This window comes from Quercus lobata, chromosome 1 (assembly GCF_001633185.2).
Source record: "Quercus lobata isolate SW786 chromosome 1, ValleyOak3.0 Primary Assembly, whole genome shotgun sequence".
In the NCBI taxonomy this organism is placed as follows: Eukaryota; Viridiplantae; Streptophyta; class Magnoliopsida; order Fagales; family Fagaceae; genus Quercus; species Quercus lobata.
This window is the reverse complement of record NC_044904.1, coordinates 16,017,253-16,089,341: the sequence shown is the minus strand read 5'-3', so window position 1 is coordinate 16,089,341 and position 72,089 is coordinate 16,017,253. Positions and strand designations below refer to the sequence as shown.

The following is a 72,089-nucleotide window of genomic DNA, read 5'->3' as shown; positions in this document are numbered from 1 at the left end:
TATACAATTGCTACTGGTATTAAATTTAAAGTGCCTGGAAAAAGCAAAAACTTTGTGGTACATTATAGATTTAAGCCGTTCAATGTCTGAAGAAAGATAATGTGTATAGATAGAAAGTTAACACATGAGCTAGCATGTAAATAAAATTTCCATTAGGTGAAATAAAGAGGAGATGACAGAAAAGTAGCAATACAATGAAAAGATAGAATATGGAAAGAGCAAATCTTGACAAATATAACTACCTTAAGGTCATGACAATTGCTTTGGTTGAATGTAACAGAAGTAATAACTAAGCATCTGGCTGAATATTTAGGATCTACATGGAAAATGCATTACTAATGGCATGAAGTACAAATTGAATGGTCTTGGGCTCAATATCAAGGAGCTTCATGGAGAATGAGAAGCCAATAAAAACACTAAAGTTTTTGAGGAATTAGACTATGGTGTAGGATCTATTACAAAATATAACCCTATGTAGAGCCCACAGGCAAGATAATGCTTGCTCACCATGATTATATAGTTAGAATGAACTGGCAGACATTAAAGTCTGTGACATATAGATACACAAAATCCATGCAGAAACTAAAATGACGAGAAATCACTATGACCTATAATGTTTTATGACAGATATTGATTTCACCAAACTGGATACTTTTCATAGTATCTCGATGTTGTTAAAAGAGAATACATATATAAAAAGTGTAAAAGGCAGTGTATCAATCACTTAGTACTAGAGTGAAAATGTGAATCAAATTTGAAAATATTAGAAGATATGTACAGAAAAAACCATAGGGAAACATACAAAAAATGGCTAGAGAAATGTGGGGGGAATTCAGTTGTTTTGTGGAACATATCTCTACACCCTACTTTGCTCTTTTCCCATGGGCTCCATAAGCACATTCCCACATTTTTCTAAAATGTAATTCCCACACATATCCCATTGTATGGTAACTGATTGGCATCTGCTACACAAAATGGAATTCACCAGAACTTCAAGCTATCCACTAATCGATTTTTAGTCTTGGTAAAAGTAGGATCTGATATATAGACTGCCACCACCAACTTGAGCATTCATGCACTTGACGTGAACATTCATATATAAGATGAATTTGGTCAAGAAGATGAATAAGTTCACTAACCTGGATGGAGGTTCTGCATAAGTGGAATGATCAAGAAATACATCAGAGATCATTTCTCCACCGCCTAGAAAGAGGGAGAGGGGGGGGATCAACACTAGAATCAGCTTCAAATTATACCCATTTCATTGCTATCAGGAATATGAATATAAAAATATCTTCTTCTTTTTTGGGGGAGAGGGCAGGGGGGAGGTGTTGGTGGGGAAATAAAAACTATTGCAGGACAAGAATTGAACATACCAGAACAGACAAGCTCTTAACTTTTAACTTCTAAAGGTAGAAACTTACCTAGAAATGGAGGCATAGCAGACAAGAGCTCACTCTTGCCATATAAGAATCCAACGCCTGTAGGGCCACACATCTGAAGAATGTTTATTACAATATTCCTTAAACTTATTATATTCGGACAAAGCTAAGAACTTGCAAAAAAGGCGTTACCCTAACCTTGTGAGAAGAAGCAACAAGAAAATCAACATTGAGGCTCTGGACATTGACAACCATGTGTGGAACACTCTGACAGGCATCCACAAGAACTTTTGCCCCAACATCATGTGCCCAAAGCACAATCTCTTCGATAGGAAGAACAGAAGCTACAGAAAAACGAAAGAAATATTTGTTTCAGTAAATCAGTTGCATAAAAATAAGAAAAACTTACAACTTTCAGAAAACTAAAGAGAAAAGAAGAAGGAAGAAGGCTATTCATTTGATTAAACCAACGAGAGCAACCTGTTACTCTGTTAGTACCCAATAGACGTAATCAAATGGCTAAGCAAAAACTAACTGTCACATTAACAGTATTAAGGAAAGTAAGTTATAGGCTTCCAAAACACTAACATGTGGGGCTAGTAAGGAAAACCTTAATATCAAATTAAAATTCAGAAACATGGGGCACACCAAAAGTGAGGGAAAAAATTGGGGGTTGAGAAAGGGGGAACAGTGGGAGAGGAGTTAATAATCAGTGAACCCTGCTAATTATATTTTACTAAAATATAATTCATATGATAAAGTTAAGCATTGTACCTCCCAATGTTAATATGATGAGATGTTACTTCAAAAGTCTATTCAAAATCAGCAAAAGCCTAGCAACCAGAAAATGGTAATGCTCAACCCAGAAATCCATACATCTATGCCTAGATTACCATAATAATAATTTTTTTTTTTTTTTAAAAAAAAAAAGTCTTCACGGTTCATTTCTTACCTTTCTTTAACAATGATCCATAATAAATGATAGGATACTCAAAACAGGGTTCAAATTTTCTTAGATAAAGATAATAGGCAAGACAATTGATTCTTATATCAAAATGTATATTAATAAATTGTGCACTTGAAAGATGATTCTTTTAGTAATCATTTATTATTTGATAAGAAAATCACTCAAGCATGTAGCACTACCGCTAAAGTCAAGCTATGCAATATTTAGCATATTCCTGTTGTGCCGTAATTTAGAAGCCATAGCAAAAAGACATGGCATTGGGACAGTTTCTAATCAACGACAGAACAATATCCATTTTGCATCATATCTAAGGGATTCCTTGGATAGGACCAAAGAAGCAATGTCACCCGAATATTATCAAGTTGATTGCAATCTTTTTCTGCCCTACACTTTTTGTCTTGATTTTTGTCCTTGACACAGCCTCCATGAACTAACCCTGTGAAGGAACCCTTAGGTCTTTGGGGCGTTGGATTCTCACCAATGTTTGCATTACTAAAGCTGACATTCTTGCTTCACACATACAATCATACTCAATTTGATGGAATTGTTTGATCTTAAATGGAATCTTCTATAATTTTGCACAGGAGGAGATCTTTTCTTGGTTCCATCTAGTTATTAATAACTTAAGAGATTATCTATGGTTGAATCCTTCGCAAAAGATATCACCCATTCGGTATGGAAAGTTTATAAGTTTGGGCATGGATGTTCTCATTTTTGGACGATATGTTTGGGCTGTTGGATCTTTTCTTTTTGCCTTTTCTTCAGAATCTGGCCCATTGTCTCATTGCGCAAAAGGTTTCTCTATGGGCTTCTAATATGGGTAAACAGCCAAACAATCCAATGAGGTCATACATTTTGCTTTGATATGCAGCAACAAGGTACACATTATCAAAAGATAAGGAAGGCCTAGCCACTAACGATTTTCAGACCATCAACAATATCAATAACCAGCATTATCCAGCAAATAAAAGAAAATAATTCATCAGCCTCAGCTCAAAGCATCTATAGGGAAACATTAATGATTAAAATGAAGAGATTCAAGATAGAGAAACATACCAAGTGTGTTTGAGACGTGATGAACAACTACAATTTTTGTCTTCCTTGAAAACATTTGTCTTAGATTGTCTACATCTGGGGCTTCATCTTGATTTAAACTCACAAATTTCAAAATAGCACCAGTCTTTTGAGCTACAAGTTGCCAGGGTACGATGGCACTGTGATGTTCAGCAATTGTGAGAATTACCTGCAAGAAAAATAATATTGTGAAAGGGCTCAATGTAAAACTTATGAAAGGATGGTCATTTCATGTTTTTCCCCCTTTAAAGAAAGTAGAGAATGATGTTGCTGAATCTCATAGAAGTACTTAAAACAGAAGCTGACATAAGGTGAGGAACTGTGAGTAAATTAAGATTTTATTTCCAATAATGTACTGAGAAATTAAAATAAAAAACTTTTTTTTTTAATTAAGAAGAAATAGAAACAATGTTCACAAATTTTATGTTCCATTGCTTTTTCCTTTTCCTTTTTCTCTCTCTCCACTCAGATCATTCCACCTGCTTGGCTTGATGTGGCATTATCCCAAACCTACAAAAGCTTTATGCCCCCATTTGTTCCATTTCTCAGTAACCAGAGGGTAATGGAAATTGAAAAATAAAGAGAAGATATGTGGAATTGGTGAAGAATGATGGAGCCACAGTCCAACCAGTCACAAGAATTGCTGGATGCAGGCAGAGAGAAGTTCATGAAAGGCAAGATTACAGAAATAAAATTCTTCAAGAGTACAGTCAAAGTTCAAATACCATGCAAACATAAGAACTTAAACCATTCTTCCATCAAATAGCTCCCAAACAACCCAGAAATCCAAAATTACTTTCTAAACACAGCAGCCAGTAGAGCCGCTGATTTGAGCCCTTTCCACAGTTAGTTCAATTCCAAACCTTTCTTTTCTTTATTCCTTTTAAAACCTTAAACTCACTAATCTCACCAACCTTTTGCTACTATCAAATACTTAATATAGTGCCTCAAAAGAGGCTGCCTTGCATTTTCAGTCATACTTTTCTGCCACAAGCACCTTTCAAGATTCAACCTTTTCATAATTTTATTTCAAACCCTAATCCTATTTTTCCACTCAATATTCACCCTAACAAAACGAATCATAAATACATGTAATTTACAAGAAACACCATTTTCCTTAAATCAATATAACACCAAATTGAGATCAAATTAATTTTTACCATACAACAAAAAACGAAACTCCGCATATATAAAGCTAAAAGCATTACATAAGTAACAAAAGCACACCTCATCCTCTGGTTTTAAATTCGACAGTCCCCACGAGTATGCTACCAGATTGATGGCTTCAGTAGCATTCTTAGTGAAAACAATCTCTCTAGAGTCCAATGCATTGATAAAAGCCGCTACCTTCTTTCTTGCCAACTCGTACTCATCCGTTGCCCTCGCACTACATTCAGAACACCCGCCAAGCAACTTGCATTACTTAAAAAAACTAAACAGAACCAAAAGCCTCAACACACGACGAAAAATCTCACCAAAGACTTCCCCCTTTAAACAAAACCCACATTACATATTCTGCAATAAACATAAATTAAGTACCTTAGATAATGAATCCCACGGTGCACATTTGAATTGTAAGCTTCATAATAATTTTGCAAAGCATTCAATACAGCAGTCGGCTTCTGAGAAGTCGCGGCATTGTCTAAGTACACAAGTCTCGAACCATTTACTTCCTAAACCAAAAAATATATATAAAAATTAAAGTTAAGGACTTTGTAGTAAATGAAGTGAGTCTAAGCAAGAATTCTATCATATATTCAATCCAACCACAGCTAAAACAAAAACCCAATTCAATAACAGATTGATCATAATTCTAACAATTCATTTATGCCCCAAAATGGTGGATTCAACTCAAAGTAAATTTCGAGAACATTGAGAATTGTTTAGATTTTTCAAAAAAAAAAATTTGGTTCTAAATTTTGGCATGGAATTGAAGAAGAAGAAGAATTGGGTTGAGTACTTTACCTGGTGGAGGATGGGGAAATCGGGTCGGGTGATGTGGCCGAGAGAGACGGATCCGAGAGCCTGGTTGTCTTCTCGGACGGCTGAAGCAGAAGCGGAAATCGAAAAGGAGCGCCTGCGAGACCCGACCCGAAAAGATTTGGAGGTCCGAGTGGTGGTGGTGGTGGAGCAGTAGTGGGAGGAAGAAGAGGTAGGGTTAAGGAGTTTGAAAGATGGAAGCTTGTGAACAACGGTTTCCATGATGGAATTGCAGCACAAGTTGAAGAGAGTTAGAGTAGACGATGGCATGTGAGTGAAGAAGAAGAAGAGTTCGCGTTCGTTGCCAATTTATTCCTTATCATATCAACCAGGTACAGGAGGACGGCGCTATTTAGGATATAGTAATATCCATTTCTTTATTAATATTTATGTGTTTTTTTTTTTTTTTTTTGGGGAGAATCTGTTATCTTTGGTTTTATACATTATTTGATTAAATGCTTCAAAATTCAAATAATTGAAAATGATGTACATCTATTTTGAATGGTACATTCACATTATATTATTACGACCTTATTGATCTCTTCACTTGTTCAAGTAACTAATAATTGAAATTTTCAATAAGAATTAATACATGAACTCATTGGCAAGAATTACTTTTTAATCACCTAACTACTCTTGTGCAAGCTTGTAATTCTAGCCAACAGACACTCCTTTAACACAACAATTTAATTTGTATGAGTATGTGACTTCTGCTAAGATTCAAATATTAAATTATTAATTGCACAAAAAGTATCATAAAATCTCATGTCCCTAGCTAAAAGACATTATGGAAAAAAACCTATTATATTTTCAAAATGAAAATTCTTAAACAAATCTTCTTTTATAAATTCAAAAATCAATATACAAATCCTTATAAATTGTTGTACTTTTTTTTAACTTCTTAATAACAAAATTTTTCTAAAGTTAAAGACAACAAAAAGATAGGAATTATATGGAAAAACTAATGATGATACTTGTGTTGATTACGCTCGTGCTATTAGAAGTGCAAGCTAATGACTTTATCTCTATCCATCCCTCTTCAATTCCCACACGCTTTCCTCAACCTTTCAACTTGACGAAGAGAAACCTCCTGGTCCATTATACAAGTGCTTTGAAAGGGGAATTGATTTTTGTAGAAAGGGACCGTGGTCTTTAACTAGTAGACCTTATTTTAAGACGTGTATTGTTAAGCAATTCTTCCAGTGCATGTATACCACCAAAGTAGAAGGCTGTGATGTCAAAGTTTATGAAATTGCTAAAGACTGCATAAAATTGTGCATACCGAAATCAGCATTGCAAGGCAATAGTGCAGAATGCTTAATTGAGTGTTTTAAAACGAAAATAAAAAAGAATTGAGATGTCATCTATGCGTGAAATCGATGAGCTTTCAACATCTAGTAAAATGTTCTTATTAACTGCTTATCTCTCTCCATGGATGTGAATGTGCAAACCATGAACAAAATCCTTATGTAAACCATGTTTATCAATTTTCCCATTTTTATTCATCTATCTTGGGTTGTAATAAAAGGTTCAATATCTTTGAGCAAAAAAATAAAATAAAATAAAGGTTCGCTATCAACTATATATTTTTGTTCTTCACAACTTGTTTTTGCACCCTTCATTATCTACTTCATGCACTAGATTCCAAATGGCATGATTATTATTGAAAGGAAAATAGACACTCATTTTGATACCGTTCCTTTTCAGTACTTACTGAAATCCTCTTCATACTGTAACTGTATTAGGGGTGTTGGTGAAGAGGTTTGACAAGAACTTACATACCTTTTTCAAAAGCCATCACTAATGGAAAATTATAGCCTCAATTGCAACTGAATATAAAGTATAACACTAAGAGGAGGATACAAAATTTTTATTTTGAGAGATGTTTTGCATTTTGCACGCTAAGATCTCCATTTGGGTGATCTCATGTCTTTCCAAAAAAAAAAAACACTTCAATATTTCTCTAAGGTTTCTAAAGGGTAGAACAATGGTCTTAGGACTACAGTTTTTGCAGCAAAGTCATTAATGATTTGACTCTCTCACTCTTTTAATTGACACTACTAGTCTTTTAACCATCCAAAGGAACATATATTGTAAATGTACTTCTAAAGTTCACTGGTCAAAGGCTAGAGTAAGTGAGAAACACACTAGAATGTATCCAAACTGATGTAAACCAACTCATCAAACACAAACAGTTCACAGAAACTGATTACAGGTATAGTTTATAGAGAAATATGTAATCGATTAAAAAGCTGTATGTGTGTGTTTGGTGAATGGGTCTTTATACCAATTGAACTGAAAAAAAGAAAAAGAAAAAGAAAAAAAAGACAGAAAAAAGCACCATCCAGTTTACATCTCTCAATTAATGTGATTTGAAAATCACCCATTGAAAAAAACTTTTTCATGGTGTCAAAATAGAGTGACCAGGTTAACCTCTCACTCACAGAGAGAGAGAGAGAGAGAGAGAGAGAGAGAGAGAGAGAGAGAGAGAGAGAGAGAGAGAGAGAGAGAGAGAGAGAGAGAGAGAGAGAGAGAGAGAGAGAGAGAGAGAGAGAGAGAGAGAGAGAGAGAGAGAGAGAGAGAGAGTAGTGTTGTATTCTCATATAGGTATAAAGCTGCCTAAGAGCATCTTCAGTAAATTCATCAAATTTTTGTACTGTTTGGAGAATGAACAGTGACTTTTGCCTATATTTACCAACTTTTTCAAATACATTTTTCAAGAGAGAGAGAGATTAGTGTTGTATTCTCACATAGGTATTCTCACATAGGTATTAAGCTGCCTAAGAGCATCTTTAGTAAATTCATCAAATTTTTGTACTGTTTGGAAAATGAATAGTGACTTTTACCTATATTTACCAACTTTTTCAAATACATTTTTCAACAAATTCTCTATCCTATTTTTTATCTCATTTAAATATTATTTATTCATTCATTATTTATTCTTTTTTTAACTATATATCTTTTAACATTTTTTTATTTAACACCTGATTATTATAATAGAAAAAAAAAATTTTGAAGAATGATCAGTAGCTCATCAGACTTGATGAGCTATTATTCATGAGCCAAAAAGCTTTTTAGGTATAGAAAATCCATTGAAGTGGCTTTTTTTGGTCTCATTCTTTATTATAGAAAATATTTTGCTTTTGCATAGATCATTGAAGATGCTCTAACAAAGCTTGAAAAGTTGTTGTGCTTGAAGTAGTTTGGTAGGAGATCTCCAGGAAACTCAGGAGGCCTCCACACAACAAAGGTGGTTTCATCTTCACCCCAAGACCCAATGTGATCGATGCGAGGGTCATCAACCAGTTGGTATGCCTTTGTCAGAAATGGCGCTGGCACTGTCTTTTGAGACTCCACTGAGAACACCATCTCTTCTACCGCATGTCTTTACAATAACTCTCTATTCATTCACTCCAACCCCGTAACATGTTTAAAGCTCTCTCTCTCTCTCTCATAAAGAATTTTCTAACTTTATCAAACAAAAACATATGACCATGTCACTAAAATAAAAGTTAATCCCTGTGCTCTCTGGTTTTTCACCTTTACAAAGCAGATGGGCATGTCAGTAAACTATTTCATTTTTTTATTTCTAGAATTACTATATGTAATAAGATCCTATAAGCTATTAATTAGCTATTGATTGTTCCCTTGACTGCATTTGACAGTGGAGATGTATGTGGATGCCTCTTAAGCTTTTACATTTGTTTATTTTTCCCCCCCCCCTCCCCCAATTTTTTTGTTCTTGTTTCTAATAGTTGATTTTATATGGGCACTCCACTTTTCTGACTATGTAGTGCCCTTTAGTGTATTGAAAATTTCACCCCAATTGAACTACCATGAATCCTTGATGCTTGAGTAGAAAATAGATATGCTTATCACTGTCTTTTTCCTCTTCCTTAAATTTTATATATATAAATATAATGTTAAGAATTCAGTCTTTCTGAAAAAATTAAAATGGTTTACCAGCCACTTCTTTCAAATCTCATACAAACATACAAATAAGAGTTTTATACACTAAATATTACTTTCAAATCCCATACAATAATCTTGATGTCTTATATTTTTGCCAATATCCTTGACCAAAAATCAAGAAGGCTCTTCCCTATGTTCAAGGGGAAAAGGATTAAAATAAAAGGTAGAGACTCAAATCAAAGATTTATATATATTTTTTAAATGCTAATATTTTTGTTTTAAACATAAAGAAGCCAAGTCTTGCAATTTCCTAGAATAATAAGTGAAGACATTGTTAGATTTTTATTTCTTTCTAGGAGGGACATCATTCTTATCTATAAACTAGAAATGGAACTGGAAAGCTCATGATGACATAATTAATTAATGTGATCCATAGATTTTAACAATTACGCCGTCCATTTCAATATGTTGGACGCACTGACTTTCCTGCCTCTTTTTTTTTTTTTTTTGAATTAGTACATTAATTAATTGTAAGGAAAAATTTATTTGTCTCTGATTTATTGCAAGTACAACATACTATGGTTTGTAATTGATTAGAATCAATGTAGGAATAGAATGGTTGTACAAGAGCTTAAGTTCCATGCCAATTTTAGATAAAAGATCCAATTAAACAAACTAAATAGGACATTCACATGCCAATATTTTTACATATGGTAAGGAAAGCTTAATTATTAGAAGCTACCTCAACAGAAATCAAATTTTGATCATTTACCTAATTAAATAATCAGAAAAGGAATCCTAAATATTATTTCTCTAACAAGATTGAATCAACATTGGGATATCTTACAATGAATGCACTTATTATTCTAGAAATTCTCATTGAAAGCCATCACATGCTTACCATGAACCTGTAATTCTTGCAACTTTGGGATACTTTACAATGAATGCACTTACTAATTTTGAGAAATCACATGAACAGTATATGTATGTTTGGTGCATGCAATTTAGAAAGGTTTCTTTCTATTTGAGAGAGAACAAAAGATCAACATGGATTGACCTTATATGTTCAATAGAAATTACTAAATATTTAGTATTAAACTTTGCATATTACAACAAATCCATTAAATGGTATGCATATAGTAGACTAGTCCTATGGTTACAGCATGTGTTATATAATCAAATTACTTGCACTATAGGTAGGGTTATAATTCATAGAGCATACATATGTTAGTGATAGTGAGTGACAAAAGGGAAGGAAGAATCAGAAATGCAAGACACAATGTGTGGCCTTTTGAAGTAGGGACTCGTAGAGTCATGTAATTTGACTTGTGAACAGATTGAATCATATGACAAGGAACCCGGACTAAGATTATATAATGTACTTGAAATTGACTGAGATAATCCAATGAGCTTGGGTTGTTTGTTATAATTATCACTGTTCGATCATCTTATTAAAAAAAATTGTGATTCTCATCCATTCAAGTTAACTATAGAGTTTAATTTTGGACATAGTAAATGTGTTTGTCAATAATCAATATAGCTGTGCTTCCCAAACCAGGGATTGATTATTAGGTGTCATTTCAATTGTATTTCAATCAAGGCAAATACCCTCCAGTTAATGTAACTAGGAACTTCTAAATAATGATAAATCCTAGTTAAAATGTAATTTATACCCTCTAAGTTTAGGGTTGGTTTTAAATTGGTCCATCAACTTTCAAAATTTGCAATTCACATTAAAGGATGTAAACAGTATTATAATATAAATCTTCATTGCTTATACCACAGTATATTGCCTTCACCAATTGATCTATAAGGTTGGTTAACAGTGAGACACAAAGGCAAGCACATGAGGATCTCCTCTTTATAACCTTTCCCTTATGTCTGCATATAGTCATATAGAGATATTTTACTCAAAAAGAGAACAATATAGATGTATTTTATGTATGTTAGTTGGAACATTCCTAGCCTTCCCTCATTTCTGAGCTCTGACCTCTTTATTCATTTATTTCATAGCATTGTACACATTCCAAGCACACCCGTAACTTAAAGGGTCTAGGAAAGTTTTTCCTTCCTGTCACAGAGAAAAAAAAATAGTATATTTATCCTATGGTAAAAGACTACTTTTAAAATGAAAAATCATTTTCTAATTCTCATTTCTGTCACTCTTGGCCAAAAGAGTGCGGATTTCAATTCTCAAAGCTGCCTCCCTCTATGAGAGGAAAAAAAATTGGTCTCATGCACGACCCCATAAAATTGGTCTCATTCTCAAAGCTGCCTCCCTCTATGAGAGGAAAAAAAATTGGTCTCATGCACGACCCCATAAAATTGGTCTCATGCACGACCCCCATGCACGACCCCATTAGATTCCCTTGTTGTGGGAATGTCGCCTCTCTCTCTCTCTCAGAGTATATTGGATACTTAGGTGGTTGAGTGTAAATCACGAATGTTTTCATTAAAAATATTAAGAGATGTCAGCTGAGTCCCTTCTTTTGATATCTCTTCTTTATATATGTGAAAGTTGTTGTACCTACAATTGATTTGGGCTCCTTGGGCCATAATAGGTTATACACACCCCTTATACTAAAGGAGAAAGTTTGAGTTTGAAATGTCTTGAATGTATAGTTTGGTGTGGCACCTATGCTGACTGACGTGGCAAGATCTTGTGTTGTTAACATAACATTGATGATGAGGTTTACAATTGGTTAGCATAGCAGAACTGCTGAGGCAAATAGAATCCAGTATCAATACCTTGCATAGATTTGGTCCCCTGTAACACCATGTGTTTGTTTGTACAGCACCTTAAGTTTAATTGTTTTTTGAAACATAAAAATCAAAAAACCAAAGTTTGGAAGATGTGATTGCAAGTTGTTTGAAAATATATGTTAATTTTTTTTAGTATTTAACTCATTCAATGACATTTGCTTATAAAAATTAAGTTTATCGGTGTAACTTATTCATTGTATAAGTTGGTTGAGTCTAGGTAATAAATATCTTAAAGAAGATAAAGTTTCGATATGTTCAAGATGGGGAGTTGATACTCTTTTGCCCATATTTTTGCACCAAAATGAATTTATGAGGGAAAATTTTAATTTATTGATGTAATATTTTCATTGTAAAAGTGGGTTAAGTCTTGGTAAAAAATTACTTAAAGATGAGAATATATTTTCTTTTGCCCGTATATTTTGTATCAAAATGAGTGAAACTTGTTTCATTAGAAAGTAGATATTCAGGCCTTCAAAACATAGACAACTTTGACCTAATTTGAATTTTTTTTTTTAATGAGTCAGAAATAACCGTTAGGAGTTGACACATGAATGTTGAATCCAAGAAGCACTAAATTTCTACTAAAACTTGATTGATTATCAATCGATTGAGATTTGTAGACCTTGTTTTACGTAAACTTGTATTTTTATTAGATTTTGGTGTTTTATTGAAACCCTACTTATAACACTTAAAAAGAAAGCCACATAAACATTACTTTCAGAGGTGAAGAGAGGTTGAAGCCCTATGCTAAACAAAGAGCAAAATAAAGTCTCCATTACAATATGCTCGTAAATTCAAAAGGCTAAAATCTTTATCAATTGGTGTGATCAAATTTTTTTTTTTTTTTAGATAAGTAGATAGTTTTGTTGGGGGGAGGAGGGGAGCGCAACATTGCATTTAAGGGTGAGGGACATTTAAGGGTGATTTGGTGCTTCGGGACTCTATTTAGGCTTTTGAAAAACCAAATGCTAGTCCTCTTATGCCAAAAGCTTGCAACACCACTTTATGTTGTATTACTTTTTGCATATATATATTTGTTTGGTCAATTGAAAATTTTAAGAAGTTTTGTTTTTTTTTTTTTTTTGATAAACTAAGAAGTTTTCTTATCATTACATTGTACAGGGTACAATTGAATATAAACTATCAATACTTTTAAAAGTTATGAAAAAGTCTATTATAATAGGGTCACTATGGAACCATAAGGCAAAATAAAAATTTAAACATTTGTTATAACATTGTAATTGGATTTTGGCTTGGAAAGGAAATTTATTATCCAAAAATTTGTAAGCATTTTCTATTCCCAATCAGTAAGTATCATTACATATATTGAAAATTATAACTTCCACTCTATATGTCACGACCCAAATCTGTATTTCAGAGTTTAGAGCATGACCGGCATGTTAATACTAAGTTTGTCTCAATATTAACACGAACCAACCTAATCTGAAGGTACTTATCAAGAATTGTTTCTTGAATTCCTGCTTATTTTCTTTTAGAAAAGCCAAATATATACAAAAATGATGGCAACCCTAAAATTTCATTTCTTTCGAACTTGGAAAAATTCCACCAGGCTGAAACTTAAGGTATTCAAGTCAGAATTTACATAGCTAAACATTTAGCAAACTCTTATTACAAACCTAACCCCAAGGCATACAACTGGGGTTCAAAACAAACTACAGTACCGAATTACATTTGTGCTCAAAGGATCAAGTACATCTTGATTCCTTATATACAACAAAAAAACTAACTGCTATACAACAAAACTCTACATTCTAACAAAACGAGAAAACACAGAATCTTTGCCACCTCTAATACTCTCGCTGCTTCCAGGAAGAACCTGTGCACTGAAATATAATAGGGTGAGCTGCGAAGCCCAGTAAGGTTTTAAAGCTCCATGGGCCTTTAATAAGAATGCATGTAAATCAAAAAGTTTATGGATATGCCAAAATTTAATAAAATAGCCTTCATACTGTTCATATTGTTCTTAAAAATAACTTAAGAACTTTTAGATGAGAATGCTTCATTTTTCTTTCATATAATAAATAAAATGACATAATAAGGAACTTAATTATAAATTCAGTAATCTTATCTTTGAACAGATTATCAAATACTTTATCATAACTTCTCATCAGATTTATAACACATTCAATATACCTTTCTTATAATTTCCCAAATAGCTTTATACCTCGTTTATAATACAGGTTAGTTAAACCAATTGTAAGTCTGTCACTACTTTGGGAGGCTTCCAGCACAGAGTGTCGGGCATCCAACATTCCCCACAATGCCAGGTAATTCCGGAATCATATCATAATACATACTTTCAACCATGGGGGTAGGTTGACATCCTCCACAAGTTGGCTGTTACCAACAAGGGCGGGTACAGCAGAGCCAGTCCCACTTTTAATGGCCAATCAGAATTTCCATGGAAATGCCAGTACTATAACCCCTACTGGCTGAGTTCAGAACACAACAATGGAATAACTCGAAACTACATTTTTCTGTTAACTTTGCTTATACATAAATGTTTCACAAAGTAGCATATCCACTTCGTTTTTAAATAATATGTTCGTGACATATAACATAGCATCAATATGCTAAAACTATTATGTATGTAATATTGAATAACTCACGAACACGTATTTTACTTAAATCATGCATATACGTAATATCTCTAGTTAAGAGCTTTAATACATAATATTTTTCTAAATAATTCTTTTATACTTATCAAAAGCACATGTCACAAGTCCCTTACCTGAAAACAAAAGGCGCGAGAGATTGTACGCGAGGAGCTCAAGTATCCGTGTTCTCGTTCTCGCCACCTAAACGAAAAGAACCAAAACTTATTATGGACAAACTCTTCCTAACATATAAACTTATACCTAAATCACCACCTAACTCTCAAACTCAAGAAAATCCTAATTCCCATCACATAAAGTTCCCCAAAACATATAATACAATCATCAAACACATTTTGCAGCCAAACCACAGAAAAACCAATCCATAAAATTTATATATGCTTCAAACACACCAAAGGATGAGTGTATAAAATTATAGCTCAAAACATACAACCTAACTTGAGAATTAAATCCACAAAGTTAGGTGTAGCATATATTGTTCACTGCTCTTTACAGCCACGTATGCTCCATTTGTAAAATACAAACGGGCTGTCTACACACCTCCAATTGTGATGAAATTTTACAGGACAACCCCCCTGTATGTCCAGTAGTAACCATAAAAATTTCGGAGTCAAAGCATTAACCCATGATTTACTAAAAATCACACAAGACAGTAAACTCAAATCTGTCCTGACAGAATTTCTTGCAACTTTCAAATTAAACCAATAATTTTATGTTCATCCAAATACTGTGAGACCACTTCTATAACAACAATATGTGTCTTAGAATTCATACAAACTACTCCTTGCATCCTAACTCACAAAATACAATTTAATACAGAATTTTCTTTTAGTGAACAACAAATCTGTCACAGAGTCAGCTTCAGTACATATTCTTACAAAATCATCAACAAATAGCAATAGGTCTTAATTTCATTTGGATATTTTTATACCTATTGTATACATATTAAAATACCCTAATAAGCATTCAATAGACCACAATATCATCAATATTTCAAGTAACTAAAACAGAATCACCCATTCAACTTCCAGAAACAGAGTAGAGAACAAAGGGGGAAATTAAGCCAACAATTACACTATCCCAATACACAAAATCAGATGAGGTTTAACTTACTTACCTACACACTTTGAAGATGAAACCTTAGGATTAATTGTTTGATTTCTTCTTTAAAGAAACTAGAATTTTTGGTGGGAAAGGAAGGGAGAGATGTTGCCGTGTAAGGAGGAAGAAGAAAAAACAAAGAAAGGGGAAATGGAGAAAGAAGAAAGGCAGCTGCTGGACTTCAGAGGCAGCCAAGAAAATCAGAAAAGTAAGGAGACTTTTGGGGCTTGGATACGTGTATGGCTAGGGGAAAACAATATCACATCCACTTGTTCCAAATTTCTTGCATTCACACTTATATATATATATATATATATATATATATAAACTTTGCATTCACACTTACCTTTTTCTTTGCATTCACACCTATCTACAAAGAATAAATAACACATTACACACACACACATATATATCCTTAATTTTATAAAGTTATATCTAACACATTAAAATAACATATATGTTCTATAATATCACAAAATCAAAGTTCCATGCACTTAAAAGTAATTAAAATAATGACATGCATATAAACACATAATTTAATTAGGCAATTAGGGTGGGGTGTTACACTATATATCTTCAAAGACTCAAATCACTCGGATGGTAAGACAAACTTAACTTTTAACACTGCAAATGATCGAGGTTCACTTAAACTTTATCATGTAGGGTGTGGGACCATACAAGCACTAGATGAAGAATACTGCTACTCAAACCCACAATCACAGACTCACAGGGTAATAGGCCACGAAGGCTTCCTACCATCAGGCCATTGGCCGTTGACGATGTTGTTAGATTTTGTGTAGATATTGGGCTCTTTGAATGGGATGATATAGTTTGTGCTTCAAACTAGTCAGAATTCTACAGCTACTTGTGGTCATATTTTGGAGGCCATTCACAGGCAATTGCAAGGGATGCAATTTAGTGATTTTATTGTTTTCCTTTCTTTGTAAATCTTTTAATTAGTGTGGCTTATCAATTAGCAGAGAAGGCTGTGGAATCAGTTTGATTGGAGGATTTACCTCCTTGTTTTATTCCAGCTTTAGTTGCTGATTTATGGGACCTTTTGTAACTAGTCATCCTCTGAGATGGCTTTTGGACATGTAATGATGTAATAGTTTCTTGTTAATTAAAAAAAGACCCCCTTTTTCTACCCAAAAAAAAAAAAAAACACAATTATATATATTAATAAATTTTTATAACCTTATTTCAACGTTAAATGCTAGGGCCAAGCCCTAATTTCACACCGTTAACATGGCATGTTAGGATAAAAGCACCATATTTAACCTAGATCCATTATCCACCACTAAAACCATTTTTATTATGTACTAATCACAACAAGTTATAGATAAATGTCGTATTCCTAGACTAACTGACTCAATCTTGAGCAATTTTTCAAACTAAAATCCTTACATCAGACATTATGGCCCTTGTAAGACAAGGACCTATAGTAGCATTTGTAAAACGCTGCTATAGCCCAGCCCTTTAAAAAAATTGAGAGTCCTATAGCAGCGTTTAACAAACGCCACTATAAGCACTTTTCTTTTAGGTTTTTTTTTTTTAAAAAAAAAAAATAAGGACTTATAAAAAATATATATAAAAATGACCTATAGCAGCATTTAATAAACGTGACTATAGGCCCTTGTCTTTCATGGGCATATGGTGGTGTAGCATTTTACAATCGCCACTATAGGATCTTGTCTTACATGTGACTATAGTGGTGTTTTACAAACACTACTATATGTCCATACCCTATAGTGGCATTTATAAAATGCTACTATAGCATTTTTAAAAAAAAAAGTAATTTCAACCTATACTATTGGGTATACCCTATAGTGGCGTTTTAGAAGCATTTATAAAATGTTGCTATAGCCCTTCTTCTTCTTTTTTTAAAGTAATTTCAACCTATACTATAGGGTATACCCTATAGTCACAGTACAAAATTGAAAATATTAGAGACCACATTGTACTGTGTTATTAGCTATCTACATGGTTTGGTTGTGTAAGGATTGTGTTATATTCAAGTTAATCCCTTATATCCCAAAACTCTCGTCTATTACATGCATGCAATAACTCTCTCTTGATTAATTTCCATGTAAATTTTCTGTAAATTCTTTTTACAAATTATGCGCATTTTGTTTGTTTGTTTAGGTGTGCACCAATGTATTCACCAAAAGAATCGATATAGACTATAGTGTATACTTTATGGATCTACAGTACCATATGGTGTACAAGAACATGACTCTTCGAATCAAGGAATTTCACCCTGTGAATGGCAGATTTGTGATGTTCATTTATCCAAGGATGCTTTGCAAGTTGAATGCAATGGCCGACTTTGTAATGCACATATTTGTACCAGGGAGCACTGCCACTCCTAGCCAACCCATTAATATGGGCAATGGAATAGTAAGTTCATTATTTCTTATACGTTGATATCATATTGAATTGTGTGAATGAGTTTTTAATATTAGGTTTTTTATTTATTTTTTGTGTAGAAGTACACATTTTCAAGCTCTAGGGTTAACAACTTTGAGATAAGAAAGAGTAAACTAATACACTACAACAAAAAAATGTTTATTACAACGAAAAAATTGTTGCAATAACATCAAAATCATTACAATAGTTTATATGAAGTGTTTCAATAAAACTTGAGGTAATAGGTTTGTGCTAAAAAAAAAAATTAGTTGCAATAAACATTTTAATGACAATTTTGATGTAATAATATACTTGTTATTGCAATAAACAATTTATTATTTTGAATATCTTGTAGCAATAGGCTATTATTTCATGAATTTTATTGCAATAGATTGCAAAGAATTGACAAAAATAATTTGGGTCAAATTATTGAACCGATATCTTTATTGGAATAAATAATTGTTTCATTTTTTTTATTACAATAGATTGTAAAATAATTGAAATTAGATCATTATAATAATATATTCATGTTTGTCATTGCAATAAATTATAAAATAATTGATATATTGTAATTGCAATGTTATATTTGTTGCAATAAGCTGTCTCCTTGAAATTTCTATTGTAATATTTCGCAAAATTATTATTATTATTATTATTATTATTATTATTATTATTATTATTATTATTTGTTGTGTGAATTCTTTTGTATATATACCTGTAAAAGATTAATAAATATCTTCATTTGAATATTGTGTTTTGTTTGTTTGTTTAGGTGCGCACCAACAAATTCACCCATAGATTTAAGGTAGAGCACCGTGTGGTAGAGCATATTGTGTACTTTATAGATCTGCAGTACCATTTGGCGTACGAGACCTTGACTGCTCGAATTAAGGAACTTCAACTTGTGGATGGCACTATTGGCAGCAAATTCTTGTTGTACATCGATCCAGAGATGATTTGCAGGCTGGTCGCTGGAATGGATGAATTTGTGATGGATCACATAATTGCTCCAGGGAGCACTCCTAGTGCCACTCTTGCCATTGATATAGGCAATGGCATGGTAAGTTCAGTACTTCTTAAAAGTTGATATTATATTGAATTGTGTGAATGAGTTTTTAATATTAGGTTTTTTATTTATTTTTTGTGTACAAGTACACATTTTCAAGCTTTAGGGTTAACAACTTTGAGATAAGAAAGAGTAAAATAATACACTACAACAATAAATGTTTATTACAATGAAAAAAGTCGTTGCAATAACATCAAAGTCATTGCAATAGTTTATACAAAGTGTTCCAATAAAATTTAAGGTAATAGATTTGTGCTACAAAAAAATTTTCGTTGCAATAAATCTTAAATATTTTAATGACAATTTTGATGTAATAATATATTTGTTGTTGCAATAAAAAATTTATTACTTCGAATATCTTGTAGCAATAGACTATTATTTCATGAATTTTATTAAATAGATTACAAAGAATTGACAAAAATAATTTGGGTCAAATTATTGCAATGGTATCTTTATTGTAACAGATAATTGTTTCATATTTTTTATTACAATAGATTGTAAAATAATTGAAATTAGATCACTATAATAATATATTCATGTTTGTCATTGCAATAGATTATAAAATAATTGATATTTTGTAATTGCAATGTTATATTTATTGCAATAAGCTGTCTCCTTGAAATTTCTATTGTAATATATCGAAAAATAATTGGTATTATTATTATTACTATTTGTTGTGTGAATTCTTTTGTATATATACCTGTAAAAGATTAATAAATATCTTCATTTGAATTTTGTGTTTTGTTTGTTTGTTTAGGTGCACACCGCTAAGATATTCACCTATAGATTCGAGGGAGAGCGTATGGTTTATTTTATAGATCTACAGACGTGTGCGCCACACGGGACCTTGACTGCTCGAGTCAAGGAGATTCATTATGTGGATGGCACTATTAGAAGGCCCAATTCTCGTCCTTGTTTTTATCAAATTTTCAATGGACCTCCAAACCCAAAAAGTTTACAAAGACGAGAATTGGGCCTTCTTAAACTCTAGAAATGGGTTGGGTAATGCCCACACTGCGTAGTTATTCTTTTTTCATTTTTCTTCTCAGTATGTATTTACACCTCTCAGTAATGCCCACACCTCTCAGTATGTCTTTCTCATGGCTGTGTTGGTCGAGTCTTTTCCTGCCAAGCTCTATACGTGCCCTCCAAACCGTTCCTGAGAAGACAGTAGCGACCAGCAAGCACCGTAATGCACCCTACACATCTTTCAACACCAGTTCTTATTTCGCTCTTTATTATCTTTAAGCAGTTACCGGCAGACTCTGAAATTGTGTACTTCTGCACACAAAAAATAAAAAATAAAAAATAATTCAATATAATATTATTAAAACAAAAAAGGAACAAAGGCAAGAGTATCACAGTTTGTCTTAAGTAGTAGAGCAGAGTAGCAACACTAAAGCTTCAGTGGCAAAGTCAGTCTAATTGGGCAAGCACAGAATTGCTGGAAGTAATTGAAGCAATGCCACATTTTGAAGACCTTACTTATTCTTTTACAGAGCAGTTGTATTTTTTGATACAGGTGTATAGTTAGTTAGAATGGATTAGCCTTGTAACTACTTTTCCCGCCAAGTGAGGGAGTTAGTTTTGCTTAACCTTTACTTGTGTAAACTGTATATAAATAGGATCAATAGCTATGTATTTCACTGAGTTGCTTGTATTCATTTTCACAATCAATAAAATCTCAATTTCCAGAGTATTCTAGAGTTTTATAAATATCAACTTTTAAGATTTAAGAACTTACTGTGCCATTGCCCATATCAATGGCAAGAGTGGCACTAGGAGTGCTCCCTGGAACAAATATGTGACCCATCACAAAGTCATCCAATCCAGCCATCAACCTGCAAAGCATCTCTAGGTCGATGTACATCAAGAATCTCCTACTAATAGTGCCATCCATATAATGAATCTCCTTGACTCGAGCAGTCAAGGTCCCGTGTGGTGCATGCATCTGTAGATCTATAAAATACACCATACACTTTACACACTCTACCACACGCTCTCCCTCGAATCTATAGGTGAATATCTCAGCGGTGTGCACCTAAACAAACAAACAAAACACAATATTTAAATGAAGATATTTATTAATCTTTCATAGGTATATATACAAAAGAATTCACACAACAAATAATAATAATAATGATAATAACAATAATAACAACATTTTGATTCTAATAAAAAAAACAAACAAACTACATTATATTTTAGTGTAGTGATAGCTAGAGTTCAATACTATGATGGGAGAATTACCGTGCCTACTACGAGCTATCTTCTTTTAGGATAGGTTTGGAGGGTGTGTATAGAGTCTAGCTTGCTCACCTTGACGACAGAGGACTTTACTGAGAAAGACTCAGGCTGGCTTGCTTTTAGGAAAGGTTTCGAACATTTGTATAAAGTCAGCTTGCTCGCCGTGTTGGAAAATATGGCTAAATAAATAAATTTTGATTCAACAATATAAACCCTAAAAGATTTGCAATGACAAAAATAAATAGATAGAGTTAAAAAGATCTCATGAATTATAGAATCATGCAAAATGTTTTGTCCTTAAAGGTTGATTCGTGCCATTCGGAATAGAACTCTGTGTGAATGGCTCTCTTGGCCGAACAAGCCCCCAGGATTAGACTATAGCAATTTCTTCAAGTTGGACACACATCCAAGCAAGAAGAATCAAGAACAATCTTATTTGCTTTTCCTTAAAACCAAACATTGAAGCTGAAATTTTGTGCAAAAAAACTAAAGCAAACAGAGGAGGGAGATGGCTAGAGAAGTTGAAGGACTTATGTGAATAGTGTGAGTTGTAAGGTTATATAAGCAAACTAAGGGTCTATTTGGGATCCGCCTATTTTACTGAAACTGAAAACTTTTTACTAAAAGTAGTGTAGATAAAAGTAAAAGTTGGTAGAAATAGTATAGCGAGATCCATGAATAGTACCAAAAAGTGTAGTGAGATCCATGAATAGTAGCAAAAATAAACTGAATAGTAAAATAAGTTGGAAAAATTAATCATGCCAAATGGACACTAAGCAAAGGACTTATGGGATGCTCCAACGATTACTGTGCGTGCCCAATGGGCAACACATTGAATGCCCCCAACGAGCTGCTTGAGTAATGCCCAATAGGCAGAATTGAATTGGGCTACAAGGAAAAGAAAATGAAAAAGAGTACAACCCAAGAGAGATAGAGACATGCCTAAACCCAACCCAACCCTAACTCTAACACTTAGCCCATTATCTTTCAAGTTACCACTTAAATTGTGCTATAGTTTATAGACAAACATGAAGACTCATCTCTAACCAATGTGGGACACAAGCAATGTTTTAGTGTTTGAAACACACACTTCAACAATCCCCATGTTACAAACACTAAACTAGGAAAGGCAATAAACTCAAGAAAACATGCATCAATATGGTACCATAAGGTTTTAACCATACTTAGGACAAATAAGTATGAACTACTAGACAATGGTAGAGTTCTCTTTTAACCAAGCTATTCAATAACCAAACTTACCACTCACATACCTTTCTTTACCAAGGTTGTTCCATAAGTAGGTTGGCGCCTTATATAGGCCGTGCACCATTGGGTTTCATGAAAGCTCTAGAGACCTACCTAAGTCTCATAGGAAGCGGCACAACTTCCACTCTCATATAGGTGGCATCCATTAAGAGTTTGTGTAGTACACCATATCCCAACAGGTAGGGATTATGGATTCATTAAGAGTTAGAGCTCAACCTCCAACAATCTGCAACTTAACACTATCTCACACCATAGGGATAAACTCATCACTAATCTCCTCAATGAGATAGTGAAAAACACAATAACTGACAGTGCCCATATGGACCACTAATGATCTCTCCCATTTAACCCCTTATGTGGAATCACCCATCATAGAGGTTGAGCATTGGCCATAGTGTCACAACCTGGGAATCAGTCTTATCCCCCTCGATGTCTCATTCACTAGCCTTCTTGCTAGTGGCTTGGCCAAAGGATTAGCCAAATTCCTTTCTAACCTCACAAAGTCTAAGGACATTACACCATTATCAATAAGCTACCTCACAATATTGTGCCTCAATCAGATATGTCAACTTTTCCTATTATAGATTTTGCTCTTAGCACTTACTATGACAGCCTAGCAATCACAATACATGCAAACAGAGGCAATAGAGTTAGTATACAATGGTATCTCAATTAACAAACTCCTAAGCCACTCGGCTTTGGACCTAACCTTCTCTAAGGCCACTAACTCTAATTCCATGGTAGATCTTGTTATGCAAATCTACTTGGATGATTTCCAAGAGACAACCCCCCTAGTTAGTGTGAACACATATTCTCTAGTGGGTCTTATCTCATCTGTATCAGAGATCTAATTAGCATCACAATATCCTTCTAATATAGCAGGATAACCAAAATATGACAAACCATAATCAAAAGTACCCTTTAAATATCTCAACAATCTAGATCTTGCATCCCAATGTTCAATACTAACTTTATGAGTATATCTACTCAATCTACCAATAACATATGCAATATCTGGACAAGTACAGTTTGTCAAAAACATTAAACTACCAATAATTTATGCATACTTATCTTGCGAAACACTATCAGCATGATTTTTAATCAAGTGCACCTTTGAGTCAAAAGGAGTTAGACATAGGTGACATATTAAAGTGTTCAAATTTTAAAAAAAAATTTATCTACATAGTGAGATTGTGATAGTATAATGCAATCATTATCCCTAAAGATCTTGATGCCCAAGATTATATTTGCCTCTTTCAAATCAAAATTAGAGGCAAGAAAACATTTAGCATCATGCACTACATCAAGACTAGTTCCAAATATAAGCAAGTCTTCAACATATAAACATAAAATGATACCTTCATTATTAATAAACTTGTTATATATGCATTTATCTGCACCATTAATCACATACCCTTGTGTAAACATAACATCATCAAATTTTTCATGTCATTGTTTAGGTGCTTGTTTTAAACTCTTGTGTAAACATAACATCATCAAATTTAACCAATTTACAAACTTTATGTTCTTGTCCAAGAACAATATAACCCTCAAGTTGCTCTATATAAATTTCTTCTTCTAAATCACCATTTAGAAATGTAGTTTTAACATCCATTTGATGAACAACAAGTTTGTAAATAGAAGCAATGGCAAATAAAATTCTAATAAATGCAATTTTAGTAACCAAAGAATAAGTATCAAAATAATCCACATTATGTTTTTGCTTATAGCTCTTGGCTACTAAGCGAGCTTTATACTTATCTATTGTACCTAGGGGTGTACATGGGCCGGGTTGGGTCGGGTTAAGGAGATTTTTTTACCCAACCATCATGGTGGGTAAAAAAAAATTCAACCCAACCCAACCTATCACATAAGTCCAACCCAACCCAACCTATATGGATCGGGTTGGGTCGAGTTGAACCCATGGGTTGGAAAATTTTATTATTATTATTATTAAATTGAGTAGAAAAAAAATATATAAATATAAATATATTAAAAAAACCCAAAGATTAGTATCAATGTCACTTCTTAAAGTCAAACAACACTAATGACTAAACAACAATAGTAATTTACTAGGGTTTGTGTGAACTAATTGACTTTTATATAGGATAAAAAGAGCTAGTTATTTTAAAAATTTTATTAATTATATAATATATTTTAAATATATATATATTATATATATGGGTGGGTCGGGTTGGGTTTGGTGGGTTTGGAATTTTATGACTCAAACCCAACTCGACCCGTTATAAAAGAAAATTTTGTAACCCAACCCAACCCAACCCAACCCACTAAGCCCTAAAAACCCACCCAACCCGGCGAATTGGGTTGGTCGGGTCAGTTATGGCGGGTTGGCTGCACACCCCTAATTGTACCATCCGGTTTTAATTTTCTTTTAAACACCCATTTGCAACCAATAGATTTAACCTTGGGTGGAAGCTCAACTAATTCCCAAGTATGATTAGACATTATGGATTCTAATTCATTATTAATAGCTTCCAACCAAAAATGTGCATCTATGGATTTAATTGCAACATAGTAACTTACAGGTTCATCTTCAACAACATAGGTAAGGAAATCATTACCGTAATCCTTTTCCTTTCTAGCTCGCTTGCTCCTTCTTATTTCTTGAACATCATCAACAAAGTCATTAGAAATTTCAATAGAATCATGTAACATTTTTTCCTTATTTTTCAAAGGAAACACATGCTCAAAGAATATGGCATTTTTGGAGTCAAGAATAGTATATGATTCTAATATATCACTTTTGATAACAAGAAATCTATAATATGTACTTTTACAAGCATAACCAATAAACACACAATCACATGTTCTAGAACCAAGCTTTCTCCTTTTAGGCACAAGTAGCATGACCTTAGCCAAGCACCCCCACACTTTGAGGTATACCAAGTTAGGCTTACGCCCTTCCCAAAGTTCATAAGGAGTTTTGCTAGTTTTCTTATAAGGTATCTTATTTTGAATATGGCAAGTCGAAAGAATGGTCTTCCCCCACTTGTTGGAAGATAGCCCAAAACTAACAAGCATTGCATTCATTGTCTCTTTAAGTGTTCTATTTTTCCTTTCGGTTACCTCATGTATTATGCCATTGTGTTCACAAAATTCCTTAAAATGATTAGACTCATAGTCACCACCTCTATCAGTTCTAAGTTTTTTAATCCTTTTATTCTTTTGGTTCTCAACTTCACTTTTATACTTTATAAACATCTCTAAAGCTTCATCTTTGATTCTTAGTAAATAAAGTTCAGTGAATCTAGAGTGGTCATCAACAAAGATCACATAAAATCTTTTACCACCTCTAGTCATTGTGTGTTTTAAATCACCCAAGTCACTATGTACCAATCCAAGAAGCTCAGTTTCTCTTGTTATGGATTTACAAGGTTAGTATCGGCACAAATTTCACATTTTTCCATAGTAGCTTCACTTAGTGAATTAATAATTCCACATTTTTTCATTTTCTTTATATAACCGAGATCCAAGTCTACCATGCCAAACGTCAATAGAATCAACTAAGTAAGCACAAGAAGATGAATCATTTTCATTAATAACTTGAGCAACATTAAGTACAAAGAGATCTTCATCATCATAGCCCTTACCAACAAAGACTTCATTCTTAGTTAAAGTAACAATGCCACCATCAAATAAAACTTTAATACTAGCCTTACCAAGCAAATCTACTGAAAATGAGATTGTAATGAAAGTGAGGTACATGAAGGACATTATTGAGTGAAAGAGTTTTACCGGAAGTTAGCTTCAAGAATACCTTCCCTTTACCACTCACCGACACAAACCTATTGTCCCCAACATATATAGACACGTTCGATGCATTCCGCCATAGGAGTGTAGGAACTAAACTCCTCTTTGAATGCACCAATATGCCTTGTGCAAGCCAAATCAACTACCCATCCTTTCACTTTTGTCACCAAGTGTGCCTCACACACCACCGCCGCAATGATTTTTCGATTTGCACCACATTTTACTTATTTGATGTAAAGCCTTTGTTGTTGTTCTTATTGTTGTTGAAGTTTCCTCTTGCCCTATATGTTGCCACATAATGACCTACCTTGCCACAAATAAAACAATTACCCTTTTTCTTTTGGGTTTAAGGATTTGGGCCATTTTTATTATGAAATTTTCCTTTTCCCTTGAAATCATGTTTCTTATTATGTTGTGGAGGTTTAGAGAGTCCTCTCTCTTCAACATTAGCCTTGGAAGTAAATTTCTTAGCTCTAGAAACATTTTCTGACATCCTATTTGTTTCTTCAATTTGAATATCAACGATAGTTTGTTGAAGATTCAAATAGATTCTATGGTGGCTATATCGGTGTTTATACTCTTTCCAAGAGTCGGGCAACTTAAACACAAGGCCATGAGCCACAAACCTCTCGGGTAAAACATCAACCTCTTTAGCTAGGTTATATACTAATTTTTGAAAGTCTTCAATTTGGCTAGAAATACTTTTTTCCTCAACCATTTGAAAAGAAAAAAATTTAGCTGTACCAAACTTTTTACCACCTTCATCCTCAAATCCATAACGACCATTAAGTTCATCCCATAAATCTTTAGCACAAGTAAAATGACAATAATTATCAAACAATTTGTTAGATAAACCACACTTAATAGTATGAACACATAATTTATTTGTTTTTTTCCACTTTGCTATATTTTTAGGATCGTCTTTAGGTTTAGGCTTATAAAGAACCTGGTCAATTTTGGCAAATTCCAAGATGAGAAAAACCCTTTCTTTCCAACATTTAAAATTATTTCGATCAAAAACCTCAAGCTTTGTAATTTCTGAAATGACCTTAAGAGAATCAACAACTTGTTTCTTCATTTTTGAAACACAAAAACTCAACCTTTAAGATTGTTGGAAAATATGGCTAAATAAACAAGTTTTGATTCAACAATATAAACACAAAAAAATTAGCAATGAAAAAAATAAATAGATAGAGTTAGAAAGATCTCACAAACTATAGAATCATGCAAAATGCCTTATCCTTAAAGGTTGATTCATCCTACTCAGAGTAGAACTCGATGCGAATGGGTCTCTTGGTCGAACAACCCCCCCAGGATTAGACTGTAGCAATTTCTTCAAGTTGGACGCACACCCAAGCAAGAAGAATCAAGAACAACCTTATTTGTCTTTCTTTAAAACCCAAAATTAAAGTTGAAAATTTGTGCAAAAAAACTAGAGCAAACAAAGGAGGGAGACAGCTAGAGAAGCTGAAGAATGACTTATGTTAATAGTATGAGTTGTAGGGTTATATAAGCCAACTAAGCAAAAGACTTATGGGCTACTCCAATGGTTGCTATGCATGCCTAATAGGCAGCACATTAAATGCCCCCAATGGGCTGGTTGGGTAATGCCCAACAGCCAGAACTGAATTGGGCTAAAAGGAAAAGAAAAGGAAAAAGGGTACAACCCTAGAGAAATAGAGACAAGCCTAAACCCAACATACGCCAAACTCTAACACCAAGTCCATTATCTTTCAAGTTATCACTTAAGTCGTGCTATAGTTTATAAACACACATGAAGACTCATCTCTAACCAATGTGAGACACAAGCAAAGCTTTAGGGTATATTTGGTAATTGTTTTTTCCCCTTATTTTCTATTTTCAAAAAGAATTTTCTATTTTGAAACTAAAAAACTTGTTTGGCAACCCAAAATGGACAAAAAACAAAAACTTTTCTCAAAACTTAATTTGTGAAGGAAACTAAAAACATATAAAATGCTGTTTTCAGTTTCTAATTTTCAGAAGTCAATGAAAATATGCATTTAATTTAATGAATCTATCTCATTTAATGAGTTAGCATTAAAGTTCAAATCCCAGTAACGACATATTTTAGTATTTTCTATTTTTTTTCTTCAAAAAACTATTTCTTTAATTTCAACTAACCAAACATGTTTTTTATTTCAAAAATACAAGAAAATTTTTTTTTTAATATTCCCAAAATCAAATTTTCAAAAATAGAAAATAAAAATGGTTACCAAACATAACCTAATTTTGAGACGGTTCTTTTTCAGTACTTACTATCTACTGATGTCCACTCAATTGACTTGACTTAATTTTGTGGCAAAATATATATGGAGGTGTGAAGAGGAAAGATACCCTTGTGAAACTGGCTGGGAAAGCGTGGTCAGTCCTCCATAGAAATCATTCTCTTTTCCAAGAATCAGTTCTGGTTCGTCAAACCATTGCTTGCTTAGAGGAATTTAAGTCGGTAGCCTACTGTTTAGCTCAACATGATGGGAATATTGACAATTCCTAAATAAATGCATATCTAAAAAGAAGTTTTTTTTTTTTTTTGGTTACTTGATATTTACAATAGGAGGGACAGGATTCGAACTCGAACAACTTTATTAGAAACACTATAAAGTACCAGTCGAGATCTATAACCCTTGCTAAACGTTAAATATTAGAAATGAGTGAGTATCATCTATCCAATGGCCAAGAAAGGATTTTACTAGGAGGTTAACTTATTCAGTAAGACATGATAAAGCGAAACACCATGCTTGCGGATCTGGTGATCATAGTTGGATTATTATGAGATTTATGTATATTATGTTCATTAATTATTATGTTGATTTTATGAGAGTATATATACTACGTTAGAAGATGGTATTGTTTGATTTTCTCTTCATTATTTTAGATTTTGTGAGATTAGCTATGTTAGATTTTCTGTACAAGTTAGACACCAAAAAACGTGTTTGTTTTTTAGACCCCTTAAAACACAACTAAATTAACCTAGTTAATTAGTTAAGTAATTACTTAGTCAAATTAATCAGATCTAGGTTAACACAAATATATCATATCATTGTAAAGTGCTGAAAATAAAGAACACAACAATATGATAATCCAAGAAAACCAAACCAGTAAAAAACCTAGGGAGGATTTAACCTAGTTATCCTTAAGGTAAAACGAATCCACTATGAAAGAATTGAAGTTTACACAATAGCGACTCAGACCACTAACATCCTATTGCTACTTCGAGTAGAAAATTTACTACCACGACCACGTGACAACTCCGAGTCAATGGGCTACTTCTTTCTTGAATTCCCAGCAAGCACAAGCACACCCGCTCGTGTATCTTTAAGCTCTTGAATGCAGCAATTGAATCGATCACCAATTCTTGACATAATCTTGAATCTTGGAAACCCTAAGTATGTGTGAAGGCAACCACCTCTTAATCTCATAAAATATTCACACACATAGCATAAAGAGTAACCTCCTTAGAGAGATTTTAGGTACAAAACCCTAAATACAAAAGAGGCACAAGAGGCACTCTAATCTCTCTTGAAAACTTATAAAAACGTTTTAGGGTTTCCTTTATATATAGGAGTGTTTTACTTGAAACCCAATATGTTTAAGTAGAGTTTAGGCTGAATTGGAACTATACAGAAAAATAAATTTACACGTGGTTCGATTGATCGAGTCTAATTTTCGATCGATCAAACCTTGCAAATTTAGTCTAATAAATTCTGCAATCACTCGATTCCAATTTTACAAATAAACATACTTTGAGCAAGCCTAAACCTAGATTCTATGTTTTGACCATGGTTTGCCAACATAATACAAAATGAAGTTCTAATATATTAGTTCCTAAAGTCTTAGAACCTAACAAAACATTTTTCCGTAACATTTTTAGAAGGGAAAATTGCACTTTACCTACCTGTGGTTTGGCCCGTTTTAACAATGTCTACCCGTGGTTTAAAAGTTATCACTTAACCCACTTGAGGTGACTTCCGTTAGACCCCTGTCATCCACCTCTACCCTTTCCTTTAAAAAATCTCATTTACTATATAAGCTACAATATAAACAGAATTAGAAGCAACATATTGAAGAACAACTTCTCTCTCACCATCTTAGAAATCAAATCATCAAACCCAAATCCCATTTCATGACTCGAATCTTGTTCAATCAACACAATAATTGGTTCTCTTGATGTATATACTACCAACTAGGGATGGCAATTTTTGCCCGATCTGCGGGTACCCGGCCCGGTCCGACCCTAATGGGCCGGGTTTTACCCGATCTGATTAAGAATAGGGTCAGGTATGGGTTTTTTTTAAAATACCAAAAGCGGGTCCGGGTCGAGTTTGGGTTTTATAAAAAAATTCGAGACCCGACCTAGATAAAAGCCTGGTACCAGGAAATTACAAAAATACCCTCTCTCTCTCTCTCTCTCTCTCTCTCTCTCTCTCTCTCTCTCTCTCTCTCTCTATATATATATATATATATATATAATCTAACCCTAATTTTTCATTTCTTCAGCTGCTCAGAACTCACGCTGCCTCACTCACAATCTCTTCAGCTCAGTCTCGCCACTCTCACTCACTCACTCACCTCGCCGTCGCCGTAGCTCACCGTCGATCCCTCTCTTCGCCGTCCCAAGCTCACTCACTCACAAGCTCACTCACTCACTCTCAATCTCACCGCCGGCCCAACTGTCCAACCTCTCATAGTCGCTGTAGCCAGTCCCTCTCGTCGCCATCAGTCTTTGTCTGTTCTATTCACTACTTTTCTTCAATTTTTTTTTTTTTTTTTATTGATGTACTTGGTCTGTTTTGTTCTGTAGCTAAATCAAACATTTTTGTGTATATATATAAATGATAAAAGAAGAGTTGAATGTGGTTGTAGTGGATTTGTTTTTTTTTACTTTTTGTGGTTGTTTTGAATGGTGGGTGTGATTTGTGTTTTTGTTCAAGTTTGTTCCTTTTTGGATTAGCTGTTTTAGCTTAGGAGCTAGAGAGCTCAGTGAAAGAAGCTCAAGGTTTTCCCATTTTGTTTACTTCAGAGTTTCAGTAAATGGATCTGTTTTGTATGTGAGGTTCATAGTTTTGAAATTTGGATTTCGTTCTTCTTGTTACAGTTTCAAGCCAAAGTATCTGAGAGAGGGGTTTTGTGAGTCTCTTTGCATTTTTTTTTTTTTTGGTTGGGCCATGATTTGGGCCGCGAATTGGGCCCAAATCTGGTTGGGCTAAATAGGGCCCGTGGGGCCCGACGGGGCGGGTCTGGGCCTTGGGAAAAAAACTCGTTTAATAAATGGGTCGAGTTTGGGCACGGGTCGGGTCCAAGTATGAAAAAACCTGACCTGTTGTCATTCCTACTACCAACAATATACATCAAATCTTGTTGTAAAAAAAAAAAAAAAAAGTTTAGGTTACAAACCCAAATAGTAAGGGAAAACAAAAAGGAACCCTTTTTTTTTTTATTGGAAGGAACCCAAAAGATTCTCCATCTTCTTTTGAAGTCATAGATAGAACAAATCTGTCAAATCCTAAAAACTCACAGTAGGAAAAACTAAACCAACCTAGATATCCATTACACTCGCAAATCCATTAACCCACAAATCCATTAACCCTAGAAAATTTGAATCCACCGCTCTTTGTTACTTCAATCTCAGCCAATCTAGACAATCAGGTTGCTTTGCTGCTTAGCCGATCTCACGATTTCGTTTTTCTTGTTTCTTTGTTTTTGCTTCCCAGTCTAGGGTTTTAGGCGGTGGCTAACAACAGTGGTGGTGTTGGAGGTGGTAGTTTGGTGAGACTATGATTTGATGGTTCAATGAGTTGGTTGTGGTGTTGGATTTGCTAGATTGCTAGGTTTTTTTTTTCTGCATTTTTTTTTTTTTACTTGTAAATCTAGGTTTTTTTTAGAGAACCTAGCAAAAGAGAGAGGGTTAGAGTTTTAGAGAGAGAAAGCCTAGGGTAAAGATAGAATCTAGCAAACTGGTGGATACCATTTATCCTTAATTTTTGTATTTAATTTATTTTATTTTGTTATGAAGAATTAAGTAGTCAATTTTTGGATTTAGCAGTGGAAGGCTAGCGAATCTGTGGGTGTATGTTCACATGGATTTGTGGCTTTGTTTGTGACTGTAGGTGTATTGGTTTTCTTGTCATTGTAAAAGTATGTTTGGCAATTGCAGTGGGCATTGGGTAAGAACGTTAAACGCATCATTCCATATACATTTTTGGGTTTTGATTTTAGCTCATTCAACCCAGAAAATGAGCACCCCATTTTGTAATGGAGATTATTAACTCAAATTTGTAAAATCACTTTATGGTTTGAAAAATTGCTTTGTCTACCCTCTTTCATAAAACTTTGTGCTAATTATATATATGAAAAATGATGAAACAAATTTTATCTTGACTTGCTTTTTGATATTTTTCTTTTATGTTTTATGTGAAGATGAAGTAAAAGGAGAGAAAAGAGGTGAGAGACATAAAATATAATAAAAAAGACTCATTTACCCCTATTTTTAAAGGTGAAGAGGGAGAGGTGGGTAAAGGGGTCTAACGGAGGTCACTTCAGGTGAGTTAAGTGATAATTTTTAAACCTTGGGTGGGCACTGTTAAAACAGACCAAACTACAGGTGGGTAAATTTCAATTTCTCCTTTTTAAAAACACAATCCAAGGCTAGAACATAAGTAGTTTTTCCTAAAATGTTTTCAATAGAAAACATTTTCCATTGAAAAATATTTTACATCTAAACAAACACATATTTATATTGAAAATGAATGTGCTGTCTGATTCTCTCACCCTTTTTTTTCCTTGATGAAAACTTATTGAATAAAAATACTGAACTAAAAAAAAGAGTTCAATCTGATAGGTCCCAAAAAATGAAAAAAACTTAACATGACAAGATTACAATGCATAAGTCTCAAACTTCTTTTGGCATACACATAGATAACACAATCAAAGGTGATATATAGTTTATCCAACACTTGCAATTACTCACTAACAATATGTGGATCTCATCCACTATGGCCTATGGGACTCACATTGAGGGTGAGTAGTTACATGTATTGGATACATTATATGATATATACTTTTTCTGCCATCAAGATGTATATATATGGACAAAAGAATTTTACCTCTTTAGAGTTGGACATCCATCATTAGGGGGATAATTTGTGTTTTAACCCACCAGGACAAACAAGGTTTCATACAGTAAAATAATAAAAGTAAGGAATTCAAATATTTTGTCTTATTCTCTCTACTTCACTCTATGCTCCACGAATATAATTAACAATGACGGCTAATATTCTTGCATATACAATCAAGCTTGCATTTGTTATAACTGGTTGGAACATTCGTGGTGTTGCCAAATCTCTCCTTCACTCCTTTGCTGCCTGGGATTTTGTTCATATCGATAGAGAAGCTAATATTTTGTGCATAATCTTTGCTTGTTGGGCATGTGCCTTTGATTTTTAAGGCCAATCTCCATCTCATCTATTCCAAATTGGTGTTTTGTAAGAGGAGATGGCCTTGGCCCTTCTTCTGTACAAGCTTACTTTGTTTAATGCATCTTATCAAGCTTGCATGCATGTATCTCGCCTTGAGTCAGTGTACACCTTTGTTTGTTTGTTTGTTTGTTTTTTTTTTTTTTTTGGGGGGGGGGGGGGGGGGTGTTGGGGTGGGTGGGGTTGGTTAGATATGAGCACTCTACGCTCTTTTATTGAACAATCTTATTGAAACCTTTGGTCTTGGACCTATCAAACCTAGGACGTTGGCTTATGCAAAGCTTCTGTAAGAAATCAAACAATAGACGTGATAGGAGAATGATGTTGTAAGGACCATGTTGCAAAGATTAGAGTAATAGAACCATATCATTTAATCGTTTAGCATGCTCTCTTTATTATGTAATCAATAAAATAACTTAGAAATGACTAATATTCATGAGAGAATAAATATATGGTAATGGTCATGAAACATATGCTGTCAGGTACTGCATGACTACTACCGAAATAGAAGAATGTGATGTCGATGTTTTCAAAGCTGCTTTAGACTGCATAGATTTGTGCATCCCAGTATCAAAATATCGACACCGGACTGCACAATGTTTACTCAGCTGTTTTGAACTGCATATAAAAAAGAATTGAGGTGTCATCTGTTCGTGGAATCGATGAGCTTCGACATCAACTCAAATGTTCCTAACTGCTTCTCTTTCTTTTCATAGATGTGAACCAAATATCCTTACACTAACCTAGTATATCGATTTTCAAATAATATATTTTCAAAAACCAGTTTCCCAGATTTAAGATCAAGCATATGGCAAGGATGGGAGCTCAACTTCAAGGAGATTTTACTGCTTTTATTACTCCTCCTGTGGACATTAGCCTTTTGCTTTTCTATGACTCTTTGGGCATGTACTAGGATAGGCTTCGGCCATACTTTGCTGTTTCAGTAATAAAAGGTTCACTATAAACTATTTAAAGAAAAACTAAATTAAACTTTTCTAGAAAGCATTTTTTTGGAAATCTACTTAATTTTTCCGTATTTGATAGCGCTAGCTATATCTGTACCTATACCCTAAAAAGACTAGTTATGTTACAATTAGAACTTATCATAATTATTATAAATCCAAGATCCACCAAGTTAATAGCCACCATGGGACTCAACACCCGCCTACACAACATACACTCAAACACCAATCTAATTGGGTCTACACAATTTGGAGTTCACATAATCCCTAACCTTTTAAAAGTCTAACAAAAGTTTTTTTTATCAACTAGTGGATGGAAAAATATTACATGGCAATTAGAAACACTAAAATCAAAGTACTGATACTCACGTGGAGCCCTAGTGGCAGTTTAAATAATAGTAAAAAGACATAAACTGATTGTAAAATGAACATGTTATGTACCTCATTGACATCAGCATTGAAAAAAAGAAAAAGAAAAAAAAGACATCTATGCTATCATAGTTGCTAAATCGTGAATCGTATTATGAGTCGATTTTTTATTTTTTTTGTATTGTGCATCGTATCAAATTGTGTATCATAAGATTCACAAATAATAAAATAATCATATATATATATATATAAAAGGTGTATTCATTATAAATTTGAAATATATTCAATTAATGACCAATATAATAATTATTTATAAAATAAAATTTAACAAAACTAACTAAATAAATCAAATTAACTTATGTGTATAATATGCACGTTCAAATTGATTAAACTCAGAAGTGATAATACTACCTGATATATGAACCAAAATAATACTATCTTTTCATCATCTTGGCTAATCAACTAATTACTAATGTTATCATCATGTTCAGCATCTTGCAAAATTATTTTTTCATAGACATTTTCATCATGAAATTAAATTCTATAAGGACATGATGTAAAACTCATGTTTTACCCCTCCAATTCCAACATGTCATATCATCTTATCACATATTTAAGAATAAATACAATCACATTCAGTCAATTCTAATACCCATATATAAATCCATTGTGAATTTATTGAGATGTTATTAGGGTGGTAGGATGTATTGAATTTTAAGTAAAATGCTAACGTGACAGTCACTTATTGAATAATGAAACATAGGTTTTACACCCCATCCTTATAGAATTTAATCTCTTTCTTCATTATTATCAACATTTGCTTCTTCTTTTTTATTCTAATAATTTTTTCTTTGTATTTTTTTCTTGGCATTCTAGCTTTCTAGACTCATAATAATAATAACAAAATAGAAAATAATTACATTTTCATTAAATTCATTATTAATAACATAGAAAATAAATTTGTCAATATGAAAGTGAGTGTTATGCATATAGTCTAAATTTTGTAGGAGAAAGAGAAGGGAGGAAAAAAAAACTCATGGACTTGCTATTTTATTAGACTCAATTAAGTTTTCAAATAATTTCGTGTTAAAAAAGTCTAACAACTCGTTTAAATCAAATAAAATCACAAATTTTAACTAAAAAATCCATTTTAAACCCATATGTCTATGTATCGTACGATACGTATAATTCACCGATACGATACGATTCATATGATACGCACCTATATATCAGACAATTCATGAGCACTTACGATATGCCCATACGATACAAAAATTTTGTACACGATATGATACTGAAAACTATGTATGCAATCATCATCTCCCACCTGAGGTTTGTGTTAACATACGTCTTTGATTTTAGGGTCCGTTTGGTTGGAGGAGTGGAAAAGTGGGAGGATGGAAAATTAGTGGAATGATGGAAAAGTGGAAGGATATAAAAGATTTGGTTTTCCCTCATGTGTGTTTGGTTGGAAGAGTGGAAAACTTTTTTGTTTGGTTGGAGAGAAAAAGGAGAGCATGGAAAATGTAGTTTATATAAATTAACTATTATGTCCTTATTATATAATAGTGGGAAAGTAAGAGGGGTAGGTGAGTGTAAAAAGTGGGGGCATTTGTGTAAAATGCATTTCTCATCACTTTTCCCTCCTCATTTTTCTCCCAATTTGGGAGGATAAAAAAAGTGGGCCCACGAGGAAAAAATTTCTTCTCTATTTTCTGTCTCTCCTATTTTCTTTCCTCAACCAAACAATGGAAAACAACATTTTCCACCCTATTTTCCCTCCTCCCTATTTTCACCCCAACCAAACACAACCTTAGTGTTTTTGTTTATCCCATCATATTTTTCCATTCACCAATAGATGACAAAGACTTTTTTGACAAGAATTTAAAAGGTTAAGAACTAAAATAATTGATGAAAAAGACTTTTTTGACAGAAATTTAAAAGGTTAAGGACTAAAATGAAACATTTGAAAAGTTTGGAATCATTTTGAAACATAGAGAAAAGGTTAAAAACCAAATTTGTAATTGAAAATAAAATATGTAAAGTTAATGTTTAATCAATTATCTTCATTTGCTCAAGGTTGACAGTCCTAAATATATCTTTCTCGTATGTATATAATCAAGCAATCATTACAAGAACATTAAATTTTAATTTCTAAAAGAATGGGTCATTTTCTCTTTATGCCCTCAAGAGAGAGGCCAATTCTTCTTCACTTCTTTGTCATAAGGGATTGAAAAATTTAAGATATTGATTGAAATAAAATGGGGGTGTCTAAGCTTTATTTTTGTCTCTTGAATATTTTAGCCTCTTCTATCATACATTTGATATTTTAGATTAAACTATTTATATTGGTTATTCAAAAGTGTTTCTAAATAATGTAATGTATGGTTGAAATTGTTTTTTAGTACTCCTTACAGATGGTTCATTCTCTATACATCTTAAAAGGCCTAAAAAGAAAGTAGATATAAGTAAATCCATTACTTATATTTATAAATAAATAGTAATAAAAAAACTTTAATTAGATAAGAAAATTGTAATATTTTTATCAAAAACATATTAACATTACACTAAGAATGTGACATAATTGTTAATAAAGCAACTTCTCTTTTTACACAAACCTCTCCTCCCAAATTATTATTAAAGTGGACCAAAATGGACCGACTAGACTGAGCAGGCAAAAACGGACCAAGTGTATCGACATAGATGGAACAGACCAAAAAGGACTAAATGGACCGAAGTGGACTGTAATGGGCCAAAATGACCAAAGTAGACCAAGATAAACTTAAGTAGACCGAATGGACCAAAGTAGACCGAAAAGCCAAAAGGACCGAATTAGACTAAAGTGGAGCGAATAGACCGAAATAGACCTAATGTACTGAAATTGATTTGGTTCAGCAAGAACGTAATAACAATAAATGCTTAGTTTCAGCTTTTAGATATATATATATATATATATATATAAATTAAGAATATTATTATTATTATATGATATAGGTTTTGATTATTTAATTATGATATGCTCAATATATTTGGTATACATTTATTTTGAATGATACGTTCATGTTATTATTATATTATCTTACGACTGAATCAATCTCTTGTTCAAGTAACTAATAATTGAGATTTTTAATGAGAACACCCCCTCGTTGCCAAGAATTGTACTCTCTTTTTTATTTATTTTTTTGTTGAGAAAAGTCAAGAATTATACTTAATTACTCTTGTGGAAACCAGTAATTTTAGCCAACAGACATTCCTTCTACAAAATAATTTAATTTTTATGAGTATATGACTTCTGCTAGGAGTCACATAAAAAGCATCATAAAATCTCATGTTCCTAACTAAAAGACATTTCTTGAACCAAAGGTTAATAACTTGAAAAGATATTCTATTTTCAAAATGATAATTTGTAAAAAAATCTTCTTTTATTAATTCTTTATTAAGATAAATAAATATACAAACTAGAATGTCTTTATTTCAATGGTAGCAAGTCATTCAGTTGTGATAGAAAGTTTGGGGTTTTAATGCTTATAAATCGTTGTACTATTTTTAACTTCCCATTAAACAAAAATTAATAAATAAAAGAAAATTCTAGAGTTGGAGACAACCAAAACCAAAATATAGATAGGAAAGATATGGGAAAACTAATGATGATATTCGAGCTGATTACCCTAATTCTATTCCAAGTGCAAGCTAATGACATTATCCATTTCTCTGAACTTGACGATGGTAGAATTACTGGCCCATTATACAAGTGCTTCGAAAAGGAATTTGAAACTTGTAAAGAGAGACGGGCCTTTAAGCAGTGTTTTTAAGATGCGTATTATTTATCATTTTTTCAACTGCATGTATACCACAAAAATAGAAAGTTGTGATGCCAAAATTTATAAAGTCGCTAAAGAATGCATAGAATATTGCTTCCCAGACCCAGACATACAGGACTATATTGCAGAATGCTTACTGAACTGTTTTGAAAAGCATATAGAACTATTTATTATCCAGGAAAAAGATATGAAAAAAAAAAAAGAAAAAGAATTGAGATGTCATCTAAAAATTTACCTGAAATCGATGTGCACACCCGTGAACAAAAATTTCTTCATTCGAAAAATGTTCATCAATTTTTTTTTTAATATTCTCCCATTTTTATATAGATATCTTTGGTTGTAATAAAAGGTTAATTACCAACTATTTATTTTTGAGTCATATAAATATGTAGACGGATATATCTTGTTATTTGATACTTATTATACTTGGATGGACATAGACTCGTGTCGTTTGGATTGTTCAAGTTTCTTTTTTTTTCTTCTTTCTCAAAATAAAAGTTTCTTTTTTTTCTTTTCACTTTTTTGAGAGTCAATTGGTCATGTTATTCGACTTGGGATGATTGAGATTATTTTAGTCTTATTTGGTAGTATGCTCTATGCTGATTCTGATGTTGAAGATTAATTTATGTGCTAGATACTGAAACAACTCTTAATAATTTCTTGAGATAAAAAGAATCTCATCGTGTGAGAACTAGGGGTGTCCAGTCCAGCCTAACATTAATGTTGGCCAAAACTCCCCAATATAGCTAGTATTCATTATATTTTTTATTCATTACATTTTAGAGGATTTACCAATTTAATGATCAATACAGCATATACCATCTAACTGGTATGGTATTGACTTCCTTGTATTCCTCATCATGGGGATCCAACCTTGGTTTTTGGAAGGACCAAGAGTCACTTCTTTATTTTTCAAGAAATGAAAATGTAGAAATAAATTTAGAAGCAATTTTTTTTTTTTTAATTTGAAAACAAAGAATGTATCTCATACATCCAGTATATACATCATTCTTCTTGTGATGTATTAGTTCTACATACACTTAGAGCCAAATAAGTTGGCAAGGGAGGGGGCACCTGAAGTAAAGTTTAGATGAGGAAAGTGAAAACAAGAAAAAGTAAAAATATATATATAATACAAAATGGCACTGTAATTGTGCAAAGTGCATTTGCTATTTTAATCATTGCCGATATTTAAAATGCAAAGTGCAAAGTTAACCCACAAACTTCGAACGGAAAAATGAAGTCCTACCGACGTGTCGGTGAAGGTAGCAAGCAGTCATATAACCGCTCCAGGCGTGATGTCACTAAAAGCTTATATGTAGTTTTAAGGTCAGGCTTTCCCAGATCAATAATATCCTGTCTCAAGCTGTTTAAAATATTACCGATTAGCTCTTGTCCAAAGTCATGATTTGTCAATCAATAGTCTCTCTCTCTTTCTCAAACACGCACAAACACTAACACACACACAGCGAGACACAACTAAGCAGATAACAGCAATTCAGAGAAATAGCTTGTAAAACAGAGAAGAAAAACTAACCACTGCCATTCCCCGGTTGCTTTTGCATGCTTCTCCACAGCATGATATAGGCGATCCAGACTATATAACACCAATCCAAACATGCATTGCGCATCTTTTTCCTGTAGAACACATGCAATATGAGAGCTTTTCTGGATTATGCTTTCTTTTTGGGCAGGAGTAATGGTGTTTTTATTGAAGCAAAATAGAGTGTGCTAACATTTTCATATTGACTCACAATTAAAGCAATACAATAATCATGAAATACCAGGTGTGTTTGGCTCCAAATTAAAAACCCAGCTTATTTTACTATTTAGCTTAGTTTTGCTACTATTCATAGGGTCCACTGCACTTTTTGGTACTATTCATGGATCCTACTGCACTATTTCAGCTAACATTTATATTTATCTACAGTATTTTCAGTAAAACGTTTTAGTTTCAGCAAAATAAAGGGATCCAAAACAGACCTCAGGTATGAAAGAACCAGAACAATAATTATGAAAAACCAGGTATGAAATCAGAATGAATCTCAATAAAAATGCAACTGAATACTTGTTTAAGTACAGTATCAAACAAAATGTTGCTGAATTATGTCATTCGTCTTTTTCTTTCTTATAAGGACAAGATAAGCCATGCAATAAAATAGATGATGAGTGATAATGTTGTATATTTATGTCAAAAGAAGCCACCTATACATGTATATTTCTATGTGCATGGTTCTTATGTCCTATGCATGACCATGACTGATAATGGCAGTAATGTGTAACAGTAAAAAACCAGACTTGTGACAATGCATCCCCCACCCCTCCACTCCCTTCCCCCATCACCACCCAAAAAAGCAGGAAAAGAAAATGATCCAGTAAAAATATTCTCCCTTTTTTATTCGTACATCACAGATGTACCCAGTGGGTCTTGAACTGACAACCTCACCCTCACCTTGCTCTTACAAGAAGAGAAAGTGCCATTCAAGCTAAAGCTCACTGACCTATAATAATACTCTCCCATTGAACCATTAGTACAATTCCTTCATTAGAGACTTCATGCTTCTATGCTACTCAATCATACAGGACAATGTGGGGTTACAAATTTTAAATATAAACAGAAATTTTGTCAACCAGAGGAAAAATGCAAAGTAATGGTTTTGATTTGTGAAGAAGCTTGGAGTGGGTGGTAATTCATAGTGATAGAGGCAGCCTATGGTAGGGCCTCCTTGTAGACGGTGCTATTAATTATGTTAACATTCCATGTAAGATTGTAAACTTAATTCAGGATTTCCATAATCTGTGGCACAACATTGACGGAGACGATAAATTAGATTTTCAGAAAATCCAATTAGGCAGTAGATTTAATGGCTTCTATGGGCTTAACTCTTTCTGATACTTGCTAGGATTTAAACTCTAGCTAATCTTTATAGGAACATGAAGTGAAGATATTTTTATTAGAGCCATTGAGATGCTTTATTCTTCTTAATTTATTCTACCAAAAAAAAAAAAATTCTATGAATAACAGGTTCAGTTGAGTGCATGGGGCCGGTTTGAGAGTCAGAGGGGGCCGGTTCAATAATCAAACTTAGTTAACACCTAAAAAATGCTTAAGAAATTATTTAAGTACAGTGGAGATAAATCACTAAAATATGCTTAGCATGCATTTATTTGAAATTAAAAAGAAGAATAAACGAACAACAATAGAGCAGTCAAGTTGTAAAAGTAGTTATTATTGTCGTTATTTGTTGTTATAAAAACATAAAAAAAGTTGGCATATGCTTTGAATTAGTCCATTTATAACACTTTCCACATTCATTTTGATTCACATATACATTCAGCTTGGTTTCTTTGAAAATGAATTTATATTAGTGTGTGAAAAGTAAACTCTTCTGCTATGCATCTACTGGTAATTTAAAAGACTTATAGCGCAAGTTCTCTATGGGGAGTATCATCTATGGGGAGCAACTTGGTGACAAAAAATTCATTAAAGAAAAAAATTTGGCGGCACACTTCATTTATTAAAAAAAAAAAGTTGCCAACGGACATCCATAGGAGTTTGTATGTCACATGGGGTGGGCTTGTGGAAAGGTATAAGAACAGGTTGGGAATCATTTTATATTCTTGTTAGATTCAGACTAGGCAATACACTAGAGTGAGATCTTTGCATGATGTCTGGTGTATGGATGAGGCTCTAGCTCACTTTTGCCTGATCTATTCCAAATTGCAGTTAACAAACATGAAATGATGAGTGACTCTTTGGCGACGGACACTGGAGTAGAGCTTTAGAATCCTATGAGGTCAGTGCAGAATTGGGAATTAATCTACCAACAATATGTTTGTTCTGCTGCATTCTCAACAGTTCCAGCTTGAGATGGAGCAAGTGAGTTGGAAACTCAAGAGAAATGGTGTTTTCTTTTTCAGTCCACTTGTATTAGGAAAAGCTCTGAGAAGAGGTGCCACACCAAGTCACCAAGTTTTCCTTGGAAGGCCATATGGAGGGTGAAGCTGTGAAGGCCCCTATGATAGAAGCTTTTTCGTGTGGGCAGCATCATTGGGAAAGATTCTTACCACTGATAATCTTATTAAACAAGGGATGGTCATGGTCTCATGCTGCATGTGCAAGAACAGTGAGGGTCCAGGTCATCTTCCAGTGCACAGTTCTTTTTCATCATGCTTTTTTGGGACTCAGTAGAGGGAGAGAAATCAAAGAATATTCACAATACAAGCTGTCAGTTGTGAAGATAAAATCGAAATTTTTTTGTTCATTGTTTTCTTGTCTCTTAGTTGATACAGTTCAGCCAATCATTTTGTAAACTTTATTGATTCTTTACATCTCTTAAGAGTTTCTTGGATCTTTGGTGTATACACCCAGTTTACTCGCTATTCTAAAGAAATGTACTTGTATTTTTATCTTTATAAATTTATTTATCTGCATTCTGCCTTTAGAGTTGTCACTGGAGACTTCAATGTAAAGGAAAATTAATTTAGCATTGTACCTGCCCTTGGTCAACATAAGTTTGGTACTGTACAATCCTTTTCTCAACCTCAACAATGAGCAGTCTCCGTTGGACCCGAGCCATTCTCCCCCTTCCTTCTGCTCTGGTATCCTGATTCACATAAGGGGAAAAAAGAAGAAGATTAAGCTAAGCCTTAAACAGGGTTGGAAAAAAAAAAAAAAAAAAAAAAAAAACCCCTCTTTTAGAGGCCTCTTTGATCAAGAATAATCCAGGAATTAATGTCCAGAAATGCAATGGATGGGGATAGATCAGTATCTCATGGTTATGCAGACCTTAATTCTGAGACCACAAAGAAATGGAGGGATGTTGAAAACCCTCCTGGCCTTTTTCAAAACAAAAAAAAAAATCCTTAAGTTTGAGATTGGATCTACCAGCATCAGACTGTCTTGTTCATCTGGAACCAACAACCAAAATGAATCGATTCCAAATCGTTAAGCATAATTTTCAAATGTACCAGTACATTCTAACCAATTACCAAAAATGGCAATCACAGGCATCTCCCGCCAAGTCAAAGAACATTCCTAACTGATCAATAGTAAAGGCACATATTTGTCGAAGCTTGGGGAAAATATAATTTCCACCATAATTATAATGAAAGAAATAAAAATTATGATTTGTTACCAAATAATAAAAATAACTAGAAAGTAATTCTTAAAAGATTTTCAATTATAAAAATAAAAAATAAAGAAATAAGAAGAGATCTACAGTCATCGTACCCGTTTAAACCATGTACGCACAAGCATGAGCAAAATAAGAGAGAGAAAGAATGCTGGTAAGGCAGCTAGTATAGCAAAATTGATTTCATTAGCCTTAAGAATCTGGTCCAGCTCAAGCATTGCCCTGTTCAAAAAATCATTGTTACAAACTAATTAATCAAGAAAATTTGGATTAGCTAACCCAAGGATTCCAATTAAAAAAAACTCACGTCTCAATATCCAGTTTCAGCTTCTGAACCTGTGATGGCATAAAAATTGAAGTAAAATTATTTAATTCATAAAGAACAAGCACATAAAAATGATACATATATTACCTGGATAAGCAAAGCACGAGCAAGCTCCCCACTAAGAAGGTTCTGAACGGGATGCATTAGCTCCTTTTCATACCTACATCAAGAATCCAATGAACTTCTCTTTCTAATAAAAAAATGGAATCCACAAAGTTGCACAATACAAGTACATCCATAGCAAAGTAATTCAAAATTTTAACAAGAACAAAGAGGTCAATAATTTTTTTTACAAATATAAAGTGGTCAATGAGTTTCTTTTTGTTTATATAATTTTGTGTTAATATATATATATATATATATATATTTTTTTTTTTTTTATGACGAGGAAACCCCTCAAGGTATGGGCCAGTGGGACCACCCTTGAGGGGCACACCCCCCCTGAGTAGGCAATGGGTAGATCGCAAAATGCCTTAACTAGGAGTTGAACTAGAGATTTCTGGGCTTATAGTTAGTCCAGGCACTCTCCTTTACCACAGAGGCACCCCAGGTTATCCTTGGATAATCTGAAGACTTTCCACATATACTTACAATTTCTATGATTTAGTAGCTTGTTCTCAGTCATTTAACCACTTCCAACTCTCTTCAAATTATTCTTAACTAGACTAGCCAAACCCCCAACTTGAACACAAAATTAACCCCAAAATAGAAAAGGCATTTCCCAGCTCACTCTGAATAAAGCCAAAAGAAAAGGGGCCAACACTCCCTAGCAACTGAAAGATCAATGGTCCACAAATTCACCAATTATTTTACACATGAAGCACTGACTAGTACGGAACTTCTCCCTATTCATGGAACTATTTGCCGTACAGATGCATTGCAAATCAAGAACTTCACCTCCTAACACCATCTCACTCTTGCTGAAACTAACTCTGGAACATATAAGAAGCTTGCATCTAAGAAGCGTGGTGCCACCCCACATTTTAACCCACAAATGTATCCATGCAGTATCCCTATCGCATCCCTCCAAATCCAAGCCATATCTTACCGTATCCATGATGAAAATTAATTCACATGTATAGGTAGCTATGCACCCTATATGTATCAGGCAAATCCATGGCGGATACCTATCAGATACAGGTTTGATAGCTTTTATAATTATTAGTTTACATAGAAAAAAATAATAATTAGTTTGCAATATAGGTTATAATAAATTGTATATTGGACTATTATGTAAAATTTTAATATTATCATTATAAATGGGTATGCAGTTAAACTGATAATTGATGGATCAAATCAGAGTCTTTTCCATGAAATGCTTTGTGATGAAATATTATAAACCATTTTCTTTGCCAAAATACAAATTTATGCCAAGCATGCCTATTTCTCATTCTATTTAATACCAAACAAACAGCACTACAGAAAGACCCACCTGGACATTACTATTTCAAGCAGTTCCTGATCCGAAGCATTCTCTGGGATCTTTTGACCTTTGGTCTGTTCACTGAACGCCAACAACATTCTATAAACCAAGCAGATAAATATGGTAAGGTTCAATAAAAGCAAAATATGTTAATGCCAAATTATGTTTGCTGTGAAATAAGATATCAATGACCAATGCATTCCACTAGCACTCTATGATGAAGTAAACTAACAAATGGGAATTTGCTTGATCGACAAAACGATATATGCAACACCTTATATGAAGTCTAATAATTTACTTCTTTAGAAAGACCATAAGTCATTCAATTTAGTCTCCATAAAAATGGTAATTTCTTATTTGGAAAACTGATTGGGAAAAAAAAGAAAAAAAAGAAAGAAAGAAAGTTTGAGTCTGACGCAATGGTCAAAGAGATAGCTCTTTACCAAACCCATACTAGCATGTAGTATATCTCTAGTTCATCTAATTTTCCAACTTGTATTGCTCCTCCATCTTTTTTCTACTTCAACAAAAGTCTTTGTACTCTATCAACAAAGTGTAACAATGTATATACTTGCTTAAATTATCATTCTCCATTTTACATCTTCTTAATAAGGGAAAAGCCATGTGGTTGCATACATAAATTGCTGTTTCCTCAATTATTTTCAATACAATGGTCAGCTATATTACAGAAATCAAGCCACATACGCATTCCTTTTTAATAAGCAAAAGCCAAAATATATGCTTCACTAATGAAAATTCTTCAACAATCAGAAATACAACAATTATAGCATCTTAAGTGCCAGAGTATGTCCATTCCGTAACGTATAACAGTATAAGCCAATCATAAGCATTGAAAAGGCATTAGCATCATTATCCAAACTGAGCCAAGCTGTGGGGCATGCCATCCCAGTTCAGCACAATTACACAAGGCATTCCAGAGTCATGAACAGTTTGATGTGGATAGCAAAGGGTTTGAGGAAAAAAACCAAATTATTCAATATTTGTGGTCTAGTTTTGATGTGGGGCTTTCTTGGAACCTTTTGTAGGTTATTTTAGCTATTTTTGAGTCTTAGTATTAAGTATTTTTAGGTTTGAAAGATGTTGCATCAGTTTTAAGCAAGTTTACTAGAATAAGGCCAATTTGGTAATTTCTCAATTTCTAGAATGGGCTGTCCTTGGCTGCACCAAAAGCCCATGGATCTTATTTTATGTTTGAGCCCTTTTCTAGATTTCTAAAGTACTTTTTGTTTGTTATTAGCCAGCCTAGTCATTTTAGAAATAGGTTATTTAGATTTTAGAGTCCTAATCCTTCTAGGAAAGGAGTTAACAATAGCCTATATAAAGGTTTTATTGTAGTCATTAATATTCATAGTGAAATTTATTTTAATAAAATTCCAACACGTTATTTAAGCTTTGAGCGTGTGATAGCCTTCTAACTAAGTATAATTGCTATTCAAGATTCAAACTTTTGTTACCTAAGCCCTTAAACATAGATCCTTATACAAGAACCCTTCAAGATTTCATCAAGAAATCTAATTTAGTGCTAAATTCCTAAAGAACCTACATCAAAATTGGTATCAAAGCCTGTTCAAGCTTCCGCATTGCGTCACATGCAAAATACTAATAGAGCTGAATTTTCAGCATGAAAGAGAAAAAAAACCCAATTCAAGAATTACAAATGAGAACTAAAATAGATTTCATAGATTAAATTAATTTGAAAACCAATAGCCTTGTCACACAATTCAATACTAATAGTTCAATACTAATACATCTGAACCAAAAATATTTAGCCCCCTAATCAAATCCAACATGCCATGATAAGAGATAAGTCCAAACAATCCCACATAGCTAATGGAGTTCTTCCTTTCCCAACTATTGGAAAGCAAACCACATTGAAGTCACCACCAATCACTTTGGCAATCCCCAACAGTATATTCCTGCTAAATCTTCACATAACAATTTTCTATCTTGGTTATAATTAAGCTCATAAGCCCCAGAAAAAAAAAAACCCATTCATATTGCTCTACCACACAACTAAATGTACATGAGATAGAAAACATACCCTTGACTACTTCAATTTTCTCTAAAACTCAATTTGGTCAACCAATTCTCTTGGACCACTTAATCTCACAGGACCCATCTACTTCCAGATAGTCCCAATCCACAAACTGACTTCCCCCATAAGCTCTGTCCCTTCTGATCACCTCCATTTTAGTTTCTTGAAGACACACAATTTCACCCTTGGACATTTTACGAGAATCCCTTACCCTCTTCTCTCCCCTTGCCATTCAAGCCTTTGACATTCCAAGATATGATTTTGATATTCATAGCGGCAACTGTAAACCCCTCTCTTCTACCTCCACTCATGTGGCTCGCTCCTTTTGAGTAATAGTTCACTGAGAAAGAAAGATTATATAATTTTCCATACCCTTCACAATTTATTCTTTTTGGATGACATGAAATCTCACCAAGGCAAGGCCCTTTGGACCCACCCCTAGGGAGTAAACCACGGATACATGACCCCCTGCTAGAACCATGTCACACTCTTCACAATTGATCTTAACTCTTCTTTTGAGAAGCCATGTCTGTCTCATTTGTTCCACATCTTTCCTCAATGGCCATGAACAAACCATAACCTCCTTTTCACAACCTTCAAAAGCCACCCCTGAAAATTTGCTAAACGCCCTTAATTCTTTTCATGACCCAATTAGAAGGCATAGCTTAAGATCAGTCTAAAGCTTCCTTGCTGCTTTGAAACATATTTAGAGGTGTAACATCAAGGGCTTTGTCATCTTGTTACCCCAATAGCCAAATTGTGAAGAATGGTAGAGAGAAAATAAAGACGTAAAATTAATTCTGCATGGACTAATTATGCTATGTTTACATGTGCTTATATAGCTTACTTTGACAACAATAAAACTAGGCATATGCCCAAATACTCCATTTAATTTCTTCTTCTTCTTCTTTCCTTACTGAAAAACATCAACAAATTCAGGCAATACCTCTACCACTCACATCACAGGCCTTTAATCTATTGGAAGGTTTAAGTTATCACAAAAGCTCTTTGTTTCATGCATAAATCAATAAGGATTCATAGGTGTATTTTTTTTTTTTTTTTTTTGATAGATAATAAGAATTTTATTGATGGAAAAGAACAATGTATTTACGATTGTAAACTCACTGCCCTTGAAACAAATACAAATAAATCATAAGGAAAGACTAATAGAGATAAGGAAATCAAACAAGGAACTACAATGTGTAAGCCCCCAAATACGAGACCACTCAAACAAAGTCCTAGCAAGCAAGGTCTTCAACATATCTATAGGCCTCTCAACGTCCTCAAAAGTTCGGGCATTGCGTTCCTTCCATACTAACCACATAAGGCATCTTGGTACCAAATTCCAAACCTTTGAAGAGTAAGTTCCCAACCAATTCCTCCATGCAAAAAGAAGAGAAACAATAGTGTCCGGCATCACCCACTAAACCCCAAACATAATAAGGACCTCACTCCACAAAGCAGATGCAAACCTACAATGGATCAAAAGGTGATCCACAGTCTCCTCATCACACCTACATAAACAACACCAGTTAACAAGGGGCAATTTCTTCTTGACAAGGTTATCTATTGTGAGAATCCCACCCCTAGCAGCAGTCCATAGAAAGAAAGATACCCTTTTAGGTACCTTTACACACCAAATGCTCTGCCAAGGAAAAGAAACAGAAGGGGCTTTCAATAAAGCAATATAAAAGGATCGCACATCAAAGACACCACTACAATTCAACTGCCAAATCAAAATATCCTCACCCTCCCCACTAGGAAACCTGGCAGAGACATGCTCATAGAAAGAATAAAATCTCCTCAACTCCCATTCATAGGTGTATTATGCAAGTATATATGGAAATAAGTGTGTCTAAAATCTGGAGGGGAACTTCAATGACTGAAGTAAACATAATATATGCATGATCGGCATTTATATAGAATATTCAACTGAAAATGGTTAATAAACAACCTGTGCAGAGAATTAGAAGTTAACAGAACTTCTTCAGGCTCCATGACACCTTTGTGCCTCTTCCTGAATGTCTCAAAAAGTTCATCTCTAATTGACAAAAGCTGTTAAAAGATTGAATTAATCATTCAAAATATTAAATAATTTATAGATATGAAAAATCTCATATGCAAAAGATAAGCATAGGTTGGGGGGGGAAGGGGGGAAGAGAGAGTTATGGCATCAACAAAGAAAAGTTATACTCTCTCAATCCCAAAATGATTGTCTAGATTCCAAATGGCATGATTATTAATGAAACAGAATTAACAATCTTCCCAAAATCCTCTTCACACTGTATTAGGATCAGCAAAGAGTTTTGATGAGAACTTTTCATACGTTTTTCAAAAGGTAAGAAATGGGCAAGTGGAAAGAATGAATATACCGGTTGTTCAACATGATCATTGAAAAAGCTAACTGTTGAGTCTCTGGCATCACCAATCCATTTGTCAATGTCAGAATTCCCCATCAAACTACTATGCCGTAGGACCCACATAGAACAAACAGAGAGGCCAACTGCACCACACGTATAGCGGATCCAGTGTAAAGTTATCTTTCTAGGTTTCCGATGTTTCGCAACCTAAGAGAACAAAAATGCAAGCACACTACAAGTCTTAAATCTGATCTGATTAAACTACATAAACTGAGGCATGAGCCTATTAATCTCCCAAAATTGTCCAGGCCAAGCCAACTTGATAAGTTACTCTGCTATCAAACAATCAACAATGTTTCCAAATAAATTTAAAGTAACCCAGTTTGACCTATCTAGTGTCCTTCAACCAACAAAGAACAATATCAAAATTATCTGGTTCATTTAAGCAAACATCATGTGCATGTATATAATGAATGCAAATTAAATTAATTAACTTTAATCTTAGTTCAATATAACTATATATCTAACCAACCATATTCTGGATATTACTTCAATATAACTAATATTAATAAAATAATTTAGGCAACATCCATAGATAATTAAACCATTGGCAATTATGTGCTTCCTTATTCAGAGTATTATACAAATAGTGTTAAAAAAGTTGAATGAGCTCAACTGAACTGCATGATATTGGGCAATAATTTTAAGTCTCTTATCTTAATTCATGTTCTTTTCATTTTTACTTGCTAAGTTACTTATGCATGGTCTTGGACTCACAACCAAACCCTTCACCGTCCTCTTTTTTTTATTTAAATAATAAGTAATAACCCTTCACCCTTTTCTTAACAGGGGAGGAAGCTCCATTTAAGCTACAGCTCATTGACCTCTTGAATCTACCCTTCTTTACATTGTTTCCACTTCCCATCAAGCTCTCTAGTCAATGTGGCTTTAAATAATGATATAGGTTTCAAATTTAAATGAATCATACAACTTCAAACAAGCAATGCTACTCAATATCAGAAAATGCATAGTAGCACCCAAATCTATTTTAAAGAATATATGAACAAAACAACTAATAAAATATGAAAACAATAACAAATTTGAAATTAAGCAATATAATTACTAATACAAATGACTTAGTACACACAGCATGGTGCATAATGTCATGAGAAGTTCGACCACATTGGTATTCAATAGCACAAGACATCTAGGTAATATATCATAAATCAATTTTAACTCTGTGCCCAAAGTGAATGTTTGTATGATGGATTTGCATTGAAATATACGCTTTTTAGCATATTGTAGCCAAAATCTGGCAAAGTAATGCAAGGGTAGCAATAGCAACAATAAAAAATAGAGTTACTGTATACAGACTGCCCACAATGCAATAGCAATACAAGTTCATATGTAATGTAGGAAACAGTGTCAGCACAACTATGGCAATAGCTAATATAGGGCTTTCAATTTTACTTAAGCTAAGAATGGAATTGCCTGAAGGCTAGGGTCTAATCATGACTAGGATTTCTTTTAACAGAATTCACATTATGACATTAGACTATAGATGTCCAAGAGCTTGTGATTAATTTCCCCCACAAATGTTGTGACTTTTCTAGCCAGAAGAAACTTTTTTAACAGTCATGTAGATTGAAGACCAGCCATAGTCTGCATTTTGATGTCCAGAAGGCCAACCTAAATCATGGTGGATTACTATAATTATTTACCGATTTAAATAAAAAATTACTATAAAGAAACAACAGCCTAGAGACTTTTTATTCATGTCTTCATCATAGAAGTCACCCATTTTTGGTAAGTTTGGGTGCATAATTTGTAGTACTACAAGTTAATGAGATGATCACCAACAAAAAAATAACAGAGAGTTTATGAGATGACATATAAGCTACCATCTGTTTAAAAAAATTAAAACAATCTTAAGGGTACCAATTATGTAAAGAGCATAAAAAGATGACAGAAGTTCTTACAATATCAGATAAATAGGAGTCCAATTTAAGTAGATTTTGATAAATCAAGTCGATAGCATCTCTAACTTCACAGTCAGTCCACTGTGATCCTTCCTGATTTACTCCTGGCAGCTTCTCAAACAATAGTGGGAGTGAATAGCTCCCTTCAACAGAATAAACACTCTGCAAAGTAGTCATTCCAAAAGGGGGGGGGGGGGGGGTGACAAGTAAAGCTTCAGAATATATATTAATAACAACAATAACAGCAAATATGAGTTTCTGAAAACTGCATTGTGAAAAAAATTAAAGACATGAAAACAATGCAAAGGCAATCAGCAATCACCACAAGGATAATTATGAAAAATGATAAGTCTTATGTTCATAGTCACCTGACACATTGCATGTAGATGTCCAATTGATGCCTCTAAATTTGAAAATATATCATTAATTGTAACCAATAATAAGGGCAATGAATTCTCAGGATCCTTCACTAACTTCTCTCCAAATCTGTCAACTTCCATGTAAATCTATAAAAAGAAATTGAATCAAAATCTGATAAGACTGCCTTAAAAAAAAAAACAATAGATATACGTGCAGATATGTAATACATAACTATGTAGCTAAGTAAGGTATATATGTGTCTATATGTATAGAAATAGATTATGTGTTGTATTATGCAAGTGCAGCAGAAGGGAAGTGACTGGATGGGTGAGAAAGACCACAACCTTAGCTAAACATTTCTTTTTATAGGTAGAGATAAATTTATTTATGAAAAAACAGTGAATTCAGTTGCTGTTACTATATAACTAGCAATCATTAATACAGTGAGCCCAAAAAATCCAAAATACCCAATGGACTACTGTTGACACCCAAAAAAGGATCGAAGAAATCCAGACTTTATTCTTTCCGCCATATTGTCCACGTCAAATATGATGGAACCACATTCTAACCTTTATTTCTATAAAAAGTAGGTTTCAGATGCCAACATGTGAAGTAAAACAAACACTGACTTAGGCATAATCCATCTCACACCGAATACCACAAAGACAAACCCATAAATCCATAGCAATACAGAAATGAAGCAACAAATAATCTACTATCTCACCATTACTCTTCTATCTAAACACTAATCCACAATAACTATATTTCATTTTATAATTCCTGTGGTGGGAGGCTTGGGATGAGCAATAGACCCAGATCTCATGGTTCAAATCCCCACTAGGATCCCTTGGATTACCTGATACACAGTTCTTGGGGGTGGGGGTGTGTATCTGTGGTTTTCTCCCCATGGATAAGTCCGAAGGGCCTTGCCTTGGTGAGGTTCCACATCATCAATTTTTTTTATCTATTGTAAGAATCCTTTCCCAATGAGGCTGGTCAAACAAGAAAAAAAAAATTCCATTCCCCAACCATGATCTAATGTTTAAAGTTACACCAGGCCAATTTTTTCTTAAAAATAAAAATTCTTTAAATTTGGTGTTACTTTGTATATATAGGATGGATATCAATACGGAATGGGTGGGGACCGGGGGGGGGGGGGGGGTGAAGAAACTTATAGTGATACCCTTTACAACCATCAACGCTTTTGTTTCTAACATTTTTCATAAAGGCTTTTTTTTTCTTTAACCATCGATTAGAAAGAAATAAAGGGAAAAGCCTTAGAAAATGGAAGCATGTAAAAGAAAATACCTCTAAGAAGCTTGAAAAAATTTACCCTCACAATTTAACATTTTAATTTTAAAGAAATTAAGGTTGTTTACAACATTTTTTCTTCGATAAGTTTATTTATGGGCATTCTTCAGAAATAATGTTTATAATACAAGGAAAAAAAGAAGTCTGAATAATAAAGGTGTTAAACTATCTATTGTCCCAAAAACTTAAACTATTAGGATATGATAAATTTGATCATTTAACCGATATTTCTAACACTCCCCCTCACATGTGGGCCAGAGCTACCTTTTAATAGGTGAGGCCCAACACGTGGAAATTTAAATGGGAGGTAGAGTGGAGGAGACAAGTATCGAACTCAAGATCTCATGCTCTGATACTATATTAAACTACCGATTGTCCCAAAAGCTTAAACTATTAGGATATGGTAAATTTAATCATTTAACCAATATTTCTAACAAAAGGTAACATACTTAACTAGTTAGATTATCCTAATATATAGGTTTTTTTATGACGTGGAACCTCACCAAGGTAGGGCCCTTTGGACCCACCCTTGCAGAGTAATATATAGATTTTTTTTTTTAAATAGAAAATGATTTTTTGGCGATTTTAACTGGTGAATCAGTCAGGAAACCCAAGCCCAGCCGACCCACGATCACTCCTAGGACCTTCCTAGTATTGGTTCAAGATCATTCAGCTTATAACAGCAAATGTCATGTGCCAATTGTTTTGAATTACTAAGCAAGAGAGGGAAAAAGGAAAGGATTGATAAATATGAACAACATAAGATGATTTAAGAAGAAGACATACTAAACTAAGGTTACTCATTCTAAAAATACAAGAGGGTAGTATAGGACCGAGCAAACCTGAGCCAAGAACGTAGCAAGTGCACATCTTAAGCTACTTAAAACAGCTACTCTCTCAGATATGTGAGATGATGCAGAATGGCATAGATGCTGCATCGAAGAACCCTCATCAGCACATCCACGTATCAATTGGACCGCTCCATCAATAAAAGCCAGTGGCCCTCTCTCGAAAATCATGAAGTACATTTTACGAGCATTTGATCCCTAAAACAAAAATCATACAAGCGTGATGATCATTCACTGCACATAAACTATCATTCACAGTACATCACATCCACGGTTTACTAACCTCCGCCCTAGATTGCCAAAACTGCAAATTCTTCTGAACAATACGCAAATTCAAAATTATGTGCTCCAAAATATCCTCCAAAACCTCATAAACTCTAGACGTGTCTGACATAACCCTGGACGCCGCGTAGTAGAGCATTTATTTAATCCATAGTTCAATGTTTCCAGAATATAACAAATGCAATCTTATGAATGTTCCTAAAGTTCCATTAACAAAAATAAATTTGAACACTTCCATTAACTTGCTCATGAAAAATTCAAAGAAAAAAAAAATTCTTTAAACTTTATAGCTTCCAATCAAAAATTCTTTCCACATCAAGACATTTCAGTACATGAAAGCAAATCAAAATCAATCTTCAATAAAACAATTACTAATGCGCAAATGTGAAACAACTATTTTCTCGGGAACCAAACAAGTCATATATAAAAAATAAAAAGTCTTACAGTGAAGCAGAGTCGAAGGAGTTGGAAGGCAATGGGAGAGGGAGACAAGCGCCGTGAGTTCGAGAGCCGACGCGAGCGGATTGGCGATAGAGATTGGAGATTTTGGCGAATACATTTGAGGCCGATGAAGAAGAAGAAGAAGAAGAAGAAGAAGAGGGCAAGAAAGCAAGTACTCGGTTCCAGATATAGTTGGAGTAGAATGAGAATAGGGTTCTGTTGTTGTTGTTGTTGTTGTTGCTGTGGTCCTTGGATTCATTGTTGTTCTCCACAGTTGCGACCTCCATGAGTAGAGAGTACTTAGCTTAGTACTGAGTTTACAAGTACTGTGAGGGGAACGATTCGAAAGAGACGAATAGAATCAATGATGCGGTTAAATAGGCTTCCGGTGGTGGTGGCGTTTTGAATTGCTTTTGACTTTGATTTCATTAGTCCCTGTATTTTCAATAATTATAAAAATTGCCTCTCCTCTTTTCTTTTCTTTTCTTTTTCTTTTTTCTTTTTTGAAACAAATAAAATATAAAGGGTTAAAATGAAAATGAAATCGAATAATTTGAAACGCGGAGAAATAAATGAAAATTGTGGGAGGGAGATTTGTCTCAGACCCAACAAAAGAATTGTTCACTTTGGGAATGAGCCGAGGTAGTGATACACTCATCCTTAAGCCAAAGGCTTATAAGGCATGAGTGGGAGGCGTCTCTCCCCGATGTGAGATTGAGCAAATTTGTGAGGGTGGCATCAGTCTTCTCGGTCCATTCCTAAAGCGAATGCCAAAGATTGCCATGAATTATAACATTACATTCAATCTTCCCACAAGAGCATTTTACCTATAAAATAGAAAAAGTGCTCAATTTTACATATTTAAGTCTCAAAATCACCTACATTAGTCAAGTTAAAAATGTATAAAATTGCAAAATTGTCACGGTAATTTTATAAATTTACACTAACACTATTTATTTTGCATATAGCTTCTTTTTTTTTTCCTTTCCTTTTTTACATATTCCGAGAATGAAAGAGAAGAGTAAATGATGGTTGTTATGTGTGAAAAAAGATAAACAATTAAAAATTTAAGAAAAATTAATATTATAATAAAATAAAATGTAGAATAGATAATTTGATGTGAGTGTTTTTTTAAAAGTGGTTGTATAAAATAAAATAAAGTAGGCTCTTAATCTAAAATAAGCCAAAAAAAAAAAAAAAGTTATATGAACCGATGCGAATGCTCTAATATTTCATTATCTCTACTATCAAACAAAAGGACATCCCACTTTCACCACATTCAAGAACATCTTTAGCATTATAAATACAAGGTGAAGCTTTGAAGACAATCAAACCTAGTCTTGCATATCAAGTTTTTAGACACGAAAAATCTAGTGCTTTCTTCTATAGACTTGTATCTTTTCCTAATTCTAAAACTCATCTTATCTCAGAATAAATATATGAACACATAGAACAGAGAAAAAATGTTTTTTTTATAATTTTTTTTTTGTTTAGTATTAAATAATGGATCTCAATTCAAATCCTCACTACATCACAAACTATTTGATTTTATGTTTCCCTTTTTTGTGTTATGACCTCCATTTGTGCAACCAGGTTTGAAAAGTTTTTTTGGGTAGTCTTTCGAGTTTCCATTTTGTGTGTTACTTTTGTCATTAGAAATTTCATGAAGAATTCTTCCTAATGATGCTAAAATTGAGTGATCATCTATGCATAAAGTTGTGACTTCTGAAGTTGAAACTCTTGATATGCTTGTATCCTCCAGACATTTTTAATCATTACATTCTTGAACTTCGTTTTGTAGGTTCTTGGCGTCATTAGAAAGTTCATGAAGTATAATTTCCAATGACACAAAGTTTGGGTAATTTAAACCCCATGGATGAAGTTGATGGCTTATGGAAATTGGCACCCCATGTTGGCTTGTCTCATAAGAGCCAGTTTGGTAGTAGTTTTTAAGTATTATTGTTCAAAATCATATGAAAATTGTGATTTAAAAAGTGTTATGAAAATACGTGTTTAAAGTACTCATAGTGCAAAAAATGTATATTAATACCATGTTTCAAACAACATATTTTAAAATGTGAAAAAAAAATATAATTGTGTATTTTGTATGTGTATGTATTTTTTTTTAAAAAGTAGTAAATTTCAGACATTTATAATTATTTTATTAATATTTATTAGAGGAGAGAAGAACCGTGAAAGAGAAGGGAGGAAAAGAAAGAAATAAAAAAAAATGAGGTGTGCACATGTGAGAGAGAGAGAGAGAGAGTTGTAGTTATGTTATGTCTTATCAAGTTGGTCTCATAGTTTTCTAAATATTTACAAAAATGTCATTGAATAATGTTATTTAAAAACTGAAAACTAATAAGAGGAGTTTTTTGAATTTAGTGTTCAAACACTCTAAAATGAGAAACGTTACTCAATAATATATCATTTTTTCAAATCTAACGTTATTTGACCTTGGGTTGACTTTTGAAACTTCTCGATACTTAGTATTAAAAATAAATAAAAAATAAGAAAAGAAGACAAAATATGGATCAACTATTTCATTTGTGATATCTCACGATTCAAAACCAATTTTGACATATAATTAGTGCGAACGAAGGGAATTTCATGCTCTTCAATATCTCATTTACTCTTATCAAATGGTCAAATGAAATAAATATCAAATACAGGAATTGCAAAATGCACAAACAAAAAACACACAACAGAGAGGAAAACAAGCAATCAATGACTGCTCATTCCCATTTAGTCAAAAACATTAAGCATCTCAAGGATTATTTTAGATAGTCAAACCCCATGTCCCAGCATGGTAATAGCTTTCTCAATCTCCGACGACCAAATTGCCTATAACATTTCTTCCCACTTCTTTTTAATCAATAAGAAGTCAACTTTACACGTTAGAGTTAACTTTCCTTACTAGACTTCTTAAGAGGAACTGAGAAGAGACACCTTTCAAGGCTTATAAATATGTACTGAAAGAAGCAGCTATCTCTTGAAGTAGTCAAGGCTAATTTACTTCCTTAGGAGACCATCTATCTATCTCCTTTCTAACCCAATTCCTTCTTCTTCTTTTTATCTTTTTTTTTTTTTTTGGTAATTTCCTGTTTTCTTTTATTTTCTTCGAAAAAGGATTGCAACCCACATTCATTTTGAGTCAGGGGTAGCCCATTTGAAATAAGAACATCGAGCTCCTCTAGTGGTAGTCCAATTACCCCACACAAAGAAGCAGCTTCCATGCTTTGGCTCCGGTTTTCGAATCATATGTTTGCTACTTTTCACCCCACAATAGCAGAACACGCCTCGCTCTTTGCTGGGGTCAACCTGGGAAGGGTGGCCTTGGATGAAAGGCAGTGATGGGTGCTTAATTCTGAAGGATTGCTGAGGAACACCAGATTGATGATCCAGCTGCATTGGGAACGGGAAATTTGCAGACTACCACATCAATGAGTCAGTTATGGCAAACCTAAGTCCACGGTGTATTAGATTGGCAAGCAGACGAGCAGTGTTCTTAGCATCATCTAGGCCACAGTGAGCACAGCCTTCCCATACCAGGCCAGTCAGTTGAACAACCTCTTCTAGGTTACATTTAACCGCGCCAAAGAGCTCGTGATATGGGACCCTCAGGTTGATCTATCTAGCAATAATGCAATCAAGGAAAAATAAACTCATTCAACTGTCAATGTATTATATATATCTAAGAATTTAATTCACCAAATAAAACCACAGCTTGAGAGAAAAACAAGAATGAACATCAATATTGGCATAATCCAAAGAAAAGGCAGTACAGATATGGCAGTGGATGTTAGTATGCCAAATAGGTGCTTTTGCACCCTATTGTCACTATTTCACTGCAATGCCCATCTTTTAATCGTCAAAACAAAAAGAAGACAAGATCCCCGTCAATCTCACTTCCTTCATACTTCTTCTATCCTATTTTGATTGTCTTTTGCTTTCTTTTGTGAGAAGTCACAATATGATTGTCACCATTGTGCATTCAGAGAATCAACCAAGACACTCAATAAAAGTGTTGTGCCCATGGGCAGTTACGTAAAATGACATTCTTTCTTCTTCATTATACATTGTGCCATTTCACACCTAGACATCGCAGTTGGGCACAAGAGAGTAATAGTACTAAAGGTACACCATAAGGAATATATCTGTAACTATATTAGCAGAGAGAATTTTTTGTTGCTGTAAAGATTAAAGTTGTGAGAAACATATTTCTCTCATCAATGAAGTATAAGAGTAACAAGCTGTGGTCTTGCTTGGTATCAGTTTTCTTGTCTACAGAAGTACTGAAGAAATTATATACAGATATCCCTACAATAAAGACGAAGACATTTTCGTGGTGAGCATCTGTCATCTGAACATCTATGAAACCGAACCATAAAATTTTAATTCCCACACAATTAAATTAGCTCACTTTGTTTTAAAATATTTACGTCACTACACCTTTTGGAATGCTAAAGAAAGACAAGAAGGATTCTGGATATCAACAAATCAAATTATTTCTAGCATGTCATCACTTAATTATTATGAGAAATTTCATCTCACCACTAATTTTTTTTAATTAATGCATTATATGCACGGACGGAACAAGCTAATCTCAAAAGAAGCCCAAACAATTAGATCGAAAAGGAAGCAGTTAAATTTTGTTTCAATTTTTTAATTTTATAAAACTTTTAAATCAGCTACCTGTTGAAAAATGGTGGTTTGTGGATCCTCTTTAATCTGCACTCAGATTCCAACATTACCTGACAATCCCAATTTGACCATGTAACTGCAGCAAAGTTGGTATGTTTAATCCCTTTCCCCTCATGCCACTTGTCATGCAAAAGTAGAGCTTCACTCAGAAGAACACCTTTGTCTACTTGGAACCACCAGATCGGTGTGAATTTTGACAAGCTTCATGTCTATAGTAAGGCCTGTTTGCATTATTTTTCAATTAGATTAAATCATGCATTGTGATATATGCAAGGCCTGCTTGGTTTATATTTTTCAATTAGATTAAATCTTAAAATTATTAATCCATTTTCATATCTCAAAATAATGTTAGCCTAATTCAAATAAAAAGTAAAATTTTTTAACCAGCTAATCAATAAAATCACAATTAGATCAGATAAACGATTATTCTTAGAAAATTCGAAACCAAACAAGCCCATATGTAAAATAGCACGCATTACGTAAAACATTATATCTCCAAACATTTCCCCCCATTTCCCCCACTATAGCATTTTATAACAAACTCTCCAAACATACTGTCAATTGAAACATAAACTAAATAAACATAAACATAAACATAAACTAGATACCTGGGCAAAGTTCACAACTCCACACTATAAATACATTTGAATATCTTCCCGCTTCTCATTCATTTTAGAAATAAAATTTTAGAGAGAGAACAGAGAGAGCAGAGAGAGAAAGTGAGAGAGAGAGAACGAGCAATTGCGAGAGCGAGAGAAAGAGAGCAAGCAAGCAAAGACTGGAGTGAAGAGACTAAGAGAGATTGAGAAATGAATCAGAATCAACAGGTACAATTTTTATTGTAATAACTATTATTATTGTTTTTTTTTGGAATAATTATTATTGTTGTTTTTTTGTAATAATTATTATTGTTGTTTTTTTGTAATAATTATTATTGTTTTTTTTCGTAATAATTGTTATTTTTTTTTTGGATTGAATCGGTATTAGTCTAATCTTTTTATGATATATGCTCTAAAATCTGAATCAGTATCTGAATTTCATTAAGTAAATTTTGTTTTTTATGAATCTAATTATTAGTCTAATAATCTTATTTTAAAATTAGGATAATTTTGATATAAATTAGTTTAGTATATATTTCTAGTATAATTACTATATAATATAGTTATAAAAAAATATATATATGGTATGTAATTAGTATACAGTATAAGTTTTTTTTTTTTGTTTTTTGGATACATAGTATACAGTATAATTACTATATAATAATATGTTATTATTATTAATTTTTTTTAAATAAGGATTCAATTGGTAGTTTTGAATCTGAATTATTATCCGAATTTCATTAAGTAATTTTTTTTATGAATCTAATTATTAGTCTGTTTCTCAAAAAAAAAAAAATATTATTAGTCTAAAATTAGGTTAATTTTGAGATAAATTAGGTTTTTTTTCAGAAACTATGAATGGAAACAGATCGAGTTCGGGCCGGGTTTTTGCATACCCAGACCCGCGACCTGGAATCGGCCCGATTATTAATCGGATTTTTTTTCCGGGGCCCAAACTCACCCTGCCGGGCCCATTTATCTTCTTGGGCCCAAATCTGGCCCAACCAAAAAAAAAAAATTTGAAGCCCATTCAAGCCATATAGCGTGGCCCATTCAAATCCCAGTTTCTTCTCCATTACCCAACCCACCATCGAACCCTTCTCTCCCACAAACAGACCACCAAGACACTCATCACTGGTCACCGTTGCGATCGTCGACACCACCCATCACCAGCCTCACTTCCACCGTGGTCGGCTCTACACACCAATTCTCAGGTTTGAACTTCCTATGTTTTCTTTTCGTTATTTTCCACCTCCATCAGCTTTACCTCCATTGTCTCTACCTCCACCTTCAATAGCTCACTCATTGGCTCAGATTTGGTTTTACTTTTTTGCTGCATGGGGTTATAGATTTTACATTTTTAGATCTGTAGACGCGTGCGCCACACAGGACCTTAACTGCTCGAGTCAAGGAGATTCATTATGTGGATGGCACTATGTACATCGACCTGGAGATGCTTTGCAGGTTGATGGTTGGATTGGATGACTTTGTGATGGGTCACATATTTGTAACCCCATGCAGCAAAAAAGTAAAACCAAATCTGAGCCAATGAGTGAGCTATTGAAGGTAGAGGTAGAGACAATGGAGGTAAAGCCGATGGAGGTGGAAAATAACGAAAAGAAAACACAGGAAGTTCAAACCTGAAATCGGTGTGTAGAGCCGACCATGGTGGAAGTGAGGCTGGTGATGGGTGGTGTCGACGATCGCAACGGTGACCAGTGATGAGTGTCTTGGTGGTCTATCTATGGGAAAGAAGGCTTCGATGGTGGGTTGGGTAATGGAGAAGAAACTGGGATTTGAATGGGCCACGTTATATGGCTTGAATGGGCTTCAAAATTTTTTCTTTTTCGATTGGGCCAGATTTGGGCCCAAGAAGAGAAACGAGCCCGGCAGGGCGAGTTTGGGCCCCGAAAAAAAAATCCGATTAATAATCGGGCCGGTTCTAAGTCGCGGGTCTTGGCCTGCGGATCGAGTCTAGGTATGCAAAAACCCAGCCCGAACCCGATCTGTTTCCATTCCTAGTTTCTGAAAAAAAAAAAAAAACCTAATTTATCTCAAAATTAACCTAATTTTAGACTAACAATTTTTTTTTTTTTTTTGAGAAACAGACTAATAATTAGATTCATAAAAAAAATTACTTAATGAAATTCGGATAATAATTCAGATTCAAAACTACCAATTGAATCCTTATTTTAAAAAAATTAATAATAATAACGTATTATTATATAGTAATTATACTGTATACTATGTATCCAAAAAAAAAAAAAAAAAACCTTATACTGTTTACTAATTACATACTATATATATATATTTCTTTTTTTTTTATAACTATATTATATAGTAATTATACTAGAAATATATACTAAACTAATTTATATCAAAATTAACCTAATTTTAGAATAAGATTATTAGACTAATAATTAGATTCATACAAAACAAAAAACAAAATTTACTTAATGAAATTCAGATACTGATTCAGATTTTAGAGCATATATCATAAAAAGATTAGAGTAATACCGATTCAATCCAAAAAAAAAACAATAACAATTATTACCAAAAAAAAAACAATAATAATAATTATTACAAAAAAAAACAATAATAATAATTAGTACCAAAAAAAAAAACAATAATAATTATTACAAAAAAAAAAAAACAATAATAATAGTTATTACAATAAAATAAAAAAAAATAAAAAAAATTGTACCTGTTGATTTTGATTCATTTCTCAGTCTCTCTTAGTCTCTTCACTCTAGTCTTTGCTTGCTTGCTCTCTTTCTCTTTCTCTTTCTCTCCCTCTCACAATTGCTCGTTCTCTCGCTTTCTCTCTCTACTCTCTCTGTTCTCTCTCTAAAATTTTATTTCTAAAATGAATAAGAAGCGGGAAGATATTCGAATGTATTTATAGCGTGGAGTTGTGAACTTTGCCCAGGTATCTAGTTTATGTTTATGTTTATGTTTATTTAGTTTATGTTTCAATTGACAGTATGTTTGGAGAGTTTGTCCTAAAATGCTGTAGTGGGGAAATGGGGGGAATGTTTGGAGATATAATGTTTTACGTAATGTGCGCTATTTTACATATGGGCTTGTTTGGTTTCGAATTTTCTAAGAATAATCGTTTATCTGATCTGATTGTGATTTTATTGATTAGCTGGTTAAAAAATTTTAATTTTACTTTTTATTTGAATTAGGCTAACATTATTTTGAGATATGAAAATGGATTAATAATTTTAAGATTTAATCTAATTGAAAAATATAAACCAAGCAGGCCTTGCATATATCACAATGTCTGATTTAATCTAATTGAAAAATAATGCAAACAGGCACCACAACTGTCATACACTTTTCCTTTTAATAGATGGAACTGAGTAGAAGTTAGAATACAACATAACTTTTATTGCAGATTTTTTGCTCATCAGTGAAGCAGAATATAACACTTAATAATTTCAGCATTAAAAATTTGCAAGGGATCAAGTTCATTAAAATGCAATGCCTCAAAATAGAAGTATAAAAATGCTTAAGTCTAAAGGCCAAGATCCAATTGAATTGTCTTGCCAGGACTCTATAATTCATCACAACTTAATGACGTGTGTAGCTGTGTACAATTTGTTTTTTCACCTTCTCAAGAGTGAATGATAAATGCCTGGCATTGAAATACATGAATGTCTGGGCACTGCCCATTTTGACATATTTTAAGTCTATCACAAAGTCATACAAAGAAGTATGAAATGCTCACTTAAAATCAAACCATAGAGACTGAAATTTCTGTTATCCCATAGAATGGAGTTATGCATTCAAAGCGATTTACCTATTTTACATAATTTAATTATATAGCAAATATCCAGAAGTGAGTAGCTTTAACTAATATATCACTTCTAAGGAGAACAGTAGAAGCTTGAAACCCTAGCAGAATGATCATGGTAAACAATAGGAGACTGAAGCTAAATTCCATAAGCAAAAACAAATAACAAGAGGTAAAAGCAACAGCCACTTGAAGATAAATATAGATGAACAAACCCCAGAAGACACCTTCATTTTACAATTAATCAATGCATTATATGTCTATAATACCTGAGCAAGTATATTATGATGTGGATCATGGTGCAACGGTGTTACTGTCCCAGCTGGACCAAACCAGGCATCAAGAGGCCTCAGCTCCCCACCCCCAGCAAAACAATAGTCAGGAACACAAATGTCCTTTCGTAACTCACTTATCTGCCATTGAAGTATGATATCACTATATGAAAGGCAGCAGAGTGTAGTTTGACTGTCATGTATCATGATACCACAACACAGCATCCACAAAGAAGACTTAAATACCTGATCAAACAACGGATGTTGGGCAAGATATGTAGGGTTGTCAGAACAGTTGTTGGCCTCAATCCTTGCAAGAAACTGTGAAAATGTGATAAGCTCTTGCTTCCACTGTGAGCATAAATAGTTTTTGCCAACCTGCAAAAAAGTTTGAACTTTACCAATTTTCAATTATTAAATGAAAGTGGTGGGTATGGTAGGGTAGCAGGTAAATTGTGAAAATGATTTGATCATCCGATGCTCAGACACTGACCCTGCCTAATAGGTGTATTATGCGTTAAACAACCCCTGAATCATCGAACTTCATCAAAATCAAATGATATGGTCACAGTGGACTGGGATGACTTTATTTGTGATAGTAAAAATAAAAGGAATACAAGTCATTCAAGAATAATGCATAAGCAGTCTTAAAAATAATCTGGAGCAGACAAAGGCATTTGTAGTGGACAATATATTTGGCTATTGTTGCTATATATGGGAAAAAGAATGGACCAAAATAGAGCCTTCATATTGACTTAGTAGACTATATTCAAAACTTATCACAACAATGGTAAAAATTAATTACCTCAACTGGAACTGTGCGGTCTCCAGCAACCCTTTTTAGATAATCCAAGTCATTCCACTTTGTCCTGGCTGGCCAATGAGCCATACAGTCACTAATAATAACTGGAGAACCTGATAGAAAATATTCATGAAGGAACCCCTCCAAAGATAGAGCAGGCCTCTTTACCACAATTTTACAAGACAGAGACTTAATGGGTAAAGACCGAAGCACCTGCAATATTAAAAGAGCTGATGAATCTCTCTTCACTTGTGATATGCAGCATGCCAATAACCAACTCATAACCAGATACAACCATCTAATACAAGGAGGATTACTCAAAAGAGCAAAACAATGGAAGGAAAAGAAAACAGAACATACACTAAGACCTTATCCCTTATTTCAGGCTGATCCACCTCTTCATTGCCTATCACCCGGAAAAAAAAAACTCATATAGGCTCCATCTGTTTCAGCTTAAACCATTCTCAACAAAAGGTTTTGTACATGTTCAAGTGTTCAGTAGAACAGGAAAAGTTGGAAATGTTTCCAGTTCACTACAAGATTAATTCCAATATTCATAAATGATCCATGAAATCTTTTTAACCCTGTAAGCCATTTTCTGGAGACAGCCATAACCCTTTACAGTTAAGTTTAAGGCTTCTCAAAAGGAAACCCAACTCAAAATTATGTCATTAATATTTAAAAAAAAAAAAAATGAAATAATACTTTTTAAAGCACTCTACATCTTTGTGGGAGAGAAGGGTTCAATTATGAATGGCAACGGGTCGGGTTTTCCATACCCAGACCCGACCCGCAACCCGGATCCGGCCTGATTATTAAACAGATTTTTCTTGAGGCCCAACCCAGACCCGATCCGACCCGCCCTGCCAGGCCCGTTTAGCTAGTGAAAATTCATGATTTATTTATAGCTATTAAAAAGAAATACATACACTTAAAAGCAAAAGCCAAATACATACACTTCACAAAGATATTTCTTCTCACTTCTGAAGCTACTCACAACAAATGGAATTGGATTTGGAAACTCCCTACTCTCCCAAGAATCTGCACCTTCATATGGCTCTCCTGCCACAATAGCCTTCCCACTAAATCCTTGCTCCACAATCGGAAAATCATCATGGACTCCTCATGCCCAGTATGCCACACTACCCCTAAAACCCCTCTGCACATACTTTGTGACTACACTGTCACCGCCCCCATTTGGTCCAAAATCATCCCTCATCCACCACCTTTTTTCTACTCCTCAAACACCACGGCATCATGGATCAGAACCATGTCTTCCAAAAGCTTCCCCACAAGCCTCTTCTCGGACTTACCGTGGCAAACCTTATTCCCTGTTTCCATGTGGGCAATCTGGACCGCTAGGAATAAGTTGGTCATGGAGAGCAAACCTTTCACACCGGATGACATTCTCAAGAAAATTCAATCCTTATCCATTGAGCTCTTCATTGTACTCCCTCTCCGAACTCAAAAATGGCATTGCAATACAATTGCAGTCAAATGGAAGCCACCACCCATTGGTTTATTTAAGCTCAATACCGACGGCTCCGCAAGAAGCAATCCGGGCATGGCAGCTGGATTGGAGGATTCTCTAGAAACATTGGCTTCACCCACTCCCTTGCCGCTGAACTTTGGGGTTTAAGAGACGGTCTCACATTAGCTAAAAATCTAAACATTAGGAAACTCCACATTGAGCTTGATGCCAAAGTTGTCACTGACTCCCTCACTGCTCAAAACAACTTCATGGCTGCAATGCCTTAATCTCTGATTGTAGGTTGCTCATCCAAACCTTTGAGGAGGTGCTTGTGTGCTACACCTACCGCGAAGGAAACCATTGTGCTGATCTACTTGCTAAAGATGGCTGCTCCATTAGAGAGAATTTCCTTTTGTATTCTCACCCCCCTCCCTTTGTTTTGTACCAACTATTGGCTGATGCTTGGGGTGTGGCCTACCCTAGACTTAGTAATTCCTAGTTTTTAATATAAGTTTCCTTTTAACCCAAAAAAAAAAAAAAAAAAAAAATTCTCTACTTCAAAAGCGAAATAGCCAACCATCCAAACATTGCCAAACTCAACAAATACCATAAACCCAATACAAAACAAACAAAATTGAACAGACTGAGTGAGCCAAAAACGAACCAATTGCTGCTGAATCGACCCCGAGTCACGGTCTGACTCATCGCTGGACATGTCCTGGTACGCGTATGGTACATGTAGCCAATACCAAATACATCAATATCAACAAAAAAAAAAACAAAAAAAAAAAACAAAAAAAAAAACAAAAACAAAAACAAAAAGAATTAGAGAACAGAATAGACCGGCGGTGAGAGCTTGGACAGTTGGGCCGACGGTGAGATTGAGAGCGAGTGAGAGTGGGAGAGAAGAGAGGCGGCTGTGAGATGAAACTGAGTCTGAGTGAGATGAGAGGGAGAGGCGGCTGTGAGTGAGATGAGAGGGAGAGGCGGCTACGAGTGAGAGTGAGTGTGAGCTGAACTTCTAGTTTTAGGGTTAATAGATATATAGATACATGGGGATGGGGTATTCTAATAATTATAGTCATGAAAACTTTCTTAAGTACACTGTACATCGATTCTAAAAATAAATAATAATAATAATAATAATAATAATAAAATACACTGTATATCAAAATGTTCAGGTAAAATGTACATATGTTTCATTTGAAATAAGCTTTTAGAAATACATCATAATTTGCGCATAAAAATTTAAGAATCGATGCATTTAGGATATATTTGACATAATGTAATTGATTTTGTAATAGAATGATTATTCATAAGGAATAATTATTTGGTTATTTGGTTACATCTTTACTATAGAAAAGAGTTATTCTTTGATTGCTATTCTTAAAATTCAAAAATAGTTATTTCTCTTCAAAATGACTATAATAAGTATTCTTTAATAGTTGCAATAATTTTTACAATTAAAATATTTCTAATAAATGCAAACTTTTTTTATGCATATAACAATTTTTTTTTTTTTTTTTTGAGAACCATATGCATATAACAATTAATTATTCTAATTTTACCAAACATATCAATCAATCAATCAATATATATATAAAAGCAAAGACCTCATGCAGAAGTGCATAAGGTTCTGTCATGTGACGCTTTGTATGAGTACTTCTTCGTTTAGCCTTTCACCTCCCATCTTCTTATTAATGATTAGTTTAAGTCATAAATGTAGAAAATTATAAGATTTGGTTCTACTCCCTTTTCCAACTTCTTAAACTCTTCCACTTTTAATTTCATTAATTTAATGAAAAGTTTTCTCCATTCAATGTTAGTTTTCATGTTCTTTTATATATTCAAGTTTCACAAAATATCAAAAGGCCAAAAGAAAAATAGGACCGAAGAGATAGAGAGACATAGAGTGAGAAATTAGTGTAAAAAAGAATATGAAATTGCCTTTGGTTTCAGGTGCATATGCTCTAAACTCCTTAACAACACTATCAAAGCTTGATACAATGCTTTCACAATATAAAGGGTCTCTAAAAGAGTCCAAATCTTCTGTCCCACTCTTCCTGCTTCACTATATACTCCACAAATAAAAACATACCACATGTCCATCTAAATTATTAAATGCTAAATTTATGTCTTCTATTATTTCAACTACCTAAATATGATGGGTTATTTATTTATTTATTTTAGGAAATTGAAATAATAGAAAACATAAATTTAGTATTTAATAAATTAGATGGACATGTGGCATGTTTTTATTTGTGGAGTATATAGTGATGCAGGAAAAGTGAAATAAAAAATTTGGACTCTTTCTACAAGGCATGTGTTTTTTGTTTTTATTTATATTTTTGGAAAGTGTTTAATCTTTGTAAGTGATTAAGGTACTCAAATGTAAGTAAACTCATTAACAACACTATCAAAGCTTGATACAATCTTTTCACAACATATGGGGTTTCTAAAAGGTATGTGTTTTTTGTTTTTATTTATATTTTTGGAAAGTTTTTAATCTTTGTAAATGATTAAGGTACTCGGATGTAAGTAAAATTGAACGTAAAATACGAAATAGTATAAGTTTATATTTCCCTATTCAATTATTGTTTTATTTTTAATCTCTTTGCATGTATATTTAGTTTTAAGAATTAGAAATTATAAACCTTAAATCTTAGATGTTTTAGCCTTCAAAAGTTCACGTGTTTTCTTTAAAAAAAAAAAAATACTTCTAAAAAAAAAAAGGAAATAATAAAAAATTTTATATTGGAAACAGTCAAATGTAACCAATTTCCCTATTCACGAAATGTGATAGTATTATTATTATCATTTTATTTTTTTGTAATTGCACTCTCTTCCCTTAAAGTTTAAAAAATTAACACTCTACCTTAAACTTAAAAAGAAAATACATTTTCCCTCCTTAATATCCATTTGACTAAACCCTATTAAATTGTTGTTAAAAATATTGTGTGCTAATGCCTAATTTACCCTTAAATCCTTTGCTTAAGGGCAGGTTTTCAAAATTAAAATCTATTGATTTGAATTTCTAATTAAAGAGTATTTTAAAATATTTAGAATGACTTTTTATTTTTCCTTTTTTCAATGGGGTATGGAGAGATTTGTAGTTGCATGTCTTTTTGTGCTTAATAAACTTTGCATTATTATTCTAAATTTAAAGTTATGTTTTTTACTAATCATGTTTAAATTTTGGTAAAAACAATCTTATATAAATTTAGAATATTCATTTACTAATTATATAAATAGAAGGGGAAATTGTTTTTTTCCTTTAGGTTTAGGATGCTCCAAACCCCGGGAGAAGAGAATGTAATTATTATTATTTTACAGTACCAGCCATGCTTTTCTCATAATTTTCTACATGTAGGCCAATCTTAGACGGACCCAGGATTTCAAGCCGGGGGGGGGGGAGATAAGCAAAAAAAAAATTTCAAATACACATCTATATAATATTAATAAACTATCAACCAAGATAAATATTAAGATACAATCATCTACTAACAAAAACAAAACACACGAAACACTATTAAGATACAATCATCTAGAATTGGGGAATGAATATTTTTTGGGATTGGAACATCGACATTTTCCAGAATTGGGGAATGAATATTTTCGAGAATTGGAACATCCACATTTTCTGGAATTGGAATAGCAAGATTAATTGTTGGCAATCCTACGTTGACTTCTGAAGAATTTGAATCTTTTCTTTTGACAAAATCAAACATTGTAGTTGGTTTTTCCATGATCTACAAATAAAATAAGAATCATATATATTATCTCACAAACGGTAATATGCATGATGCATTTAATTATAAATTTAGTATTTCTCACTTCTTTTCAATTTATAAATTTATCTAATTTAGCATTATGAGTTAACAATAGGCACAAGTGAATCACTATTATTTTCTTAAATTTGTAGGACAATTTTCTATATTATATGATTTGTTTTTGCCTTTTGTCTTTTGTCTTTTGTCTTTGGTCTTCGCCTTTATTTATCTTTTGGCTTTGTCTTGTCTCCATATTTCTAACACTCCCGGGCTCACCCAATCCCCCTACTAACATTACGATTTTATTCTACAGTAGCAACAAAAAACTTTTCCCTACCCAATCCCACCCACTATCGACACTATGTAAACTTTTCCTAACTTTATCATTTTTTTTTTGGTCCAGTTAATGTGTGCCCTTAACAAATCTATTTTTGAAAAAGTTTTATTGGTCAATTTTCAATAAACTTTTTCCAAAATTGGTTAGTAGAATTTTTTTTTTTTTTTCTTTTTAAGTTGTCCCTGTTATTGCCTAAGAACCGGTCCACAAACAGTCAAACATCACTAATATATTCTCTCATCTCTACAAATTATCAATATAATATAAGAGAGTCCTAAACACAGAGTCACAGAGACAGAGTGTCACAAAGCCAACAAGCCAAAAAAAGAAGAAGAAAAAGCATAGATTCAATTCACAATCAACAACTCAGTTCATCACTCATCAATAAACACCACAAGTCCACAAGCACAGATTGTAAGATTCTGAGATTCACAAATATTATATTAGGTTTTGAAGGAAACTAGGAAAGGATAGATTAAATACGCTGGAGCAATGAAGCTGGGCTGGGCAGATCAAGCAAACGGTGGCAAGAATCAAGATGGGTCTCGCGTGGGCATGGCGACGGTGGCGGCGTTGATGTGGCCATTTCCCGTTTG

General features: G+C 33.6%; 3 protein-coding genes and 1 long non-coding RNA gene across 10 annotated transcripts in view; all 4 read right to left on the bottom strand.

The window, feature by feature from the left end:
- The window catches only part of LOC115980975 (cysteine desulfurase 1, chloroplastic), a 7,145-nt gene extending 1,381 nt beyond the window's left edge, over window positions 1–5,764 (bottom strand). The window contains exons 1-7 of the mRNA XM_031103168.1: window positions 5,389–5,764; window positions 4,963–5,096; window positions 4,651–4,810; window positions 3,406–3,592; window positions 1,581–1,726; window positions 1,425–1,497; window positions 1,140–1,203 (exon numbers count right to left, since the gene is read on the bottom strand). Coding sequence (XP_030959028.1) covers window positions 1,140–1,203; window positions 1,425–1,497; window positions 1,581–1,726; window positions 3,406–3,592; window positions 4,651–4,810; window positions 4,963–5,096; window positions 5,389–5,673 — 1,049 coding nt within the window. The 5' untranslated portion in view covers window positions 5,674–5,764. The remainder of the gene's footprint in view (window positions 1–1,139; window positions 1,204–1,424; window positions 1,498–1,580; window positions 1,727–3,405; window positions 3,593–4,650; window positions 4,811–4,962; window positions 5,097–5,388) is intronic.
- Window positions 5,765–13,588: 7,824 nt separating this feature from the next.
- Window positions 13,589–16,091, bottom strand: LOC115980969. Its single transcript, XR_004089350.1, has 3 exons — window positions 15,832–16,091; window positions 14,831–14,897; window positions 13,589–13,922 (listed from the first exon to the last, which is right to left on the bottom strand). It is a non-coding gene; the product is annotated as an uncharacterized LOC115980969 (long non-coding RNA).
- Window positions 16,092–40,332: 24,241 nt separating this feature from the next.
- Window positions 40,333–56,119, bottom strand: LOC115980962 (protein DGS1, mitochondrial). Its single transcript, XM_031103159.1, has 14 exons — window positions 55,743–56,119; window positions 55,300–55,414; window positions 55,011–55,214; window positions 52,866–53,003; window positions 52,498–52,659; window positions 50,531–50,725; window positions 50,113–50,213; window positions 46,112–46,201; window positions 44,767–44,839; window positions 44,662–44,690; window positions 44,453–44,576; window positions 43,716–43,826; window positions 40,757–40,857; window positions 40,333–40,585 (listed from the first exon to the last, which is right to left on the bottom strand). The coding sequence occupies exons 1-14, from the start codon at window positions 56,024–56,026 to the stop codon at window positions 40,465–40,467; spliced, it is 1,848 nt and encodes a 615-aa protein (XP_030959019.1). The 5' UTR covers window positions 56,027–56,119; the 3' UTR covers window positions 40,333–40,464.
- Window positions 56,120–58,816: 2,697 nt separating this feature from the next.
- LOC115980935 (lysine-specific demethylase JMJ30-like) lies at window positions 58,817–68,381 on the bottom strand. 7 transcript variants are annotated; one of them, XR_004089348.1, is made up of 7 exons: window positions 68,230–68,381; window positions 68,051–68,104; window positions 65,919–66,128; window positions 65,360–65,491; window positions 65,111–65,254; window positions 60,435–60,664; window positions 59,288–59,373 (listed from the first exon to the last, which is right to left on the bottom strand). XR_004089348.1 is itself a non-coding variant. In XM_031103129.1 (6 exons), the coding sequence occupies exons 2-6, from the start codon at window positions 68,099–68,101 to the stop codon at window positions 59,172–59,174; spliced, it is 735 nt and encodes a 244-aa protein (XP_030958989.1). In that variant the 5' UTR covers window positions 68,102–68,104; window positions 68,230–68,381; the 3' UTR covers window positions 58,817–59,171. The 7 variants fall into 7 exon arrangements, 5 of the variants coding, with proteins under 5 accessions (XP_030958989.1, XP_030958993.1, XP_030959010.1 ...); XR_004089349.1 differs by having other exon boundaries at window positions 59,293–59,373; window positions 60,494–60,664; XM_031103129.1 differs by lacking the exon at window positions 60,435–60,664 and having other exon boundaries at window positions 58,817–59,369.
- Window positions 68,382–72,089: the final 3,708 nt, after the last annotated feature.

Excerpts from the sequence above, each read along its gene's own strand:
- LOC115980962 (XM_031103159.1), bottom strand. The coding sequence starts at position 56,026 with ATGGAGGTCGCAACTGTGGAGAACAACAATGAATCCAAGGACCACAGC. Across the intron at positions 44,577-44,661 it reads CTGAAACTGGATATTGAGAC|GGCAATGCTTGAGCTGGACC; the intron begins GTGAGTTTTTTT and ends TTTTTTGAACAG. Across the intron at positions 43,827-44,452 it reads TGCGTACATGGTTTAAACGG|GATACCAGAGCAGAAGGAAG; the intron begins GTACGATGACTG and ends TATGTGAATCAG.
- LOC115980935 (XM_031103129.1), bottom strand. The coding sequence starts at position 68,101 with ATGTCCAGCGATGAGTCAGACCGTGACTCGGGGTCGATTCAGCAGCAA. Across the intron at positions 66,129-68,050 it reads GGTCGATTCAGCAGCAATTG|GTGCTTCGGTCTTTACCCAT; the intron begins GTTCGTTTTTGG and ends TTAATATTGCAG. Across the intron at positions 59,370-65,110 it reads ATCATAATATACTTGCTCAG|ATCAACCTGAGGGTCCCATA; the intron begins GTATTATAGACA and ends ATTGCTAGATAG.